At 37.8% G+C, this 54,634-nt stretch overlaps 1 protein-coding gene across 2 annotated transcripts; it reads left to right on the top strand.

The window, feature by feature from the left end:
- Positions 1 to 783: 783 nt before the first annotated feature.
- On the top strand, positions 784 to 53,511 carry LOC103473799 (inactive dipeptidyl peptidase 10). 2 transcript variants are annotated; one of them, XM_008424307.3, is made up of 27 exons: positions 784 to 1,160; positions 22,778 to 22,892; positions 22,984 to 23,079; positions 31,065 to 31,159; positions 32,765 to 32,839; positions 36,259 to 36,311; positions 36,393 to 36,474; positions 37,747 to 37,867; positions 38,935 to 39,089; positions 39,601 to 39,698; positions 39,782 to 39,905; positions 40,873 to 40,911; positions 41,254 to 41,361; positions 42,316 to 42,407; positions 42,571 to 42,618; positions 42,705 to 42,823; positions 43,123 to 43,170; positions 43,809 to 43,907; positions 44,086 to 44,155; positions 44,825 to 44,953; positions 45,036 to 45,101; positions 45,536 to 45,590; positions 46,306 to 46,402; positions 46,646 to 46,704; positions 50,052 to 50,124; positions 50,285 to 50,358; positions 50,823 to 53,511. In XM_008424307.3, exons 1-27 carry the CDS (start codon positions 1,101 to 1,103, stop codon positions 50,949 to 50,951), a joined length of 2,379 nt encoding a protein of 792 aa, XP_008422529.1. In that variant the 5' UTR covers positions 784 to 1,100; the 3' UTR covers positions 50,952 to 53,511. The 2 variants fall into 2 exon arrangements, with proteins under 2 accessions (XP_008422529.1, XP_008422539.1); XM_008424317.3 differs by lacking the exon at positions 784 to 1,160 and adding an exon at positions 16,044 to 16,226.
- The last annotated feature ends 1,123 nt before the right edge of the window (positions 53,512 to 54,634 follow it).

Genomic DNA, 54,634 nt, shown 5'->3' with positions numbered 1-54,634 from the left:
TTTTTTTTAACTTAAGCCAGCAAATTAAAAATTATGCATCATGTCAAGATTTGCTTCACACTTAATATCTTCTGGAAGCTTCAGCAGGTTTAATGATGGTGAACCTTTAATGGCATTTTCTCAAGCAAACACAGCAACAGAACTGGATCATCTTACATGCTGCCGTTTCTGAATGCAATCAATAAAATATGATCCATACACTGACAAGCACAATAACAATAACTGGCTCGCATGATGTGGGACATAAATGCTCTCAAGCAGTCAGGATATTAAAAATATTACTAATATAGCAATTGGATTATTTAAAAATTATGCTTACTAAAGGTTTCAACTTTAGTGAGAAATAGGAAATATAGAAGATTAACATATATTATCTTTATTAACAAAGTACCTGGTTTTTCATAGCAAAATTTGAGATGAGAGAATGAGTGTAAAAGTGTTTTGAGTGCTTTGCATCATAAAATCTCATAAGTACGTTCACACCATAAATGAAAATCTTTTTTTTAAAAATTTCAACAGAAATATTTTCCACATCTGCTCGTTTAAAAAAAACAACAAAAAAAAAACAATAATAATTGAAAATCCCAGCCTAGCTCACGTTTGAATTGGGAGTCTCTGACAGACTGAAGGGCTGAATTCAACACATTTTTTTTTAATTTTTATCAGTGACTGTCTGTCAAAGTAAATATCTACACGAGGAGCGTTGGATGTAAGAGCTCAAACCAAACGCCTGCAAAGTCTTCGCCTGGAGCAAATTTGCATTCTGATCAAGAAATGTCTTCGAATGTGGGAGGCGCTGGCAAACATCCTAGTTTATGAGCTGCCCGTCAGCTGAATGTGAAGCAGCGCATCGTTGCTATAGAAGGGGTAGTAGGCGCGCAGAGAGGAGAAAAAGAAAGACCGGATGTAAACGCACTGGAAACCATTCAGAGACGGAGAGAGAGAGAAACAAAGGGAAGAAAACGGATTGTTGATGGAAATGTGTTCCGTCTGGTGACACTTCCAGGGGCTGCTCCGGCGGATAAGGAGGTCTGGGGAAACTTTGGTTCTGTTCAGGATTTTATTGTTTTCTGGTCCTGCTGTCAGACTGAGGAGCCAAGATGAACCAAACTGCATCGGTGGCGCATCAGATAGACTCTCAGCCCCTAAGAGACAGCAAGGTACGGTGCGTCTGCTCGTGTTGCGCCTTTTAACTTGAACTAAAAGTCAGAATTTTCACGTTTGGGTTGCTGAGCTGGAAGTACTTTACTTTGCCTTGGCTTTTGATTTAATATTTACCTTCCAGCTACTATGTTATTAAAGTGTTTTTAAAAGGTGATGATTCTTAGGGATATTGCTATTCTCTAAGCCCTACGTCTAATTTTATCTTAGACGCTTATTTTTGCGACGTTTTAAGTTTCTTGCTTTCTCGTACACTTTTGTCATGCAATTAAAGGGCGTAGCTCTGCCTTCCAGGCACAGCTCCTCCTTGGAGCCCCTTCAGACTAGCCAGCAGCAATTAGCCAACAGCTGGTGGAAAACATTTTCAAGGGTTAACAGAGGAGTGATGTGGATCTTGTCCATCCATCCATCCATCCATCTATTTTCTTTCACCCTTGTCCCTCAGTGGGGTCGGGAGGGTTGCTGGTGCCTATCTCCAGCTGGCATGCCGGGCGAGAGGCGGGGTCACCCTGGACAGGTTGCCAGTCTGTCACAGGGCAACACAGAGACACAACCATGCACACACACACTCACACCTAGGGGCAATTTAGACAGACCAATTAACCTGACAGTCATGTTTTTGGACTGTGGGAGGAAACCGGAGTACCCAGAGAAAACCCACGCACGCACAGGGAGAACATGCAAACTCCATGCAGAAAGACCGGGGCCAGGAATCAAACCCAGAACCTTCTTGCTGCAAGGCAACAGCCCTACCAACTGCGCCACTGTGCAGCCCGGCATTATATATATATATATATATATATATATATATATATATATATATATATATATATATATATATATATATATATATATATATATATATATATATATATAAAACAACTGAAATGAAATTAACAGTGACTTGATTGTGCTATAAAATGGCACTGTGTACCTGGAAAATACATAATACTGCCTCTTTAAGAAAATCATTTTCAATAAATTAATAAAATGGTGTCAGAAGTATGGAAATATTCTCTAAAAATTTAAAGCAAGGAGAACTGTGGTCTGGAGAAAGGATTTGGCAATAGTAAAAAATAAATTTTACTTGTACAAATTGTAATTGTACTTTTGTTCGTAAAAAGATTCCTGATTTTATCAACCCCGTGTCAAACAAGACCAACTACTTGCAACATTTCGTATCTAAAATACAGAGCTTTCTCAAGCGTGTACATTTTAAAACTGGTGAATCCCAAATTATTCAAAGCTACAGTACATAAAGCTCCTCCTTTAAATCTGAGGTATGCAAATTAAAGCTCTGCGAAAAGAGCTGTAAGGCTCAAAACACTGATATACTGAGGATAACCGGTTTAAGATATATGTTGGTGTGAAACGTACCCTGACAAACACATTTTAGCAACAAAATCTGAATTCAATGTCATTTTTAAACAGTAAAATGATCTTATGTTTTGTCATTGAGGCAGAGAAGCCTCGACAGAAAACTCTTTCAGACTAACGTGCTTTACTGCAGCTTGCAGTTTATGCAAAGTGGTTCTTCAGTGTAAGCATACCCCTAAGAAGTGTGGACTGACAGTGAGGCAAAGTCTAATCTTGTGTGCTGCTGCAGTTCCTCATCCGGACTAGTGTAATCTGACAGAAGGGAGCCTTGATAAGGGAGGGAACGTATATGAAACCCTTTAAAAAAAAAAACCCTCACTTTACTGAGTAGTTCTTGTGATACAAGTGGGTTCTGAAAGTGTATGCAAGGCTTACATGCTATATAATGATGGGAACATTTTGATTTGAACTTTCCTACTGTAGCTGCTTGTTTCAGTGGTTCATTGGATGCTCCAATTGTACGTATTTCCTTTGGTTCACTGTAGTTTGAAATATTGACTACAAAAATGTCCACTATAGATGCTTTGCTACGTGACGTCTCATGCAAAAAAACAGCTCGCCGACGATGACTGCCACTGGGTTTAACTGTCCAGTTGTCAACATGACACACTAAATCTTAACATCATATATTAAAGGAAAACAAAGACAGTGCTTTGTTACTAATTGTTGACACTATGACAACCAATGTAAAAGAAGGGTATAGCATTTCACAGGTTAGGAAAAAGTTTTAATAAAAAAAAAAAAATATATATATATAGTGAGGGAGAGAGAGAAGTAGGTCAGCTATGCTAGCTTGACTTTGACAATCTTAACATGTGACTATGCTGTGGAATTTGGTGCGTTTTGGTTCAGTTGGAAAAAACAAATTCGATTCACAAACAACTCTCTGACAGATCATTATTAGCAAAGCAGGTTTCTAAATAAGCTAATCAACCACTGCGTTCAGACGATCACTTATTAATAACTGCAAAATAAACATCAAGCCTGAAAACATAATACTGTAAGTTACAGATTGAATGTCCTGTTCTGTGTGTGGGAAATATTTGTGTGTTTTTTGGTGTTGAATTCTGATACACTAGTGGAGCTCTGGTTAGTCAGTTGCCATAGCAACAAAGTCTGTGTGTGTCGTTGCTGACACAGTGTGAGAAAAAAGAATACAAATGGTTTTGAGTTATTCTTCAATGAGTTTCCTGTGTAATTCTCCCTTAGACGAGGCGCATTGCACTAAATCCAATTGTTCTGCTGCGGCAAGTAAAAGAATCATCTTTTTGCACTCCAGCGTATGAGAAATTTCCGGATGTAAACTATTACGTGAAACGTGTCTACACAGCTGAAAGTGTTTACATCCATTAAATTCGGCTGATCCAGTTACTTCTATAAAAGTCTATAAAATCTTGGAATGAAGCAATTGATTCCTTCAGGATCAACAAAGTGTCAGTTCATTTTGTTGATAATAAAAGTTGTGTGACGTGGTCGCAATAGGACTTTGAGTGGGCAGCGGTATATTGTGGTTGTTTATTGTTCTCATCGGAATAAGCAGAAAGACAAACTGCACCAAGGCACATACTTCACTTATAACCAGCACAATGGTGAACAGATCTGGTTGCATGTATACCAGAGCATGAAGACATGGACAGTTGAGTTTATGCATTAATTAGAGTGCAGACTGCAAAATTGACCTTGTTGTCCAACATCGGTGTCTGACCTCACTAATGGTCAAAAAGTCCCTTAAGCGCACAAAACTTCAATTAGTGGAATGAAACAAGAACTTGGAAGGGAATAAAAATATTACAGATGCTAAAAAATGGGGCCGACATCATTTTAAATCTACTGAATAAAGAATAAGATGTATTTATGTGCATATGTAAGTAAACAAGTGAATACTTTGGACAATATTGTGTATTTCCAAAGTTAAAAATAAATAAGAATATCAGAAGAAGGGAGCTTTGATTAGAGAATGTCAGTCCGTCGAGTGTTGCAAAGCTAACAGGTTCAGAGCAGACATCGGGTTTAGGGCTGGTCTGTGTTAATGCCTGGGTAACAATAAAACATGAAGAAAGGTTTATCATCTTCTCTGTGCCATTAGTTCTCCTAGTCTGCTTCCTTATTCTCAGTTGCTGGTATGATCATGTTGGCTGTTGCTAAGTAACTTGTTATTCTGGGACATTTTTATCATATATATCTCAGTTAAATCCCGTTCGCTCAGGGTCAGAGGAGTGGGTGTGCTTGTTCAATGGAATTCACTGTGAGTCAGTTGTCGAAAAAAAAAGAAAAACAAGAATCCTTTAAGAATGAAAAGACACTGAAATGTTTCTTTCATTTGCAGAGCTCGAGTTCGAAAGACAACAACCTGCTGACAAAGTCTCCTTTAAAATATTTTTTGAATATACAAAAGCATGTTTAAAATACGTCCTTGAGCTCAAAGCTTTGACAAGAATGCTGAATACCTATGAAGGAAGACGATGTCAGGATAAACGGAAAGATTCAGAACATTTTGTCCACCTGCTGATGTTCATTTGAGACTTAAAGAATGTAAGAAACTCCACTTTGCAGTAACTTTTTATCAAAGCTGTGATAAAAAGCAGACAAGAATCCAACACTTCTTGTGAGACCAGAAGTTGTCGCTATGATTCTGCAGCAGTTTTTAGATTCCTGTAACCATCAAAATGAGTGAAGGAATAATATTTGTTTATTTACAGAATTCTGAATCAGTAGGTTGTCCCCATGGACCAGAATCCAACTTCTGTTTGCTGATTTGTCAACTACAGGCTTACAGAACCAACTTGGACGGAACATAGACAAGAAGTTAGTGAGGTTTAGGAGAGATTAAGAGAAGTATCGGGTTACATTTTTTATATTTTTCTGGTAAGACTCTGACGACGGGCAAAAGTAAGCAGATTGCAGTCCTGTCGGGGTTCAGCCACCTCTGCTGTGCCTAACAACCGTCACAGCCACTGAATATTAACACTAACCCCATGTTGTCAACACCATCTGTTACCGTGGAGACGGGAGTTGAAGGAAAACAGGTCGTTAGCATCAGAAATGGAGAGAAATGACAAATAAATCTTTGTTATCTTTATTAAACTCAACTGATATTTGACTTAAAGGCAAGAGAGTTGTTATTTAGACATCTTAAAAGTACATTTTTACTTTTTGAAAAGTGCGTGTGATTCGTCACCTCACACACAGTTTTTTGATCAACTTCCAAACGATGTGATGCAACGTGTGATTTTAACACTAGAAACCAAAGAAAAGTGTCAAAAAGGGAATCTGTGAACGGCTCACTGATGCTGGCAACGTTTGGGCAGATTTATGAGAAACCGGATCAAGTTGGAAATCACCAATAATACAACTGGAAGAAGAAGACAGGAAGGACACAAAAAAGGATAAAGGAAGCTTACAAGAGAAATGCAACAAGGAAGCAAAGAGAGGACATAATTGAGGTAGTACACAAGTCACGAGAGGAAGGATAGGAAGAAAAGGATAGAAAGAAAGGAAAGACATAAATAACAAATAAATTAGAGTATGAGAAAGAAAATGGATGGTTGGAGATCAAAAATAATGAAAGGAGGAAGAAACAAAGGAGACAACAAGTAAGGAAGTAGGACATTTGGAAGAAAATAATTAAATATGGAAACAACAACACAAAAAAGGTGCTTGACCTCTGACCTGCACTGTCAACTGGGTGACCTGATGTAGACAGGTGTGTGTTTCCAAATCAAGTCCAATAAACTGAAATGTCCAGAGCTGGACTCCATTTAAGTTATAGAAACATCTCAAGGATTTTCAGCTTCACGTGAAAGGCTGTAATTTCTTAAATATAATTTGTTTTCTACTTTTAATAAATTTTTTGGAAAATTTTTTGACACCGTCATAGTGCGGTATTTGTGTGTATTATTTTGAGGAAAGAAATTAACTTCCTATTTGGAATAAACCCGTAACAGCAAATATGGATTCAGTGTATATATTTCCTCTTATTTTTCTTATTTCACAGTTATTCAGCTTGGAAAATACAGAACTCGTTTATCAGAACCAAAGATTCCTGGGTTTACATGAGGCATCAAATTTCACTTCCGGGATTCCTTCGATGTTTGGAAAAGTATAAAATTTGATGAAATATTTCGTAGATTATGATTAACATGTAACAAGAAAAGAGAGTACATAAAATAATATATTTTTTAATTTACATCTTGATACATTCATTGTAATGTAAGAGATATATAAATAATGGTACACATGTAAAACTATAATGTTTCTAATAATTTAGTACCTGGTTATTATGCACACTGAGAGACCAAATGATTAAAGATTGTTACATATTTCATTGTGTACATTGCTATGTTTAGGTTTTGTCAGCAGAGGGCAGCATTGCACAAGTGTTTTTATTTTTATTTTGCTGTCAACTCAACAAAGTGGATATGAAACATAAACAAGTAGGACCTAAAATTAAAGCAAAAACAGTTTTCTTTCAAAAACTATGAAACATAGAAACTAAAGGCCTTTAATCTCTAACGTGTCCCGCTCATCTCTTTTCATTCTAGCGTTTGCTGATGAAAGCATCCACATCGGTCCAGTCTCAGGCTGCTTGTTTACTCAGACGTGTATTTATTTTTGTTTCAGTGAGTCACAGAGTGGCCCACTCGGCGCCAAGCACCACCTCAGGAATCATCTCAGGTTAGAGGCGGCTCTCAAACACAATTGCCCAGATGAAGGTCATTGCTACGGAGGCTGCAGGCCGCAGGCTGCTCTGTGCTTGTGCATCCCAGCACAGTGATGGGAGGCAGCATAGCTAAACAGCACACATAGCATACGGAAGATTCAAGGAGAGATCAGGCTGCGTTTGCATACCGGAGCTGAAATACAGGGAACGTACCCGACAGTATGTTACTAATATTTACTCTCTCATGCCTTCATACAAGTTAAGCTGTGTGACGTCACATTTCTGATCCAAAGAGTTTGATGTGATATTGGTCTGACCTTTGCAGCCATAGCAGCTCATCATCTACTGAAGATAAACACCACAAAGACACATGAAGCTTTCAGAGACGGACTTGATGAAAGGATGGATGTAATGTTTCTAAACATTTAGTCTCTGGTGATTATGCAAATTAAGATGACCAATCCATCCATTCATGATGATGGATGGATGGATGGATGGATGGATGGATGGGTGGGTGGGTGGGTGGATGGATGGATGGATGGATGGATGGATGGATGGATGGATGGATGGATGGATGGATGGATGGATGGATGGATGGATGGATGGATGGATGGATGGATGGGTGGATGGATGGATGCTGCCTCAGAATAACATATCCCATCATTTAAAGTTGAGAAGTTGACTGGTTGCTGTGGAAACCAGTAAAGTTGTCCAGGATCGTGGAAATCAGGTAAATTTGTCACAAAGACCCAACAAACAAACTCAGTCCCAGTCCATTCTTTCACTCCAATAAGCAAAACCTTAAAATAAAACATAACTGCACTACAAACATACCTAAAATCATAACTGTCCAATTAACACTGGCATATGTTAACCTGGAGTCTGGAACATAGCATTTAAGAAGACGGTCTGTAAGGGATTTAGATTCATGCACAACACCTAAAACTGGCTGGTGAGCTTTTTAATGTTCGTTATATTGCCTTTCTATGAGCAATTCTGCAAATCATTTACACTTTCCCCAACCATTTCAGAACACAGAAAGTTTTGTCCTTGATGAGATGCCTTGAGTATCATGAGTTACAACAATTGCATTCCATCTGGGATTAGGAAAGTATTTTTTGAATGGAGTTAAATTATTTTCCTGCTGTAACTAAACACACTGATCTCTGATTGTGCCATTTTGAAACTGCTGGCAATCAGATCATCTCTCCTCTAATACAGATTGGGCATTATTAATTGCATTTTATCTGTTTGAAGATTTTGATCATCTAAAAGGAAAAAGGTGGCACATTGGACTTATTCAGTTAATCATCAGCAGTTGTGTTGGTCCAGGATGGAGGAGAATAACCTCAATAAGCCTCTGACTAGCAAACGCTGATTTCTTAATCATTAATGATCCCCATGCTGGTTCTCAACGGAAGTTTGGAAAAAGTCAAGTTTAAATAAAGGAATATGTTTCAAGGACTTCTACTGTCAAAAAGACTGTGAAGGAAATGCTTAAAGGGACAATATTATGTGTTATCCATGCACATAGTGCCATTTTATATCACACTTTAGTGACTCAAGTGACTATTTTACCTCCAGTTGTAAAAATGGTGTATGCCTTGAAATTGGGCCTCTGTCTCTTTAAGAAACTCCTGCACTTTCTGAAGCTCCGCCTTCAGGAAGTCATCACAACACTTTTTACAAATGTTGCACTGAGAAGTGGCTCCTATAATGAGCTCAGCAAATGTGCAGTTCCACTAGGTCTGTGCTAATTGTGGCTGGCTAGTCTGAAGGAGCTGAGGGGATTGTCAGAAAAATGCAGCTCTGAGGAGGAGCTCGGTCCTCAAAGGTGGCGCTAAGTCCACCCACCTGTTTTGCACAACTGAATGGATGTCAAAGGAGATTAAAGAATTTCTCAAACATGCATGAAAGAATCAAGGCAACACTCCATGTGTATTTTTGATGAGGGAATAATATTATAACATGTATTATAATATTATAAAGCTCAAAAAAGCTAATTTTACATGATATTGCCCCTTTAAAGTTTTCAAGTCAAAACAAGGTAGCCATGTACCAATAAGGTCCTGGTCCAGAACTTTTTAATGTTCTCTCAGGGTACTTCTGCTTCCTCCCACAGTCCAAAAAGCATGCCTGTTAGATCAGCTGGTCTCTTAAATTGTCCCTAGTTTTTTGGAACGTGTTGCAGGCATCAAATCCCAAAATGAGTGGATACTTGCAAAACCGCACAAAACATTACAAATATTGTTTTTGCAGATGATTCAAATGAATTTAGGTCGGAAAGGATCTCCAAATTCTGTTATGTTTTCCACAACGTCCTAATTTTATTGGACTTGGAGTTGTAGTACATGTCGACAGTTGTGCTGTTACAAAGCAAAATATGAAAAAGCAAAAGCAATAAACATCTGTACCTGAACTCCTCTGCTGCCTTTTAGCACAGAAAAGGAAGTTAATTCACTACAATGACAACCATAATCCCCTTGACACAGATTAGACTATCAGACTGATGTCAAGTGAAACTGGGTTGACTGATTTTACGTGTGAATGACACCATTTTTTTTTTTTTTTTTTGGTGCACACACGGATGTGCTAAGCTTCTGTTTATCCTGAAGACAAAAAGACACGCGTCCTTTTGGTGAGAACAAGACAAAAGTCAAAAGTCTGTCTTCGATTGGACCCAAGTGGAAAGAACGCCAGGCACTTTTGGGCAAAGTTACATGGAATCAGGTGGCAGGAGGCGGTGATCTGCCTGGATTTCAGGATAAACCATGGACCAAGAGCTCAGGTTTATAGAGGTGAGATTTTAGGGTGGTTCTACTGTTTCACTTAAAGCATCATGCGTTCTTACAACATATTGTACACATCGACTCCAGTCTATTAAGCGTTGCTGGTTTTGAATTCAACAAACGTGTCGAGAATGAACTCCTTTGGGTTGGAAATTCCCAGCAGGACTTACTTCGTCCAGAGAGACGGGAAGCTCGAAAAAGCTGAAGTGGTTTCCTCTGGGACTCAAAGTGTGTCAGGCTGTGTTTGTTTGAGATACGAGCGGAGAATCTTAGGACACAAAGAGGAAGGAAATAGGGAAGGATCACTGAAGGATGGAAAGGAAGGTTGGTAGGACGCAAGAAAGGAGGGTGGACATCAGGAAGGAAGGATACAAGGTAAGAGGTAGAAGTACAAGGATGGCAGGCAAGAAGGGAAAGGGCAGAAGAAAAATCTACAAACTAATATTTATTCATTTTATTAATCATCATTAACCAAGTAATGCAAAAGTTTTAAGTGGTTTCTCTGTAAAGCATCATTGGTTGGAAGCGATTTTTGTTGCCTGCCATTTGTGATGCAAGAATTATAAATTGTTTCATATTTCAGTTTAAGTGGTTTTCATTAAAATAGAGTATGAAAAAAATACTTGTATTTCCATATTCTCCCTTCATTCTTTACGCCTGAAAGTTGAATCTAGGATTTGGAACTTGACTGAGCTTTTTGCCGGCAGTTGTGATATTTGTGTCCGTAATACAGGTGCAAAAATAAATAAAAAAAGACTCCTGCAGTTAGAGCTGGATGTTGAAGGAAGGAGTCTTTGTTTGAATGTGAAAATTGCAGATGATTTTCCCTTCAGTTAATTGTCTCCCCCGGTGATTAGCCGAGCAGAGCGTTAGACCAGTTAATGGGTCAATAAATCAACACTGACCCACTTTTTCCAAGGTTAAGGTTCCGCTTTATCACCCAAATAGCAGCTATTTATTCCATCACTGGCAAAGTTCGAAATTTTGCTTCAGTTAATCAATGAGGGAAACTGTAAAAATGTATTTTTTGATGGTTTAAATTGTAAATAAACAAAATACACTGAAAGCTCAACTGTCTATAGAAGAGAAAGGAAACAATTATTTTATGTAGGCCTTTCATGATGTTCTGAAAAGGAAAAAAAAATATATTTTTAACCAAATTTGAGCAGTAAATATTATGTAATCTCTTTGCATAAATTAAAATATAAATGCACCTCATTTCTGTTTTGAGCTACACTCCCCATGGTGTGTTATCTTCATTTGAGTTGGAACAAAGAAGCTTTAAAATATGTATGAATACTTTTAGAGGAAGATTACACAATCTGTAATCTGTTGTGTTGGCCAAGCGCATACAATCCCAATAAGATATAATGAAGTTTCTGACTCCAACTTGGAAAAAAATGTCAGCGCATGCATACACAATTATGTGAATTACCTAAAATATTCAAAATCAACTTTCATGGATTTTAAATGTTACATATTTATTGACGCTTTACACAGAAATAAGACTTTCGGGGTTCTTTTAGGTGCATCTTAACCAAAGAAAAGCTAAAAAAAAACAGTCACAAATGTGAAATATATTTTAGGACTCTTTATAAACTCCCTCATTTTCTTCCTACGCTTATAATATTTTGTGCTTAAACAGCTAAGCTTCTCTCCCCCCCCATTTTTCAAATAAATTAAAGCAACCCCCTCCGTAGCCAGCAGTCTTCACATCCTCAGAAAAGGACTGGCAGGTCAAGAATCTTTTGAGTTAATTAACCTGCTTCCTTATCACCAAAACAGTACTCAGCTGGTCCAAGATCAGAGCCCTGTGGGTTTCCACCCAGACAGCGGGTTAATTGCCTTCACCTCATGCCCAGGTGTACATCAGCTTTGATTAGACAGCAGCTCCTTTAAGTTCTGTGTTTCTATCTTATGTATGTCATTGATGTTTCTTTGGTTTTAAGCAGAGCTCTTTCTTGAAAGTCCAGACTGTAAGGAAAACAGGCGCAGAAGGTTTAAAGGTTTCAAATCAGGAGGCTATAAAGCTCTTAAGTTGTTCATTATTAATAAGAAAAGCAACATGTAGCGCTGATAAAACTACACAGAGCTTCATGATAACGGCTGAAGTAAAGATGCAAAAGTAAAGCCTTTGGTGCGACGGCTGCCTTTCGGGTGCCTTTGGGATGCGGTGAACTTCCAAATCACCAGGAAAGGTCATCGAAAGAGAGATAGAGATCATTTCCATCTGGTTTCTTATTCCGTCTGTTGAATATTTAATGGCGAAGGGAAGAAAGTCCAACATAAGCTTTGAGGATATCTTCCTCCTACACTTTTTTCTTTCCTTCTTTCTTTCTTCTTCTATCACCTTCACCTTCCGTTACTGTTTGCTTTCTTTCTCCTGAATTTTTGAAGCGTCTTTACATTCTCCCTCTTCATCTGACTATGCTGCTCATTTGATTTCCAGACTCCTCTGTGTTGCAGAAAAAGGTTGCTTTCAATGGAAGCATTCATGTTGAGCAAATTTTTGAGTAAATACACTCCTAGTCCAGTAGGTGGCGATAAAGTAGTTTGTCAACCATCTATTTTTAACGTGTTAGCTTTTACAGTATGCGTGGTCCAGAGATTTGACAAGTTGTATTTACCCCTGTGGTTTCTGGAACTTAGAGTTGATGGGACACCCTCATCACTTCCCCATTGTCCGACCGTGACATTTGCTGCGGTCTACTTGGGCGTAGCGCCACAACCGCTCAGGTTAAAGTTTAAGCTAGTTATTTTATCCTGTTCTCATTCCCTTATCTTTCTGTTTTTTTCTGCCAGCTTGTGTCATTAGTGGCATGTTTGTTGGTGGCTCACACTGTTCAATTTCTAGCATAATGGTGGGCAACACAAAACTGATAGATGCCAAGATGGTATTCATGCATTGGTTGTGAAGTTTGGGCTGTGTGAATAGAGAGGTGAATTCCTTCGCTAATAAACAAAATTCAGACTAGTAAGAGATTTTTTTCAATTGTTATTTTTAAAAAAACTGACCAGGCAACCTTAAAAATAAGAAAATTATCAAAGCATGACCATTTCAAACACTTTATTGGGAATTTCTGAAAGCGAGAGCAATGAGATTCTGAATATGGAGCTGTTCTGCCGGACCGACCTCAAACACTCATATTTATAACCGAGTTGTTTAGAGAATGTGACTTCTTCTCACTCAAGGCAATTGTTAGTCATGAGATCAGCGTGGCGTGAGTCTCTTACTGAAGTATTCTGTTTTAAGGAAGTGGCAGAAACTTATTTTCAATTAGCTCTTTTTACAAAAGCAGAAGCATTTTCTACGACAGAAGTACTCGCATAAGTGAAATTTGTATGTGAACAAAAATTCTGACTTAATTTTGTTTTGCTTTACCGACTAAGATCAGATGTTGGCAACAACTATTTACAAGTGCAAGAAGGTTGTCGGTTCAATTCCCTGCCCAGGAAGACTTATATCGTTAATTTTATTGTTCGTAATTCTAGGTTAATAAAGTCAGTCTTTAAGTTTTAAAGGTCCTTCTCTGATTTAGAGTGGTGTTGTCTCAGGTTAGACAACACCACTCTAAATCATTCTGTTTGGATGGATTAATTACTCCTGCTGTCCGAAACTTTTCATCCTTTTATCACTCTTTCATACCTCGTCTGACAACCAAACCTGGCTTTGACATCAGCTAATCGATGGAACGTCCACATCACGATCATGTCTGGAAAAACTGAACCTGCTAGACTTAATTTCAAGGAAAGACAGTCTGGTTTGTGTAAAAGACACATAATATTGTGACATATATTTAATAAGGATAAGTACGCCTGTGAATGAGAGCAGACACTGAACTATGTTTACTTTGTGCATCCCGATCAATCATCAGGCTGCACAATGGGAGAGTAGAATAACCTTACTGGTTGGGTTTTGTGTTTTACCCAAAGATCAAAATAAGATCATTCAACATAAGAGGCAGGTCTTCAAAGGCCAAAGAAGACTTCTTTTGATCATAACAGGCAAGGTCAGAAAAATATTGAATATTTTGAAGACTTAGAATGCTATCTTTCCAGGATGAGAGATTCTTTTGACTGATCTAAAAAGAAATTCCAAAGTTAATAGAAGGGCATGAAGTGGGTTATGTAAATCCTTCTGCCCATAAATTCATGGTGCACTGTGTGGAATCCTAAAATTAAAACAAATATTTGTACATGTTGGCATCGGAAGCTGAAATACGTCATTTTCTTGTCAGATACAGAAAACCCCCTCAGGATAGTTTGTGTTCTCCATTGACTCCCCCATCTTCATTTGCCTGGTTTTCCATTTCCCTCCCTCGTGCTATAATCATTATTTTTAGATGGGGTGTTGGGGAAGCGTCTGCGTTCTTCCTTCAGGGCGTTCTCGGTGACACCTATCTATTTGCATTCAGCCACTTGGCAGCTGTAAAGACCAGCTGGTCACTGATCTGCTCGACAGTCTTGCCTTATTGTCGTCCAGGGGGATTTCGGACGGAGTCTTGGACCAGTTCCTTCTCCGGTGACATGCAGAGATGTAATCCCATCATTTAGAAGATGAGATGCTTTACCGGCAGATATCACAGAAGGACTCCTGGTCCCTGAAGTGATATAGTAGAAATGGTGACGTGACGTGGGGTAAAAATAATAAGTCGTCCCACAGATTCACTGCAGTTCTCTGTGGGGATGTTATAGTTATCAAAAATGTTGATTACAAAGAAATATACCAGAGGACTGTCTGAGTGGTAGAGAAAAAACAGCTGCAATGAACGAAGGTTGGTAGCTTAAATTGAACTGGTGGCTTTTTGTTGGTTTTCAGGTATTCCAATTCCAAGATCATCCTTTTTGATCAACAATAGTCCCTAAAATCAATACTCAATAAGCATATACTGTATAATATAACATTGGCTGTTAGTTTTAAATTGTGTTATGTTGCTGTCTATGAAAATAACTTATGCAGAGAAAGATTAAGGTGAATCTTAAATCATTTTGGCAATGACTGGTTTCTTTCTCAATCATTGTATTAACTATTTATCATCTGATAATCGTTTTAGAATTTGTAGAAACAAACCAGGTCCTGTTGTTGCTTGAATGCGGACTCTTATTTTGAAACGCCCACCAGATACAGTTATCTATTGTTGATCATATCTTTTATTTCACATCAAATTGCAAATCAGAAGATTTCAAGCAGCCTGGTTTATTTAAAACCAACAGAATTAATTTATCACCTTTTATTTACTTTTTAAAAATTATTATTTTTTTAGCATTTAATTTTCAGAGCTTGGAAATAAGGAGCGGTAATGAAGAGAACATTTCTTGTTTTATTGAGAAAACTCGTTATAACGACATGCAAAACCCGTTGAAACAAGAACATTTCTCATTATTACGAGACGAGTTTTATATCTTCTTATAACGAAAAGCCTGGTTAAAATGATCAAACTTGCACTCGTTAATGCGAGAAAGTTTCAGTAACGAAATTAGTTTTATATTTCGTTTTATGTTAATGAGGAGCCTATAATTCATTCTGACGATAACATTTCTAGTTTTAAACAAGATAAAAAAATATGCTCATCACAGTTAGACTACGACTTAAAAAGGCATGAAGGGGCTCGTTGATTATCTCCATTCAGTTTCACTGTTGCTACCTCATTTTATTATTTTAGTTTTAATGATAAAAATGTTACGAGTTTTAAAAATCTCAGTTTTCTTGTTTTAAAGTGTTTTGCATGTCGTTATAATGAGAAAGGGTTAGGGTTAGGGTTCTCACTTAAACAAATAATGCTCTTTAACTAATATTCAAGCTCTGGCTGTCTAACGCTGCGGTAAGTTGGTTTCGAAGCGCCTCAAATATTTCAAATATTTTCACATTATAATTTTGACTTTACTTTGAAACCGTAACCAGATGTACTTGCTGGTTGTATTTTGCGATAACTTATGTCGCTGGTTTCAGGCAGTGCTTGTATTTAAAAATAATATTTAAAAAAAAATGACCGCAAGATACGGTCACTCGCGCGTCTTCCACAGCTTTTATTGTGAAGCCCAAACCGGATGCAGTCGCTGTTGCAGAGCTAGAGCTTGACGCCCCGCTGTTTAATAATCATCCAACGGGGTCTCTGAATGTTATTATCACCGGGAGAACGGCTGAATTGAGGCTGCGGATTGAGACAGAAGCAGCGGGAGAAATGACAGCGTCTAAAGATCCGGTCAGGAAAAAGCCGAAGGACTCTCAACAGGACGAGGTAGACCCACTGATACCCGCTTTGTTTTTATGAAAATCTCGTTCAGACAGGCGTTACAGCAGTCACCTTAGAGCACTGATACAGCAACACCATCGGGTCAGTTAGATTATTTATGAGCATTCTACAGGTTTATAAATCACTACATATTTGACAAATGCAAAAAAAAAAAAAAAAAAAAAAAAAAAGGTGTATTCTCTAAATGTAGAGTTTTAATATGCAACACCATGCGTTTAGAAAGAGTGTTCTCCACTTGTACGTGTGGAGTTGGGATTTGATATTGACAGTTTTAAAATCCCAGGTGAAAGCTGCAGCTGCTGCATCACACCCAGTCGTTTTCTATCTCACAGGAAGATCTGTCTGCAAGCTGCAAAGCCTTAAAGTCTGTCAGCACACAGCTATCAGCCTCCTTCAAGCTAAACCAGAATGAGATTTTAGGAATATGCTGTCAACGGTGCCTTCAACAGGTTCCAAAAAAACATAAAAGAAAAAAGAAAAAATGAGTTATTCTAGACAGGCAGGAGAAAAAAACAGGTATTTTCTTGGTGTTATTGTTTGGTATAATTGTGACTGTCAGTTTACTACAGTTGATTTTTGAGGTGTTTTTCTCTTACTTGTTTATTGACTAAAGCTTTAGTTTAGCTCCTGGTTGTGTTTGTTCATGACTTTCAACCTTTGAAAATTCGTTTATGACTTTGTGCTCAATTTCAGCTTATTTTGGCATATCATTCTTTTATAAGTATGTACACTGACAGGTACTTATGATTTGCAAGTGGAGGGAAAATTATACATCCTTTTTAATATATGTACATAATTTTGAATAAAGTTGCAGCCTAAGTAAATAAATAAATCAACAAATTACCCCCTTCTTATTGCCATAGAATGATTAAAGCAAAAAAAAAAAAAAAAAATCACTTACGAGAAATAACGACATAGGTCATTATTTTGTGAATGTGACAGTATAATACGTAAATACAAAATGCTTTTACATACCTTTATTTGTTTAGTCTGCATTCATAAATATACTCTCTTCTTTTAGAATTTGACTTACTTTTGTGTGTTTCTTCCCACTTGTTTTGCCAAATGTCTTCCTGCCTTTTATTCCAAAAGCAAATATTGAGTTTTAGTTCTGTCCTCCAAGTCAACATTTATTCAGTTTTAGTGAGAGCGCTGTGGGTTTTTGTTTTTTTAAAATATTTTTTAGAAAGTGACTCCGTGAAACTACAGAGAACATTATGCGTTAATTAGTATTTTTTTAATCATTGCCAATCTTTAGATTTATAAAACCAGTTATAAGTTTTCACATTTTGTTTTCCTCAAACTCTTGAAATGTTTTGTATTAGTTGTGCTGTTTTAATGGGGAAAAAAAACCATTTTGAAATGAATTACATTTTACTATACTTATTCCTTACACTTTTATTACAGTTAAATGTTAGGTCCTCTAGAGTAGCAGGGGGCACTCAACAGCAGCCGTGTTTATTTTGAAACTCGCCAGATGTGGTTGTTAGTTTTGAGCAACAACTTATATTTCAAACCTCTAACTAGTGAGATTGTCTCACTTCTGATTCATAGCTTTGGTTCTTAAACTTAAACCAGATAGCTTTTTGTTTTAATAGACTATCTATTATTATAGATATAGCTTTGTGAGTGAAGTGGAAGCTTTTATTTTGAAATTGTTCATGGTTACACATGTAAATTCTGAATCTCTAATCAGAGGTTGTTGCCGGTTTAAGAAATAGCTTTTATTTTGAAACTAGCTGGAGCCAATTACTAGTTTGTAGCAGTATCGTTAAACCTGAACATTTAACTTGATTAAATTGTTGGATTTAAAGTGCAGCTTTTATTTAGGAAATTCTAACAAAATTCTAGATAACTATCAATTTCTTTTAACTTGGTCATCAACAGGAAAATACGGTTTCTTCCAATAAAAGCACTTTCAACTTGCTCGTCAAAATTGTCAAGAAGAGACATAATTTTGGCAAAACTAAGAAAATAATCTATTAAGTCTATAAAATAATAAAACAGAAATTCATCAAACTTAGTAATAAAGATGTTAAATGTCAAAATGAAACTTGGGGTTTCATTAGAAACAAAATATGTTTTCTTTCTTGATCAATGTCGAAATAAAGTAGAGATATTTGGTTACTATACAGCACCGTGTTTACAGGAAGTGGTGGCCAATTCTGCTCAGGGCCGCGGTAATGTTTTGACTGGCCCTGCTTGCAGCATCAATCTGCATTACATTTGCTTTTAGTCGTCACAGTTACTCTGATAATAATCTGTCACTCTAGCTTTGTTAAGCTAGACATCCATGGCTGATTTATTCTGTAGTCTATGTCCAGTTAGGAACATCTCTGTCCGTTTCCAGCTTCCCATCGTCCAATCTTGAGGCGAGGTTTAAATCTTCTGTGTTTTTGTGTCCTCACACACAGACAGTCACCCCAAAACACCGACACGCACACTTGCCTTTCTCGCCTGCTTTGCTTTCCGCCGATTCGAGGCCGATGAGGACGCTTTTGCAGCGGACCGTGTCTGATGGCGCGCACGGGGAGCACGGCAGGAATTAGCTTGGAGGTGTTGAATTAATGCTTACAGAGGAGTCGATGACGGCTCAGCGAGTGTGTCCAGAAAAACTCCACCGACCGCCGAGTGTGTCGGTGGGAATCACTTCCTCTTGCTTCATTGATTAAACGCTGTGCGCCTCGGCAGCTGGGCGTGTGATACGGATTGCTCTGTGCCTCGTTATCCTCACGATGTGGATTCTGCTGGTGTACTTTGAAAAAAAAAGAAAAAAGAAAGAGCTACATCAATATTGAAAATGTTTCATTGAAAACAAATTGTTTCTTACTACGTCAAAAATGACTAAGTGATCATTTTAGTGATATTGTGAAAGATTTGCAGCTAAATGTGTACATCTAAAACCCAGGTGTCTTCTAAACTTTAATACTCCTTGTAATTCTCACTGGCTGTGTTTCCGCTACAAATCTGCGTAAAACTTTGTAAGTATTCCACTAATGTCAAATTTTGCAATTGCGGTTTCCCCATTTTATGAACACGAATAAAATATGTGAATACGTTTGTTGACACGATAAATCATAAAAAACTAGTTGCGTCATAATCCTACAAAAACTTTCTGTTTTCTTCTTCTTCGTGGTTTCCGGCAGCGACAACATCCGGTTGTTGGTCATGTGACTTATGTGATAAGAAACAAGTGTTTCCTTTGCAGTTTTGTGAGGTAAAACTATTTCTATACCACTAAAAAAAACTCACCTCATCGTAGCGGCAAAACTCTTTATAGACAAAAGAGTTTTTTTAAAATTGCCATGTTTCCGTCAAGTGAATTTATTTTCAAAATGTCAAATAACGCAGTTGTATGGTGAATGGAAACGCAGCTACAGATAAATATCCCAACACCTTAAAAACGTTGTGCATATGAAAGGACAGCATTCCAGCTGTGAAGTATGGAGGTTGCAGCAACAGATGGCATTATGAGGAAAAAACCAATATGTGGGCGAACTGAAGCAACATCACAAAACAGAAAGCAAGTTAAAGCTTGGGTACAAATAGGTTTCCTCATCATGGATGATGATCCTAAGCATAACGTCAAATTACAAGGTGGATGAGAAACAACCAAATGCGAAGGAAATGTGTGTAAATATCTGAATGTTTAGAACAGAATAGAACATTTGTTAATATTCCTGAATTTACCTTCGTTGAAACAAAGACCTTAATCAGAGTCTGACTGAATGACAGTGGAAAACCATTACAACTATCCAAACTTACTCAGGTACCCACGAATGACATTGTGGATCTCTTTGCGTTCTGTTACACACCTTAAAATACTCAGAAATAGCAATGTCATATCAGTTGCCCGTAAAGGTCGTTGCAGATGTCAGACTTTTTGCTACTTAGTTTTTTTTTTTTTGGTCCTGCATTTCCTCTTTTTAGGCAGTGGGCCTTATTCTTTCTGCCCTGAGGCTGTGAAATTTTCTCACTCTTAGGATTTCTGCCTGTAGTACAGAACCAGCTATCTTGGGGAAAAAAAAAAAAAAAAACCTTAGCATTGCGCCTCACTTTTCCATTTTCAGTGTTTAAAAACATTATTTTCATCTACAAAACAACAGATTCACCACTCAGATATGTTTTCCACAAAAACAAAAATGACTAAAAATAAATGCGTATCTTCAGTGCAGAAAGCACATGCCTAAAAAATGACCACTGTTTTTAAAAAAAAGCACTTTCATCAATTGAACTCCCACCTTTGCCTCAAATTGCACGCGCATGAGTAACACCTGTAACACCCACCAGGATTCCTGTTTTCGGTCATAAACGCCGTATTTCCTGACATGTTAAATAAAGTAGTTAGTGTTCATGGTTACAGCTGTGACTCCAGGCTCTTAGAAATGGAAATAAAAGGCAAAAAAAAACAATTATTGGGATGTTGTATTGTCGCAACACCAAGTGCTGTTAGAAGAGCCTCAATTACCCTCAGCATGGGGAAGAGAGACTCTTCTGCTCTCAACTCCGTAATCACTCTTAATGCATGAGCACGTCCGTCATCGAATAACCACTTTAGACCTCAATTTCCGTCCTTTTTCCCAAATTTTCCCCCTTACATTAGTACTTCTCAAATAGTGGAGTGTTGGCAGAATGGTCGGACTTTTAAGTATTAGTGTCTGTGTTCATGCTTGACTGATAAACAAGCCTCCAGTCACAATCAGTGTCATCAGTGCTCAAACTAATCAACAGGCGGCCTCTTCAACACACAGGTACACCGGAGTACAAAGCTGACGGAGGAGAACGGATGGAGAAAAGAAAAATGGCAACTCCATTTTTTTTTTTGTTTCCCTTTTGTTAAGAAAGTCGTCTTTGGGTGTTTTTGTGTCATTTGCGTCAGTAGTTCTTGCTGCAGCGCCATCACAGGTGAGGAGGTCAACAGGATTTTGAATTGGTTTGGATCGTTTGATATCGTTTCAGACCTCAGTCGAACCTGACTGATTACGCACGTTCTAGTGAATCATTTGAACTTTTTTTTCTTTTTTTGAGCATTCTTAATTAAATGTTACAAATCGAGTTAACGATCTGAAGTTGGAAGTCATCAAATAATAAAAGGAGCTCATTTAAAATGAAAATTATGGTTTGAAAATCAGGTGACTAAATGCAGAATACTGGTGGCAGAGACTCGTACAGAGGGTTTGTACAGATAAATACAATTAGATTTTCCATAGTATTTCAATTTAAAAAAATATCCTGGGGTGCATGGAAATAAAAAAAACAAAAGATCATTGATAACCGATGTCGCTTTAGCTGCTGTTTGTACTGAAATGGTAGCCTGGAGCAGTCTGTGGCTGGAGCGGCAGCCAGCTGTGGTCTAACCTCACTTCCCCCTTTTCATTTTGAAGCTAATTTAACCAAGAAATCATTACTGATATAAATTTGTTATAAAAGTATTACTGATTGCACTTTAAAAATTAGGTATCTTTATGTTATTAAAGGTAAAGTTTAAACAGTAATGATTTCTTGGTTAATGTCAAGTTGTCATAACAAAGACATTTTGAATAATGTCAACTTTGTATTAAAAGTGTCATAATTTACCGAATGTCACTTTATGACAACAGTCATAAATATTCATGAAGGCTTATTCATGTTCATGTCATGTGTTATGTCATGTTTATGAAAGTGTCATGACAGTTTATTCGCCCCCCTTCAAATAAAGTGTTACCTGTATTTGTTATTTTATACTTTTGAGAATTCCTTTCATTTTACCACCATTATATCTCTTTAAGACTATTTTGACACTATTTAATTTCCCTTTTGAGGGAAAACAATAATTAAAAATGTGCTGCAGTTTTCTTGAGGTTCCTAAAACAAACCTAAGAGTCCACTAGTAGTTAATACTTAACATTTTACCATATGACAGCTACATACTTTCAAACATAATGAAGCTTCCCTTCCTTCCTCGGCATCCGTGTGTCAGGTGCCGGTTACGGCCCCCTGCCGAACGCGCCTGACCTCACGTCTTTGCTCAGTTTCCGCTTCAGAATGTGAGGTTAAACCGAAAGCCTGCATCCTTTTGTCCATTTTTCTTTCTTTCTTTTTTTTCCTTTTAGGAGTTGTGACTGCAGGTTAAATCTTCCTTGTGGAAGATTGCTACGGCTTTTTTTCTTCAAATAAGAGTTGAAAGCATTCATTCAAAATCTTAGGTTATATAATTTAAAGCAAAAAAAAAAAAGCAGCTCTTTCTGTAGACAATCTTTTGTCTAGACATGATGATTACGCTGCATTTGCTTTTATCTTGTGGTTTAATGGCTCCAAAGCAATACCCGGTCTTCCATCTGGAAGTTTTTTTTCCCGTAAATTATATAAAATAACTGATTTATTCACAGAGTGATATTTAAACACAACAGCTCTTCAGGTATAATAAACTGAAAATGAAGAAAACTCTCATAGCCAGACAGATGGATGTTTCTGACCGTTGGGGTTTAGATGCCATTGATATAGATTTGTTTTCTGTTGATTTTTATTTGTGTTTTTTTTTTTTACTGGGTTTGCAGGAGTTTGTGGACGTCAGCCCCCCACAGAGGAACTGGAAGGGCATCGCCATCTCTCTCCTGGTTATAGTGGTGGTCTGCTCGCTCATCACCTTGTCCGTAGTCGTCCTCACACCCAGTACGTTAAAATTCATCTTATTCAGATTGCCTAGTCAGCAGTTAAGTGTTTTTACATTAAGCTGAAACGCAGCGTTTTGTTTTCCTCCCAGCTGAGCCTCCAGAAAGCAGCAAGTCCAAGCTGACCGTGGCGGATCTGTTCAAACCCGAGTTCCAGATTCACGACCCGGAAGCCCGGTGGATCAGTGGTGAGTTTTAGGCTTCAAGCCAACTCTGAAAATTGGAATTAAAATGTTCAGCCCCGGTTGTGGTTCTGATGGACCTTCCTTTAGTTTTTCTCGCTTTTTCCAGATTCAGACTTTGGCCATCCTGTGTTTTTTAAGTCGATTTTGCCTTTTAAAAAAAATCTTTTCCTTTGTTCCAAATTACCCTGGAGATTTTATCTCTACATAATTGCAGTATTTATTTAAAAGCCTTAAATTTTAATATTAACAACAGAATTACAAGTTTAAACCAGAAAATTATGTCGCTGTTAATTTTGTAATTAAGTTTAAAGGTGTAAAATAAACTCTGATTATGGCAAATATATGTAATTATTTGTTTTGTCTTGGAATCTACGACTTTTTGAGGTTCTCTAACATCAATAAGAGCTAGTTAGTAGCTTCATCTCTATAGACAATATAGTTGTGAAATTTGACATGTCAAACATAAATTCACTCAAAGGAAATACACCAATTCCCACAAAACTCTCGTCTTTCGGTGCCAAGATGAGGTGTTTATTTTTACCCGTATTTTAATTGTTTTATTTTGCAAAACCACAATAGAAACACTTTTTTCTAATCGCACAAGTCTCATGATCAACAACTGGATGTTGCCGCTGGCGCAAACCATGATGACAACGGCGACAGGAAGTGGTTGGAGGACGATGACGTAAGCAAACATATTCACGCGTGAATTCAGTTGTGTTTCTTATTAAAAGGAAACACCACAACTGCAAAATTGTTGCTCTTTTTGACATTCGCAGAATATTGACAAAGTTTTGTGTACATTTGTAATAGAAATATCGGCAATTCTTGGGACTAAAGTGAATGAAATGTGCAGAAAATTGACAATTTTAATAGCAAAAAACTGGCTTTTGAGGGGTTAAAATGTAACATTATTAACTTCTGTGAAGAGAGAAGTTAATAATGGCATTCATAAAAAAAAAGAATCTGTTGATGCACGATATTTCTATGACAGTGTGCAAAAGAGCTTCCTTGGTGCCTGAAGCGTCCAGGTGAAGCTCAGAACAAAGGGATCCAGACTGTCAGGGATCAGTAGAAGTGCTGCAAACACGTTTCTGGTTTGCATCACAATGAACCCTCCTTACCTCAGCTTGCCTCCAGGCCACGTTGCCGACGCCTCGAGATCATATTTTCGACCTTTATCTATATCAAGTTCTCCTTCCCTCGCTCATATTGGGGATGAATTTCCAACATTTTGTTTAACCGGCTCCCCCTACAGCACTGAGAAATTGTGTTAATCTCTAAAAAAAAAAAAATTCTCGTTTAAGAAAAGGGGAAACGGACAATAAACTATTGGAGAAAGAGAAGAATTTAAAGAACGGCAGCAGGATTTTTTTTTCTTTGACAACTTGACAGCTAAATTATTGTCTTTGTAGCGAGTTCAGACACGTTGATGGCTAAATATATCCGTCGCACCTCTGTGAAGACTGGCTAAGGTGACAGAAGGTGAGGGGAAGGTGGAAAGCGCAGGACAGTGAGGAAAGATTCCCTTGTTGCTCTGAAAGGGACACAAAAGATCCAGCGCCTGCTGAGTCCTTCCCTTTCACAGGGAGATAATACTAATGACTAGTTCTGTAGCCTGTGGCTTCTTGTTATTGGATGGTTGAGCCTCTGACACACTCTGGTGTGTTGGTAAATATATTTATGAGGGCTAATTTCCCGTGGATCTACATTTTAATGTCACGACTGACCGAATTCAACCAGTTGCAGCCTGGGATGCTAGATTTTCATCATCTCTCTGGAGTTTCTGAAGCTCTCGCTGCTGTTTTTCAATATTTTGTCTATTGCCAACTCTGTTGTTGATTTAAAATTGTCCCTCTATTTGTATTTAAAATTGTGGTTTTATGTGGCACATTTACTTGACTTTGTTCAGTTCAGCTTATATTAATGCAGAGCCAATTTGTAAAGAAAATAACTCATGTAAAGGCACTTTATTAAACAAGCTGGACAAGTCTACTTATATGAAATCTTATTCAGTCTAAAAAACTGTAAGTTAATTCAACTACACATGTTCATTGAAATTAAACAGCCATAAAAAGCTCAAATAGACACGTTTCATTTTATTGTTTACATCCAGAAATTTCATGCATGCACACAAAGCTGAAGGGCAAGAAGACTATTCTTTTTAAACCCCTTAATAAAAAAAAAAATAAAAAAATAAACAAACTGCCGCAGTAGAACTGGAGATGTAGGTATTATTAATTTGCTGCAGAGCACCACAGCAAAGGCAAAATAACACATAAAACCAGTTGAACAACTTAAAAACACTCACATTCATCGTTTTGTCATCGCTCTGCGTCAGCTACACTCTGCACAGATCCGTTGCCATGGCAACCGACAGCTCCACTAGTGTTATCAGGATTCAACACAAAAAACACATTACGTTAACAGTTCTCACACAAAAAAATGCAATATTTGTCAACTGAACCAAAACACACCGAATTCCACAGCACATCTACATGTTAAGATTGTCAAAGTCAAGCTAGCATAACTAGCCTACTTCCTTAAAACTTTTTCCTGACCTGCTACCCTTGGACCTTGTTATCCAGCAATTGTACTGTTGACAATTAGTAGAAAATCACTGCGTCCCTTTTTTTTAAAGATTTAGCTCATTATGTTGACATCTTGACAGCTAAAACCAAAATACTAAATATTGCATCAGACAAATAAAAAGAGCACGCTTCATCCAGAAATTTTACATTGCAGAGATGTTGTAATCTAAAGAGTCACTGATTAAAAACAGCTTGCTGTTCACGGCATGCTGTATCCAAGCATATTGATGGAAAGTTAAGTGGAAGAAAAAACTGGTAGAAAATGTGATAACAAAAACCAACAATCAAATTTCTATAAAACTGTAGATATTTTAAAAAAATGAAAAAACTTGTTGTCGACGGTCTGTACCCAAAGATACTGGTGGAAAGTTCAGTGGAAGGAAAAAGTGTGGTAGAAACATTTGCACAAGCTTTCTGCAATTAAAAATAGGGTAACTTTTCTATCAAAACTCCAAACTTATTACCCTTTCTGACAACAAAGCAGACAAATCACAAAGTGACCACCTGGCTACATGCAGCTGTAAAAGTTGATCTCTATACATTTTTGATAATGTCTATTCTGAATCCAAACATCTATTTTAAGGCAAAACATTTAGCGGTTTGCATGCGGACCAGTTCATCAAGAAGTTCACTTGTTTAAGTAAGAAAAGTATGTCTACCACTAACACAAAAGTCATTTTGTTCCTAGACTTCAGACATGCGTTCTTATTTCATCAGAAATAATATCACCATGAATGTATTAGTTTTTTTTTGTTTTTTTTTTTAGTTTGTCTTCCGTCCAAACCGCAGGAAGCCCGACTGGAGCTGTTTGCACCGCTGTGATGATTTGTTTTCAGCCCCACAGGGTCAGCTGTCACATTAGCTGCGTTATTGAGATTGATGATGAAATGGGGGGAATTGCAGCCTGATGCTGTAAAAGTAGTTTCCATCAGGTGTGATGAAAGCCGAGAGGCGGTGCAGACGACGTGGCTCCGGCTCCGACTTCACTGCAGCTCTAATTCCGAGCAGGCCTCCGATGGAAATTGCATTTCTTGACAACCTCAGACTTATTTTCGCCATCAGAGTTGGGTCTCAGCGGTGGCCGCGCCGACATTTAACAGAACAGGGGGACGCGTATGAAATGATTTCTTACGTTTCTTCAAATGGCTGTTCATAAATTGTAGGAAACCAAGCGTAAAGCATCTCCAGTGTGGAAGCGTCCAAGCTGGGCTTTGAAAACGTAATCATAGAAAGAGAGTCAAGCTGGGAGATTGAAGCTTGCAGAGTTCAGTCTTAATAAAAAAAAAAATTTTTTTCAAGAGTTGAACATTATTAGAATTAATGTTTCACATCAGTGCTGCTCGGAAACGAGCAAAACTAAGATTTGGTTTGCAGCAAATCTTCTGATCTGATCTTCACATAAATGTTGTCATCAACATCATATTACAAGTACTGTTAATATTGTATAGCATTTTTATTCATATTAATTATTAGTAAAGGGTAGTTGCCAAATATATTATTGGATTTAACAACCGTCCTTTATTAAATTCATCAAATGATGTGATGGACAGTCTTCAGTCTGAACTCACGACAATTTTCAGTTTACAGTTTATTTACATGTAAGGCTCTTATTGTGAAGGTTTGCAGGAAGTTCTGCCTTCTTATTTGCTGAATTTATACTGTTAACAAGACTGTCCTCGCTCTTGGTCGCAGTTGGGATTATTGATGCGCTCCTCCACATTATTCTAATAAGAAAATAATTTCTACAAATAATAGTGTTTGTAGAAACTTAACATACCTGGTTTTATATAGGATTAAAGTGTGAAAAGGGGAAAAAAGGTGCTGCTTATGAAAACAGTGTCATCACTCCTGTGAAAATTGGCGTTTTGGTAACATGATTACAGAGTGGACACACAAAAGCAATGACCGTAGATAAACAACTGTTATAGCTGCACAACCAGGGAAGGTTTTTAAAGTTCAAAAAAATCAACACAGAGAAGGATTATTCACAAGCGAGAAGCAGCCGCCAGGAGTTGATATTGGAGGAAATTCAACCTGAAAACGCAGCAGCTTCCTCTCATACTGTACCGGCTTGGTGATAAAGTTCAAACCAAAACAATTTGGAAACGACTGAACAAAGGCAGCTTATTGTAAAGGTTAGAATGAAAAACCCTCTTCTCGGTTTGCATCGGAATCTGATTCAACACCTATTAGACAGATCAAACTAAAGCAGAGTTGAAAACGAACGCTTTGTTTCCCTGCTTATCAGCATTATGGATGCTACGGTGATCTGATGTTTCCACGGGAACGGTATAATCGCTGTGTGATGTGCATTTTCAGACTAACCCCTGAATTGTGTATGAGTGATTTATTCATGAAGTTTAAATTTTTTTGCTCCGAATACATTACATTGGATTTAGCCAAGAACAAAGGGGGAAAAATCCAGACGCCTATGCAGGACGACAAACAGGAAACTGTAAATCCACTAGAAAAACCTCAGCAAATGCAGAAACAGTGAGTCCTATAATTATCAAACTACCTGAGCAGAATTTAATGAGCCCGAAACCTTCATCACTCTAGCTGGACATCTCACTTTAAAGTTCTTAATGTGAGATGGCCACATCTCACATTACATTGTAATGTGAGATGTAATATAAAGGACAAAACACCTTATAGTAAGTACTTTCAGGTGCAATACCATCAACAATTTTGTGGAATTTTATGCAAATATTTTGAGGCTAGCTCTCAGTTGGTAACCACTGCTAATATGAAAAGCCAACACTAGCCAACTTGTTTTGGGGAATGTCAGAGGTTGACCATGATGCAACAGAGAATTGTGGGATGTTTCGCTGATACACCATTGTTCATGGTGCTGAAAGGCTGAAAGGAAATATAAATATTATCGGTAAATAACTGACTTCCTCTGTTTTATATCAGTCTGCTGTTAGATTGCTTGAACAGCTCCACCTGCTGATAACATGTTAAAAGCTAACCTTTCCAAAAAAAAGTGAAAATAGTTATTTTCACACTAAAAGCTTCTTGCAACACAGCAATAAACATGATTTCTGCAGGTTTATTGTTGCACAAAAATCTAATAAGTATGTTGTCCTACAGAAATGACTCCCACTGCGCATCAACAACTCATACAAAAGCTTCATGTTAGCTAGTTAGCACAGCCACCGATGATGATGGAGAAACAGTTTTTCTGTAATGGTAACTTTTTTCTCCGCCATTAGTTTGACTAGAGCTTACACGAGTATGATTGACAGCACTAAGACCCTCCTCCTTTCTCTGATTGGTTGTTTCTGACCAAGCAGTGCACTTCTGCATATGGCTGTAGGACTACAGGGAAGAGGCGGTGGATTTAGATTATTATTATTTTTTTATTTCATGTTATACTGTCACAACACGGGGACAGTTTTCACAAATATGTAAAAATAACCATTTCTTCTTAAAGTTTCATCCTTCACTTTTAAGTCTGAGATATTACTGCAAGATCCTAAACAGGCGATTATGCCATGGAGCCTCTCTGATACTATTATTGTTTTTGATAATCTGACAAATTTTAGTGTGACAAATGTTAGCAGAAGAAGTCTGTAAGTGGTAAAACACCTTATAGTGCGAACAAATTAAGGACGACTTAATTCCTGTACCAGTTTGGAGCAGAAACAGGTCGCCTTAAAAGATCTGCTGAAAAAGCTCAATTACCAAGGATAATGAATCTGTCAACACAACTCAAACAGGCTCATCAACAGGGAAACAAAGTTGAATGCAGACACAAAGCTTGCTTGATTTACAAGAGAAAATGCACCATTTAGGATTTTGTAAAAACGATGCACAGCTAGCCTAAAAACACTCTAATTTCCCTGCACATTTAAATTTGAGGTGTCCTTCACATAACCCTCGCTGCCAGTTGACTTACTGAGAAATGTGGATCCACATTTGGATTTCTTTTTCCAACTGCATTAGTGCACACGCCCAGCCTGAACCCTTTGCGTGGCAGGAGAGTGATTTCTCTCAGCCGCAATCAGCTACAAATTCATTTCGAAATGAGATCCGAGATTCCAAAAGGAGGCAAGGCGAAGAAAGGCCTGGCTGGGGCTGCTTCTGGATTAGAATGACAGAAAATGACTCGGGGAATTTAAAAACTAATCCCCGTTTCAGTGTGTATTAAACGGTTCAGCGTGAAATATGAGTGGAAGAATGCAGGTTGGGATTTCGGGCACTAAAAGACGTTTGCAAAAACGATGTAAAGCTAGCTTAAAAAACACTTTTTAAAATTTGCTGTGTATTTAAATGCACAGGCGATAAGGTGGGCATATTTAGAAAATATAAAAAAAAATGTAAAGACTTTTTATTGACCTAAACTGACTTTATGAAGATATACATTGTTGGGATTCAATGGAACTGTTATGAAAAACTCAGAGACTTTGCACTTTCAGCTCTTGTTTTGTAAATTAAACAGACTGATAAACCCCCCCCCACAAATCTGCAGTTTTTTTCTCTCTCAAAAAGACATGAACATGACCTATTCAGCTGTATGAAGCAGCCATTCTTTATTCCCTGCATATCATTAGCCTCTCGCTGCTGGTTGCAGCCAGGACCGGACCGTAATGAGAAAGATCCAGGACATTGTGTGTGTGTGTTGCTGTTTGAACCTATAATGGACAGAGAGGCCAGTCCAAGCAGAAGGTAAAAGAAAATAAAAAAGCTCTGAATCAACACTTCAATGTGAAATCAGAGTGGTGGACTCTTTGTAGTGAATAACTCCTATTATCTGGTGGGCGCTGATTTTCATAATGTGTTTTTAATTATTCTCGCTGATTTTTATTATTAAATTATTACCGTACTGTTGCAAATTGTTCATGAAATTAAGGTGAGCATTTTGCACTTTTGATGTCATTTGTTTGGAAGCATTCATTGGTTACCTTTTGTCAGATGCAACAAAACATTTCAGGATCTGGAAACAGTGAAGTGTGAAAAAAAAAACACACACAAAAAAAATTATATTGGAACCAAATTTTTCTCAAAGCAATGCCAGGACAGAAAGATATATGCACCTGAGAACATAAAAAAATTGATAAGGAAAGTCAAAAACATACGTTGATACACAGCAAACCCTTTTTAAGAGGAAAACTAACAGCTATGCCCCTCAGGGAGAACTTATGATGTAAATAATGGGGGAGTAATATCAGAAAGTTACAGGTGAGTTTTAACAATGCCAAAATGGAGAAGAAATTGTTGCAATCTGAGAAGGGTTGTCCGGTACAACAATTTGAAGTATATCACTTCTGTCTATAGAGACCATAAGTCTAGGTAACCATTCAAAGCACAAATTTAGGCTACGTTGTTTTATTTGGACTTAATCGTTCCTTTTGTATTTTATTTCCTGATATATTTCTTTGCTTTTGCTCTCAGACTCAGAGGTGGTGTACAGAAACAGAGATGGTGACGTCGTCAGGTTCAACTTCGCCCTGAACGAGACAGAGGTCATCTTGAAGAACACTACGTTTGTAAGTTATTACCGCTCTTATTACTCATTTCTTCACATTTTCAAGACTAAAAAAAGGCTCTTTAGCCGCTGTCGTGCAGAAACTTCAACTGGGATCAATAACACTTTGAGTTTTAACTACCAAAAAGTTGATTTCATGCAGGCTGGAGCAGTTTTGTAACAGTTTTACTGTATTAAGAAATGAGAAATTGCATTAAATCTTGGAGTAATAGTGGAAAAAACACAAATGGAGGATGGAAGATATTGATTTATGTATATTATTAGTTTAACTAATTGTATGGCTTTAAAATGAGATTTATTTAGCATGTTCTCAAGAATGAAACCAAGAAAACTTTTAACAATCTCACCTCAAACTTTGCCAGATATTCCACAATAGTTGCATCTGCGTTACCTTCAGGAATATACATTCACACCCTGAGCTGCAGCTCAAGTGAATAATTGATGTTTCCTGTTAAATTTAGCCGTTTTCTGCTGGCATCGTGTTAATCCTGTTGCTGTTCCATAATCCTTGTGCGCTGAAGCAAATCAGTCCATTTTTGTCATCGTCTCACCCACGTTTCACCGAGAATCACTGAAAAGCTTTAAAGCCCGCTTTGATGACGACTGGAGGTTAGCGTTCGAGCCAGTGTTGCAGCTTGCTCCCGTTTCCTCAAAGCTGTAGGACTTTTAGAGAAAAGATGACGTTTTGTTTCAGAAACTGACGCAACAGATGGAAATATGTCTGAACTTGTTCCTCTTGATTTATATAAACTAAGAACTAAACCTCAGAAACACATCAGGATCTCTCTGAACACATCATAAATATGTATCCTGTCTTTAGGTACAGATCTATTTGTCACTACTGGGATATAACGCTGTGTATTGTTGATGAAACAACAAAAACATTGTTGATAACCAAAAAACATAAATACAATCGATGGTATATCAATACCATTGTTATCGGTACGATGGTATCGAGTGTCATTGTTAAAAATTATCAATACACATAAAAAATGGCCGACAATACTTCTCTCTTTTCTAGTGTTTTCTTTCCTTCCATCATTTTTTCTCCCTTGTTTTTTTGTGCTTATGTGTTCTCGTCTGCCTGTTCTTCCCGTCTTTTCCATGTCTGTACTTTACTTCCACCCACATTTTCTTCTCTCCTCTTTGTGCCTCTATTTGGTTGCCTCCTTTATTCCCTAAAGTCCTTTCGTCCTTCATTCTACCTGCCTTTGTTCAACTCTTCCATCCTTGTCTACCATCTTATTTTCATTTTTTATTCCTGTCAGGAAATGAGATGGACATCTCTCCAAGCATAAGGGTGTAAATTGTCAATTTTGAAAATCTTGCATGATTTTATTTAGATTTTATTAAAAGAATGGCATGTCTAAAAGCTAATATTTCTACCTTTCCCAATAGTCAACCCCATTGTATAACTTTTGTGAATCTTATTTTTCTTTCATCTTTCCACTACTATTCAGACAATTCATCTTTAATGATGAGATCCAAGTCTTTGAAGTTTGATGAATAGTTTTGAGCATTACACTGTAGTGAAATCTTTTTTTGTGAGTCTGACATAATTCATCCCACTTAAACCCATTTTTAATTATCGCCTCTTTACCTCTAGGTGTCTTTCAAGGTGGCAAAATATTCACTCTCTCCAGATCTGAAGTATGCACTCTTCGCATACGATGTCAAACAGGTGAGCTTCAAATTAAAGCTGATTTCTATAAATAAAAGGTTCCAAGCATAACAGCTGGTGTTTAGTTTTTTTTTTATCATTATAATCACACCAGCTTTGGTTGCAATTCATCCTGGGTGTCATCAGCCATTCTTCTCACCTTTTGTTTTATATCCTACCAGATTTCCATTGTATTCCCTTGAAATACCCAGTGCTGCCATCACTCATATGCATACACACACACACACACACACACACACACACACACACACACACACACACACACACACACACACACACACACACACACACACACACACACACACACACACGCACACACACACACACACACAGACTGGTTTTACTGGGGAATGAGGACCAATTTTTTTTCATCATTTGTGGGGACCACATTTCTAGTGGTTCTATAGACTCATAAATAATATTGTACAATATGTATAGCTGTATTACCTTATACACAGCTTCAAATAACTCAATTTCAAAAGTAGGGTCATCAACCTGTCTGGACAATGCTTCATGAGAACTCATTAAGTTTCTAAGAAACACATCAGATGCACTGGACAATCCAGTGCACACCACACTGCAAAATTCAGTATGCACTGGCAATGCAGTGCACTGCACTGGATGATACACTCTATCCATTGTCCATGTGCATAATGCATAATGTCCAGTGACACTATGCGCTGGAAATTCATAATGCCACCAAATTTGTGTTGTTGGTACCCCTGGGACCTGGAACATCATTGTAAGTGAGTTCACTTACACTGATGATTTTAGTGCTGATTCCTTTGCATTCTTAGTCATCCAAGTACAACTTATGGTTCCTGAGGTAAGATCTATTTTGGGGGATCAAAAGGTCACCCCTATGTTCATGAGGCTGCTGTGTGCCAACTGACAGTCTGAATGTTGTAAAATTGGGGATGGCTGAAACCCCAGGGCTTCTCTATGAGAGTTCATCATCTGATCAAACCCAGAACCCCCAGGAAAAATCTTTCTTTTCCATAGAAAATTTCAAGAGTTTGAAGAAATTTCTCCATAGTGCCTGCTGCTAGCATGTGTTTGTTCTAAATTAAAATTAGCGCTTTCTTCGTTGATTTCCAATTTTGACTTCCTATGAGTCACTTCCTGTGAAAGAACCCCCTGGTGGTTGAATGATTTTTTATTACAAAATAACTGTAGTTGAAAGAGTTGGATAAACAAATATATAGAGCTGTCTTAAAACTGTTCCAAAACTGTAGTGTTGAATATTAGTTAGCTAAATATTTGCACAAATGTTTACACTTTTAGAGTCTTTTATGCACTCCGTTTCATACTCCGTTATTAATAAATTCAAACAATGAACCACATTTTTGTCTTTTTTTTTTTAAATCAATCTGTTTACTCAGTCACGTCATGGGGACCTAAAATTTGGCCCCCATAAGGAGGTCCCCATGACGTGATAAAAACAAGAACACACACACCACCCGGCTGTGATGTCTCTATTCATATTTGCTGGCTTCTTTTCTCTGACAAGTGATTTTTCTGCTTTGGCGAAGGGTTGCTCTGATAATTTGGTTTTTTGAGGGCTGAATAAATCCGTTGCTCCTCTCATGAGTTCTTGCAGTTCCCTCTGAGAACAAATTGTACCACCTGGACCGAGCAGGTGCTGATTTGTTTTGCATAATTTCAGGGGAAAGGGGGTTTAAACACTGGGTTCCCAGTAATATTTGTGCCATCAGTCAACCTGCAGGAGGGCTTTCCTTTCTCCCCACAGTGAAGGTTTTCCATCAGTTATCTGGAAATACGGCTGCAGCTGATAGAGCAAAGGGTGTGTTCTACATTATGCTCTCCAGTGATTGCTTTGCCAATATAATTTCTTAGCTTGTCAGCCTCTCATTTGAAAGGAAGAGTGCACCTTAAAATTCACCTTAATTAATTAAATTCCACTTTCATTTGTTGCTCTGGCAACAGAGAATCACCTCTTAGTGAAGCTTTCAGTTCCTTCTGAAATACAAAATGCTCTTTTCTAAAGGAAGATTCCCAACAATCCAAACCGACTGTGGCCCTAATCATAAATGTTACTAATGCTTGTGCAGACTCTGGCAGTAAGATCTGCTTTTCCCTCTTTTACATCACTATGTTGGAATGTTGGCCCACTCTTTGCAGAATTATTTTTATTCAGCCACATGGACAGGCTTTCAAGAATTAATGCCTCTGGCCTTGGTGGGTACTATATTGTTGGGCAACTCCCCAATTCCCCGAATATTTTCCAGTATTTTAAAAGTATGACTGAAAACAGCTGAAAGCTATCTGTCATTTTGACATTTGGTGCAGACTCGAACATGTTTTCAACTTTATAGACAGAGTACACTGCAGGAAACTAAATCATCTGACCTGCCTACTGAATCAGTGCATGTCACTAACTAGGTGCTCAGCGTGTTGAGGAGTTATGGAAAAGAGGCTTTTGAGCATTTCTGTGCAGAAGCAATGGCTTTCAGGGTCATGAAATTCCTTCTGGATTGGAGAAATGTTCCCCGATTTTAAAACTTTGACTGATGGTGCTTGTGATTCCAGTGTCCAGCGTTTTAGTCAAGCATGAATGCAAGAGTTTACAAAAAAATATAATTCAGCTTTACAGTTGAATACTTTAATCAACAAACTCACAAAGCAAGAAATGTCATGGTAATATTTTAGCATTACTTTGGTTGTGGGTTTTCTCTTTGGTCTCACACTAAAGATTGGTGAACAATTCATCCATGAACTCTGCTACATCTATGTACCAACCTAAAAATGTTAAGATTGTATTTGTTGCGATTACCAGAGGGACCATTGGTGCCAACAGTCCCATTTTGAAAAAAATGTAGTTTTAGGACTTGTAAAATATATGTACTATGCCATTTTTTGTTTAGCTAAAGTTTCTCTGAAGTTCTGATAAGTTAACTTTTATTTTACCTGGAGTATAAATGTAATATGACATGGAGGCTTCTTAATCTTTAATCTATAAATGTTGATGAAAAACAATTAGTTCATTACATTGTTTTTTTTCTCCTTTTTTTTTTGTTTTGTTTTAAAAGATGATGTTAGGACAAACTGTCGCAGGTTACACATTTATTTACATTTCTACTCAAAGAAGATTTGCTCAATATTTTTTTAAAGAAATAGGCATTAAAATATTTATTCATGCCAAATAAGGCAAACAAGCTATAATTAACTTACATAATGTACAGTATTGGTAGGATTAAAATATTTTACTTTCAGTGGATTCAGTTTAAAATATAAGATTTGAATGCGGTGTTTTCACTGTGTCATATACTTTATTACTTCCCTGGACATCTCAGGGTCATTAGCTTTTGCCATTTTATTTACTCAGAGTGACTAATATCAAAAAGCCTCAACACTTTATCAGCGTTTGCTTTTGGTGATTGTCTCTGCTGTCGTTGCAGGTGTACAGACACTCGTACACGGCGTCGTACATTGTGTACAACATCAACACGAGGTAAGAAATGGCTTTAGCTCCTCTGTCGCTACTTGCGTGCGGAAACAGATGGCGGTTGTTGATGTTGTCGTGTTTCATCAGGGAGGTATGGGAGCTGAACCCACCTGAGGTTCAAAACTCTGTTCTCCAGCATGCAGCCTGGGGAAGGCAGGGACGGCAGCTGGTAAGACATTTTCCCTAATTTTCCCTCGTTTTCCCTCTTCCCTCGCTTGAGTTATTGCTCTAAATTCTTCGTCTCTTCAGAGGGAGCTGCTTCGATGTATATGAACAATATATTGCTTGTTTACCTTCTCTGTCTGAGTGCGTTTGTGTTCATGTCTACATTTTGTCCTGCTCAGCCAGCTTATTGAGAGGAATTAGGTGGGCCAAACAAGTTGTGTTTTCTTACACTTTTTGTGGAGTATAAGAAAACTTACTTTAAAACTTATTTCAATATACTTCTGTATGATCACATCAACACACTTTATATAAGGTTTAAACTGAAACTATCACATTTTGTAAACAGTAAAATTAACTGTTTTAGGGTTTGCAGATATTACTAAGAGCACAAAGCCCCAGACTCATCCCCTTATATAGAAACTTAGATTGATTAACAGCAATTACATTTCAGCAGTTTCACTAAAATCACTCCTGTGGAAATGTGCAAGAACCACTATTTGTAATAGAAAGGTAATATTTCTATTATACATACAATAAGTCAAAACTATATTGTATGGTCTCAAATTGTTATACAGCTGTTACTTTCCGATGCATGAATAAAGGACTAGATTTTTATCATGAAAATACTGCAGCACATTTCTGAGTTTTTTTTAATTAAATATTGCTAATTGATGGGGTCCTGTTGTGTTAACTTTTCAACAACAAAAAAGAAATCTCTCTTAAAATAACCTCTCGATTTGAAGTATCTGCCAGTATTATAAACTTCCTGTCAACAATGAGATATTTTATAGTTTTTAGCTGTAAATCACTGCTTTGTAGCCCTTTCTGTTCTTATTTTACATTGTTACAGTTTTTAATGATGACTTTACTTAAGTTTTAGATGGCTACTGCTATTCAGGAAGTTTCTTTTCTCTTCTTTGGGATGTTTTAGAGTGCAACCACTGTCAAAGAATCAGAACTTGTTTCAAATATTGGTTGTAATCCAAACTGGAGGTTTTAATCATCTTAAATTTACATAATTAGTATTCTGAAAAGGGGCCCACTTTGACCTAAAGGCTAAAATTGCCTGGGCTTTACTGAGAGATCTGCTTTTGTGAAGAATTGAAATGTTGTTCAGGGGCATTGGCAAATCTGCCAGACAATCTGATGAGTAGTTTTTATTTTTCTGTCAATGATCCAAACCAAACCAACTGCATTAGTGTTCCATAAAAATCTTGCCAAAGTGGATAAATACCTTCTTGTAGTGATAAAGATAAAGTCCACTCTTCCTCCTCAGATCTACATATTTGAGAACAACATCTACTATCAATCAGATGTGAAGAGCAGCTCTCTGAGGATCACCTCCTCTGGGATGGAGGGCGTCATCTTCAACGGGATAGCCGACTGGCTGTATGAAGGTGGGTTTATTTAGATCAGCTCTCTGGATGTTTGGGCTTTTAAAGTAAACTGTGGCTTTGATGAGTGTTTGATGCAGATTCATTCTTGGAGAAATCGCCACACTTATCCTTCCCTCAGATGTTTAAAGGGACAATATTATACATTGTCCATTCACATAATTACATTTTATAGCACAATCAAGTAACTAAAATGCTACCTATATAAAATATTATTTGACTTTGTAATTCAACGCCTTCAAATTGGGCCTCTGTCTCTTTAAGAACTCCTGCTCTTTCGGAAACTCCGCCTCCAGGAAGTCACCACAACATTGGTCCTCATTGGTCCCTTTAACAACGTCTTTACCGGTGTTTCACGAAAAAGTAGTTTGCATAATGAGCTCAGTAGATGCCCAGTTCTACCAGGTGTTTGCCAATTGCTCCTGGCTAGTCTGAAGGAGCTGAGTTGGAGAGTCAGTGAGGCGAAAGCCCAGAAGCTTAGAAACTACAGCTCAGAGGAGAAGATTCGTCTGCAAAGGTGGCACTAGCTCCACCCAGGCATGTTGCGCAACTGAGTGGTTGCCACGGGAGATTAAAGTATTTCTCAAACATTCATGAAAAAAAAATAAATAAATAAAAATCAAGGCAACATTCCAGATGTGTTTTGATGAGTAAATAACAAAGTAAAGCTGAAAAAAAAAACTTATTTTATATAATACTGACCCTTTAAGAGGGAAATTTGTCACAGTCACAACTGGTGGATACAGTTTACTGTGAAAAATCAGCTTTGTTTTTGGCATTCAGACTGCAGGGAGAGCAGATGAGACAAACTAAAGAGATTAGTTATGAAAAACAAGCAAGGCTCTGCAATCCTTGAAGTGTCTGGGAAAGCTTTGGACAAGCAGCAGCACAAAAAAAAACCTGGCAGATGAAGGACATTTGGTGATTCAGCTTTCATGTTTGTCTTAGCAAAGTATAATCAGTTGGTTGTTATTCTCGACTAATCTTGACAGTTCTCGCAGGGGCAGCTTATATAATTAACCAGACAATTAAAGAACAAGGGGGATTTTAAATGAGTTTTGTTCTGTCAGAGGAGATACTCCACTCACACCTGGCTCACTGGTGGTCGCCTGACGGAGAGCGGCTGGCCTTCCTGAGGATCGACAACACCCTGGTGCCCAACATGGCTCTGCCGCAGTTCACTGGCAGCACTTACCCCCGAGGAATCCAGTACCCCTACCCAATGGTAAGGGTTTGTAGAATCTGATGAGTGCCCGAGCTGTTTTTGAAAAAAACATGCTAATTGTTTTGTGGAATTTTCAAATTAAATGACATTTTCTTGTTTCTTGATAAATTTGTGATGAAAAATAGAGTTTTGATGGGAGGCATTATGTATTTTCTGGGCACAAATAGTGCTATGAAATGGCACGAGGTGTCACCTTCTGTCATCATAAAAATGCTATGTATATCAAATATAACTTCAAAGAAATTTCTCTTTGCAATTTAAAGCCTTGAAATTGGGCCTCTGTCTCTTTAAAAAGCACGTACTCTTTCCAACACCTCATTTACAGCACGTCATCACAAATTTTTACAATTGACAAAAATAGAAAAATAGCTGAAGTACATACATACGGAACTGGTCAAAGTCAGACTGCTTGGAACGAAAATGGGAAGAAATAAGGAAAGACTCAAGACATTTGCACCATAAATTTTTTCTTCCTTATATGCCTCAACTGTTTTTATGCTTTCTACTTCAGGCCGGTCAGAGGAACCCAACAGTCAAACTGTGTGTGGTCAACCTGTTTGGCATTACAAACACTCAGGAGCTCCATCCCCCAGATCAGATCAGACTCAGGTGAAGACAAGTAAACATCTGTACAGTGTTGGGAGCATCAAAAAGTCCAATCATTTTGTCTTATTGTTCTATCTGATTGTCAGAGAGTTCTACATTACCATGGTGAAGTGGATAAACAACACACGCCTTGCTGTGCGGTGGGTCAACCGTCCTCAGAACGCCTCGCTTCTGACGGTCTGTGACGCAACAACTGGAGTCTGTCACCAGGTCTGAGCGTTTTCTTTTCATGAAATGTGAACATTTCTTTTTGGAACTCTTTAGCACAAAAGCTAAAACTAGCTAGCTTTAGCTTTTGCGTTCATTTGAGCTATTACATGTTTTTTTTATCACTTTGCAAGGAATATGATACCGTAGGTCAACATACTAGTGCTAGCCTTGATGCTGTCATTGATAATTTAGCTAGCTTTTATCATTTTAGCTCATTTCAGCTTTATGGGTTTTTTACTCTGCATGGGGTATTTTACTGTATTTTACTGCAAGTTTGTTGCATTCATTAGTATTTCAGCTGGCTTTAGCTTTTAAGGTCATTTTATCATATAAAGTGCTGAGACCTTACAGTTTAGCTTTTAAAGCAGTGAGTGTTCTGCACTGATTTCTAAGACTTTAGGTGGGAATTTTGAATTTACTGAAAGTTTTCACTCCTTTCAAACCGTTTTTCTTTAGGCATTTTTCCAATTTCTGCAATTGACTTCAAATTATTCTGTAGACAGTATCCACATGGCATTTTCGCAGGAAATGCAAATTTTTCTACAAAAATAAAAGTTAGCGCAATAAACTTGCAAAATGAAACCTGTAATAATTTCATTTACATTTAATGTGCTAACTTTCCTGTATTTTCTTGTTTGTATACCCTAACACATATTTCTGAAAAAATGCAAGTACTTTTAAAAATATGTCCTTTTCACTGTGCCTTTTTTGTATTATCCTCATATTTCTAGCTAGTTTTATGTATCTTCTGAAAAAAACAACATACAATCATGTCAGTGTAATTTGAATACATTAACACATGATTCAAACAGTACATGAGAATAAATTGGATTCCATTTATGTATTATGCTGTTTTTCTTTACTTTCGCATTGTATATTATTATTATTATATTTTTTCTTGTAAAAATGTACTTTCTTTATTTAAATCTTGTATATATGCCAATAAAAGCTGCTTTTTCTTCCTCAGAGACATGAAGAGTCCTCAGACACATGGCTCACCAGGCAGGTAAATAAAGAAATGAAAATAATTTAACAATTTTATGTTAAATGATTTTAACATCAAAGGGAGAAACCGTTTCCGTTAGAAATAGCCACCCAAAATTGAAGGAGCTCGTCTGTATCTAAATTTGAGTAGAAGACAAACTCTTTTACCTGAGAAATTATTAAAAGGTTGCAGAAAGATGAAGCAAAAACTAAAGATGCTTGTGTTAAACCGCGTCCGCAAGCAAAAATAAAGGCAAATATTTTGGCAAATAACAAGAATCACCCGAATACATCGAAAGACAGATATAAAACCAGGAAGCATTCATGCTGAAAATGTTTTGCCTCCCCGTTTCTCCCCCCACAGAGTCAGGAGCCGCTCTTCTCAGAGGACCTGAGCAGGATTTTCCTCATAATGCCCGTCAGACACGGAGGTCACAGAGACTTCCACCACGTCGCCATGTTCTCCAAAAAGGTGACTGAAAACAGACTTAGTTTCCTCGTTCTCCGCGTGTCTCTCTTGTTCCATTTCTGTCCTCCCGCAGCAGAAAATATCCAGGCAATAAGACTCAGAGCAAAGAAAGGATTTATTTCCAGGGAGATCTTATCATGGGGAGCTTTGATTTTAATCCCAGCCATGCTGCTTTTCCAACAAATGCTGCTGTAATTTAAAATCAAATCCCTTCAAGGAAACAGTGTTCATGTCTTAACCCTGTATTCATCTGCAGGTTGGATTCCACATTTTAACATTTCATTCACAACCAATAGAACTGAACCAACTATTTATTCCAGCTGAAGCTTCATTGTAATTTCAGAACAAAATAAACCCAAACCTCAACAACAGAGAAATTGGACAACAGTTGTCGACCCATTTAACGGTGGGCAATAAATCAACAACAATATACATCATGTTAGACGCGTAATCAATATTAATAAATAATACATCTGGTAGAATAATCAATATTCAATAATGTTTAGAATATGAACTGAACTCTGAGCCAGAACCGCACAGCATTTTGAGCGATGTAGCAAGCTAAGCTAGGCTGGTGGTATCAACTAACTCATACCTAGCAACAACCCGTTGAGTAACTTGTGCAGAAGCAGTTTCAGGTTTTTCCACCGTGTCTCATAAGTGCTTAAAAATAAAAAAAAAACAGCCTGGAGTGAGAACTGTGGATAAAACAGGAAAGGTCACGCCACCAGCTTGGCAGTATTTCTGATATCTGAAACAAAAAAACAATCAATAATTATTGATAGACTGAAATCTTGTTAGGTTTTACAGCCGTAACGTCCAGTCCTACCAGAAAATATGAACCTTATTCCTTAGTCCTTTCCTATAGAATATATAGTGATTAGTTACAGAATATAACTCCCTTGGTCTTTGTCCAACTCTGAAATGCAAACAAATGCAACTATTTTTCTATTTCAGTCGAGAAGCGACCCAGTTGAAGTTCGTCACTTGACATCTGGAAACTGGGAGGTGATCAGAATCGTAGCCTACGATGAAACCAAAAACATCATGCAAGTGTCGTATTTTATTTTTTTTTACTAAATGTTGGGACATCTGTTGCAATTCTCCCAATAAATCCCACTCAAACTGATGTTTTATTGAGTTAGTAGCCAGAAAAACGCAGTAGATCTGTGACCTTGTCCTAGTTTAACAGCTCTGCTTTCCTTCCCACAGATACTTTCTGAGCTCTGAGAAGGCGCCACAACAAAGACATTTATACAGGTGAAAACCATCGAGTCCGCTTTGTGTTTGTTTCCCCGTTTTCAGAAAGGATAACGAGAACATTTTGGTTCCCATTTCCTCCGCAGTTTATCGACCAATGGCTCATTTTTGAAGGAATGCCTCACCTGTGACCTGAAGAAAGACTGCTTGTTCTTCGATGCCAACATCAGTCCAAACGCTCAGAGCGCCATACTGCACTGCCAAGGTCTCCGACTTTCACCTCTCCCTGCAAACATGACGAACTGAATGAACGCAGATGTTTCTGAAACAAAAGTTTCTTAATCAAGATTAAGAAAAGAATCATTCGGAAAGTAGACAAAGTAGTCTTTGCTTACTTTGATTCTGAAAGTAAGCAAAGACTTACTCTAAGCCCAAACTAGGACCAACAGCAATTCTAAATTTCTGATAATGTGTTAGGTATCACAATTAAATGTTTGAGTTTTATTGAAATAAAATTGAGTTGGGTTTACTTTTCATTTTTGTAAATCGCCTGATCCGTTCCAGGTCCTGGTATTCCAGCTGTGCTGCTTCTCAGCTTCAGCAACATGGACTGTAAGTATTTTTTGCTTTTGTGGTTCAGAGCTACGCTTTTTTTTCCTTGCAGCTGTTGTGAAACAGAACACAGCTTTGCAGCATTTATTTAATTCATTCTTTTTTTTAATATACCAACTGAATGTGATGCAGCACCGATGTGTTGATTTTAAGATGGAAAGATGCGTTGAAAATTAATTTAAAAGTAAAGTGATTTTTAAGTGGTTTGATGAGTGAATTGGAGAACAGAAGAATATAAATGTGTTATGATGCAGGTCCAAAAAAATTAGAATAACCAGTGAAAAATCATCATGATACCTCTGGAAAAGGTTGAAAATAATTTACCCATTAGTACGAGTAATGTAAGAAATATAAAGAATGACATCACTCGGAGTACAAGGCATAGAATTAGACTAAATAGATCTGTCCTTATGGGTCTGGAACATTGTCACCAATATCCAATATAGTTTTTGTTTCAATATCAAGACCGATACGGGTATTAATATCGGATCGGTGCATTTTGTTCGCTTTACATTATGTTTTTGCAGTTGCTATTTTTTTCAAAATGTAACCATTTTGTTCATTAAAAATAAAAAACACCAATTATATTTCCTGGTTATATGAATGACAGTTATTCTGTAATTATTTCTCATTGGCAGCGTACTTCATCCTGGAGAGCAACGTTCCTCTACGATCCTCGCTGGACGCTAGAAGGACGTTTAAGACGGATTTCCTGAATGTCACTCAGGACAACTTTGGTACAAATGATCCCTCTACAGTTTGAGCTCCATGAGATAGTTGAGCCACACGTGACATGAGAGCGCATTCTGTGTGTATGTGTGTGTGTGCCTGGCGTCCGTCCCGACCTACTTTACATTTTTTTAACCTTCTGTGGGTCACCTCTGCACCGGGTAATGTTTCTGTCTCTTCCCGCAGAGCTGCCTCTGAAGCTCATTTATCCTCCTGACTTCTCAGACTCCTACCTCTACGGCCTTCTCCTCGTCATGTGAGCCCCTCTGTACTTTATTACATTTGCATTTTCGCGACGTTGCATTGATCCTGGGCTCAGTTTGACAAGGACAACAGAACACTTCTCTTCCGGTTTGCTAGATACCGTCTTTACGGCAACTAATCTAAGATGAAAGGCAATTTACTCAGGCTTCACGCTGATTAGATCTGTAAAAACACATTACTGTGAATAATTTCTTTTACTGCATCAGCTCAATCTAAATTTGAAGATGAAGGAAAATCCAACCTAATTGAAGTATATTTTCCCAGAGGAAATTGTTCAATTATTGTTTTTAACCTGTGCCATAATTGTTTGCACCCATAACAAAGTCTTTTTTTACAGAAGATGATTACATATATATTAAAAACTTTACATGTATTAGCCTGCTTTAGGAGTTCCTTCGTTCCTATGGAGGACTGATCCTGCAAACATTGGCAATAAAAATTGAAATAATAAATGGATTGATGAAGTAATTATTGTGGCAAATATTGCATGTAAAAATTTTAAATAAGAGCTTTCCCAACTTAGAGTTTGGATCTTGATGTTGAGCAGTAGGAGAGAAGTTGACTCTAAATGAATCCACCCTCTGCCTCTGTCACTTTATCTCCGAGATAGAGTCTAGAGTCAGAGTCAAGCAGAGAGTAAATCAGAAATGTTTCTTGGCAGAGGCAGCGCTCCAGGCGAACAGGCGGTGACGGAGAAATTTGGGTTGAATTGGGACTTGGTGCTTGCCGTATCAGAGCAGGTCATAGTGGCTCAGCTCGACGGCAGAGGACCTGGGTTTAGAGGTCAAAGGTGCGTCGATATGTTGTCATTTTTTTTAATAGCACTACTGATCTGTATTTTTATTCCTGACAGCTTTCTTTTGTATTTCCAGGTTGCCTGAGCAGGTTTACCACAGACTTAGGACGGTGGATGTCGAGGACCAGATAGCAGCTCTGGAGTACGTTGAAAACATCTGCATTGTCTTCATAAAGTTATTACTGAAATCAAAATTAGCTCAAAGAAAATTTTTATTTTAAGTATCTCATTTTGCTCTCCGTTGACACAGGAACAATTTTTCTGGTTTGTGCCGCACAGAAGATGCGTTTTAGGAGACTAAACATTTTCTTTCCAAATGGGTTTTAGTGAAGATTCCTCTTTTGTCAAAATGCTAACATATTAGCGCAACCTTTAACCCCAGGCAGGTCATACAGGTCAAAAATGGTGGTTCACATGTTTGTTTTGTAGTTTATAGGGTTTATAATCCAATGTGACATGAAGAAGAAAGTCGACTGTGCCAATATATTATTTATAATTTTTATTTTCATTCTGACCCTGATCTGAGTTAAATATGCCAAATGATATTGTAATACAACTTTTTTGTTTTTTGTCCAGAATCCTGGTGACGCTGCCATATGTTGATCGGACTCGTATTGGAGTTTATGGACAGGTTAGTCTTGTCTGTCCGGCTATAGTTCAATAAATCAGTCTAAAGGCCTGCAGCCTTTATAATTCTAAGAGCCATGTCTGCCTTCAGACCAGCTAAACAATGCTTCTTCAGAGGTTAGTTTCAAATGTTAGTTTTTTTTCTTTAAAAAAAAAAAAGAAAAAAAAAGAAAAATATTCACTGAAGAACCACATATTATTTGTGTTTTTAGGGTTTAAGACAAAAGAAAACATAATAACATTTGCAGAAAAGAGAATGGATGTTTCCTTTGGTGGGATTTGTAAATTTATAAAAAACAAAAAAAACTTAATGACAAAAAAATTGATCTAAAACTGTATGACTGGTATTTTTACTATTCTTCTTCTAAGGAAAATCTACTTAGTGCATGAAAAGATGGCCTTAATCCACATTTGTTATTAAATTTAAGTCAGATTGTTCAGTTCATAGAAGGGAAAGAGCCACTTGTGGCTTCAGAGCTGCAGTTTGCAGACTCTTGGTCTATAGTACCTGGTAATGTAAGCAACATTTGTTTTTGTAACAGGGAAGAATTGATATAGATTTTTATTTAACTCCTACAAAGTACTGAATGGTGCATTACAGGTTAGGAAAGCCTATTAATTCTATAATTTGTCATTTTACACATGCTGATTTGAACTCAAGGTTTCAGGATAAAATCTGTTTTCAGTGTTTTTTCGTCATAACTGACTTTCCTCTGCAGGGTTATGGGGGTTACATCACTCTGATGATGCTGGATTCAGGAAGGTTGATAAGATGTGCAGCTGCTCAGGCTCCCATCATCGACTGGACCATGTACGGTAGGTAAAACACTGCAAACGTTGAGGAAAAAATACATATTTAATACCTGTGCTGCTGAACCACCAGCTCTGTGAATGTAGACTTTCTCATTTGTCTCATCAGGATAGGGGGACTTTAATTATACTTTGGTTCTGCGTTTAGGGATTTAGGCTCAGAGAAATTCTAAGATGAAAAGCTCCTGCATTTATTAAAAGTGTGTCATTGAGTCGCCTTTAATCAACCTCTCCCTGCTTCAATTTCAGCCTCAGCCTTCTCAGAGAGATACTTCGGCTTGCCTTCAACAGAGGACAGCAGATACCATGTAAGCTTTTTGCTAATTATAATCCTGCTGCTTATTACTGTATGTCCCAGTAGAGATTTATTCAAATCTGGGGTTCGAGCTACAAATACCTACTTCGTCTCCCTTCAGGTTTATAAACCGCAAAAACAAACAAACCAAAACTCTGAATTACACATCCCATAAATCGAATGGTGCATACTAAAAAGAGAGCTGTCACTGGAGCTTTTGGTAGAGTGTCAAAGGTGAAACACTCTGTCCAGAGCTCTCTTTTGCACAGCTCACATACACTCAAAACAGGGCCTGAAACTTGTGTAGGTTGTGATGCTTAAAGCACAAACTTGAAGGGAAAATATGCAGTGACTCACGCCACTTTGAGGCTTATTTTGAAAAGTTTTAACTTTCAGATAAGGCTTCTGCATGTTGGTGTTCCCGCTAAATCCTGAATATACCCAATTTGGGTTGTCTTGGCCCTTTTCTCGCAGCCTATGGGGTTTTCCCTGACTGGGAACGAGAATACAACCTGTTGAATGTGACAGGTAGCCAATCAGAAAGCGCGGTGACGTAAGAACAGAGGGAAATCCCAAACAGCTGACATATCGCGCAACTGAGAGTCCGGTGGACATCGGAGATGATATGTGGAAATGTATGTAAAGGTCATTATTATATACGTTTATTCAGTTAAAAATGTTAACTATGAGAAAATAGTCACCTCCAAATCCTAGTGCAGCAAATAGAGCGGCTGCTCCCGTCGTCTTTTATCCACCGTTACGTCTTTTATCTCTTAAAATGAGACCACAAACTATCGCTATTGCTTCTACATCGTCATCCGTGTTTGGTTATTCTAAATTCCACCTATGTTGGGGGTTTTACTGGATTATCCTCTGGAATAAGGATGTTCGTGTGTGGTGTGTTGCTCCTGCCTTGGACACAAGAACCGATCAAACCTGTTGTACTTTTATCAGCTCTGTGGTCACAGAGGTTTGGAGAATCGGCCGACAATTCTTAAATCTTGCCATCTAAACCAGACTTAAGACTCACAAGCTCTACTCATCTCCTCTCGACCACTGCCCAAACCCTCTGACTCTGGTCGCTATGGTAACGTTTACATATCCCTTCAAAATAAGACACAGATGCGACACAAAAATGAACATTTTACTTTCGTGAAAATTTTAACTCACGATAATGACTAACGGGAGCCCTGAGCTTGTTTCTCTGCAACGAGACGGTCCATCAGGAAGTTATGAGAGACGATGACACCCAAGGTGTGTTGCTTGAGCACAGCGTTGGTCTCTACTTGGCGAAGCAGTTTGAAGCTTCATTGCCTCATTAGCGGCCGGTCGCCGCATGTTACGCAGAGCGGGCTTGTAATGTGGGACTCACCTTCCGGTCCGGGATAAATCCATTCTCCTGTCTCTTCTCTGGGCCTTTTCCCCTTTGCAAAGAAACTTTCCAAAGACATCTGATCTGTTTCCTACTCATTTTGCTGCTTGTGGGCTCAATGTTGGTACACAAGTAACCGAGAGAATCTGGTTAAAGGATTTTCAAAATAAAAGATCCTCCAGGCTCAAATAATACATAAAACGGAAATATTTAATTATTTGTTGCGCGGCCCGGTACCAATTGGTCCACGGACCGGTACCGGTCCGCGGATCGGGGGTTAGGGACCACTGCCTTACACACCTAATTTGTGTAATTCTCCTTTTCAATAGTCCACAAAGTAGTTATTAGATAATATTTTGACTCTCCCGTGTCCAGCAGAGGCACATTTTTTAACTGGAATTAATCATAATGTCAGCGTCATCCTAACACCTGACAGCTGACCTGTTTACATTTTCCATTCAATAGTTTTATTCATGGTTCTGGTCGTCATTGTCTATTGAATCCTTCGTGCCACCTTTAGCCCAAAAAACAATAACAATGAGCATTTTATGCATATTTTCATCCACAGGTTCTCTTTAATAAAACAATGTTGGGTGTTTGTTATGATTCATCTTCAAAAGCTCCTGTAGCAATAAAGAACTAGACAGTAGGTGTGGAAATGCCAGGCGTTTAAACCTAAAAACCTTTCCCTCGGCTGCCCTCTACATGAAGGTTGCGGTGTATTTTTCCTGCTAAGTGGGTTGCTTATATCTGGGCCAGACTGCTCTATTTTTGTGTCTCTCGCAGCAGGAGGTGGGAGATCTGCTTTAAATGAAATCCAGAAAAAAAAAGGGGGCGGGGGGAAATGTTACACTGATCTGATCAGATGAAACTCGTTTTACTAAGAGTGACAGAGTATGAAAAAAGTCAGGTTGTGGATGACTTATTCATGATGTCTTCAGGTCCAAATCCCAGCAGGGAGCAAGTGAATAACGGGAGTGAGAAGTTGGGAATTCCTCAAGCTCTACAACTAATCATTCCCCCGTGAGGAAGGAATCCTAAATAGTGTCTGGCTTTTTGTTTTAAGGAGTCTACGTGATGTCTCTAAGGTGTAAACTAAAAAAAAAAGTTAAAAAATTCTTTGGTTTCAGCCAGATAAGAAATCCAATTTCTGGATGCCAACTAATTTATTTTGTGAGCAAATTTTATGCTTCTGATGTAAATTAAAAACAATTATGTGCTAATTCATCAGTTATTTATATCAATGTTTTGCTACATGTACAGCAATATGCAAACATTATTACAACTGTATAAGTATAAATCAGGAGTATTAATAATAATAAAAATGGCAATATATATTATACATATTTACAAGGTTGAGCCCTCATACACCAAGACTTTTGAGTTTTTACAAGAAAGAAAAAAAAATGCTTTAAGCAATTTAATTGTCCTGAATTGTTTTTTTTTCAAATTTTGGAATGTGTACTATTTATCCTAAAGCTCTTATTCTGAAGGTTTGCAGGAAGTTCTGGCCCAGTTCGTCCGTCGCGTTACAAAAGAAACAAAACACATCAGATATATTTGATGATTATAAGCAGATATTTTGGTTCAATGCTGCTAGTCCAATGAATCTGAAAGTTGGAAAGAAAAACACCACCAGTCTGAATCTCACAAACAGTTACCTGACGTAGCATTAGCAAGAAAACAAAATCGTCTTTACACTTTTAAAGTCTAAATTACTACATGTTAAACAGTAAAATTATTAAAACCCGTAATCATATCGTTCCCATTTATAGTCACATTCATAGATTCCCAGATTAAGCTGACATATCTTTAAATTTTTAACCTACATGCATTTATACTTATTTTCAGTCAGTAGAATGGTTAACGGATCCCTACAATTGACATGTAAAAGGTCACGCTCGCTACAATTTCTTTAAGTTTATCTGGATTTTCAGTGTTATTTTTAATATGCAGTTTCAATAATCTTACTTGCATTTCATTTTCAGGCATCCAAAGTGCTGCCCGGCATGAAAGGTCTTGAGGGAGGAACTCTGTTTCTGGCCCACGGCACTGCTGACGGTACCAACATCTCTGACCTCTTCATGCTAAAAAAAACGATTTCAAAATTCTTGTGATTGCTGTAATGTGTGTTATAAAATGCACTTGAATGGCAAAATGTTTTTTTTTTCTTGTCACAAATATTATTTAACATGGAAGTTTGTTGTGTTTTCGTCCACAGCGAACGTTCACTTCCAACACTCGGCCGAGCTCATTAAACACTTAATAAAGGTTGGAGCCAACTACACTATGCAGGTAATTACCGCCCCTTTTTAATGCAAAATGGATTAAAACGGAGAACATACAAGGAGATTTTAAACACCTTGTGTCAACGTAACTTACAATAAAACAGGGTTGAAAGTAGAGGAGTTAACTATTTGTCTATGGTCGTGCTAGCACCTCTAAAAGATTTAGATTTGTAAGGCAGGGAAAATTATAGTTTTATATTTATGCATCTCACTCAGTAGCAGTTATGCACTTTCAGCAAAAAGCCAAAAGAACGTAATAAGTAAATGTGTTTCAGCTGAGTTCCCCACGTCGATAATGCGGTACTTTTGAAAACAGAACATTCTGTGAAGATCTCCAGATAATAAACCTTGAACAGAATAATAGAAGAAGAAACCCCTCGTGATTGTAGTTTTGATCTGAGCAGAAAAGGCTGCGACTGAATTCCTTTGTTTTTTTTTCTCCCCCTTTCCTCCATCTCTTGCCGAACTCAGATCTACCCGGACGAAGGCCATTTCCTGTCGACACGCAGCCGGATTCAGCTGACTCACTCTCTAATTGGATATTTCAGGGGCTGCTTGCTTGACACGTCATTGTTGCTCGAACAGCGGGACGACGAGTGAAAGGAGGATGGGGTTTATTAACGTGTGCGGAAGACCAAATGTGTCTGTTCTAAGCCAGTAGCGCCACATTTGATGGACAAAATCAGTGTCTGTATGACATATCAGACATATCCAATATGCTCTCACAGTCCAGCAGCTGTACAGTCAGTGTTGTTAGCCAGACTGTTATCAAACCCGACTGGAAATTTTAAGGCTGAAGTTGCTCTAATTCAACAAAAACATTGTCCCCTTCAAGCTAATTCATCAATTTAGTAAGATTTTCCTGATTTATTTAGTTTAAAAATCCAATACCAAAGTATTTTTTTTACAGCTGAACAAAAAGTCTGCAGGTACCTTTCTCAAAGAAGAGGAACCAAAAGACTAAAATTGGAATGAAACATTAATCGACTAATCTGAAAGTACAAGAATCAGGCCTTTTTCTCTTGAGATCACTTCCTTAAGTTTCCTTGTGGGGGCGCTGTGCACATGATTGAAGATAACTTCAGAAGCAGAAGAAGAGTAAAATGACCAAAACTTTAAAAAAAAAAAAAAAAAAGTTATCTCTGTAAACTTTTGGATTGCTCTGGCAGTTTTTATTAGCATTTTGGATTTTTTTTATTTTTCATTTTATTTCATTTTTAAACATAAGAGATGTATAAGTTTAGGATTGTTTGGCAGTTTGTTCATTTATGGTCACAGAGTAGCTATGCCGAGATAGTATTTGTACGGTGGAACATCATTGGGTGTTGTATTTTAGCGTCAAGTTTACTCAAAACTAGTCAAAATTTGCTGAATTTAAATACATGAAACTGGCTGTATTATATGATTTTTAAAAGCAGGTTTTTGTGATTTGATGATTTTTTTTGTAACATCCACAAATTAAGATGGAAACAAATTTTAACTATGTAACGCTTATGAAGAAATGTTTTCACTGAAATAGGACATTACACCTTTTGACTTTCACCAAAGTGAAATTAAATATCACTTATGTTAGTAGCTTTCAAGAATCATTGTGAATTGTCAGCCGAAAGCTCCTCTGATAGCAGTCAGTCTTGCATCAAATCTGGAGAGGCCTCTGACTAAAGACTACAGCGAGCTATTTCTAGAATACGTTTTCTACGTTCAGTTATGCTAAATCATCGACATTCCAATCCAATTGTTTACAATTCCAATTCCATATCTTCACTTTCAAACGTATAATTTAAAAATACGTTTCTTAAAAAGAAAACTGTTGTTTTTGTATACTTTTTATTCCAAATAGATGCATTCCAATTTATTACAAATTCAATCCAGCTTTAAAATCAAGATGCAATCAGTCCAATGTTCATTTCCTTCTGAAATTTAGGAACATAGTTCAATGTTCACTGGTTATTAAATGTTTGAGAACAGGTTCAGTCATTTTTATTATTCTTATCTATCAGCAGACATTTGAAAACTAAATTGCCATGGCAGTATTTTTTTCTACACATTTAAATATTTTTTGTAATGCAAAATACTGAGTAAACAAGATTTGAATCTAGTTATATTTTACCCTGTACAAAAAAATGCTATACTTTGAACACCGTCCAGCCCAAAAACATCCACTTTCCAACAAAAAGTGTGAAACATTTAAAGCTTTACTCTAATGTGAGTTTTGATCCCCTTTAAATTAAAATCTTACATTTAAAAAAAAACATGTTTTAAACCTGGCTCACGAGTGGAAAGTTTCATTCTTTTTTTTAAACATTTTTATTATTACATTATTATGGGGCAACTCAGCCAGCTTGTACACAGCATCGGCGCTAACTAAATGTGTAATCCTTGAGGTTAGTGTGTGTTTTCTTAACAGTCTTCTGGATGTTTGTACAGATTTATTACTTCTAAGAGTAGATATTTATTAATGTCACACCAGTTTTGTGGTGTTTTCATTTGAGTCCAGGTGACAATCTTACATATTTTGCTGTAAAGCTCAACTTTTTTTTATAGTTCATGTAAGCCTCTTCTGTTATTTTTGTCCCTTTAATTACTCCAACGTCAAACTCAAGCAGTGTTTTTCTTTTGAACCTAATTTCCTGTTCGTGCGGTGAAATTTTCCAGCAGAGTTTGCACACTTCCTCGAGGGCTTCGTTCTTTTCCTGGTTAAAGCGCAAGCCCACGAAGCTCTGCAATTAAAAGCACCGCGAGTATCCACAGCAGCAGAGTGAACCGCTCTGTGCGATTGTGGTTAAGAGAGCAAGTCGCACAATTACCGACCGCCTCACAGGAGAGCCATTAATCACAGGATGAGTGTCCTCGACGACGTCCGCTCGGCGTTCAGAGCTTCATTTCCATATGAAAAACACCAGGAAGTAAACAACCAGGCTGCAGTTACAGCCATGACTGGAGCCGAGGCGAGGGTCCTGACCAGTTACATGTGGACACTCAATTCCCCTGAGATTCCTTGTCTATGTGGCTGATTCACACCCACATAGACAAATCTGTATACTTACATATTAAGTCTGGAAACTGCTGTAGGTTTTGGATGAATGATAAGATTGTTGTTTGTTTATTATTATTATTATTATTTTGTCTTGCTGTTTATTAAAGATTGACGAAAGTTTCATATTTTTGTTTTTACTTAACCCTCTGATGCGTGAGTGACTGACTATAGAGTCTTCTGTGAGTGGGTCAATTTTTGACCCGGGTTACAAACAATGTGTTTTTATGCTACTTTTGTCATTTTGATTCTAAATAATGTTTTGTATACTTTCTACTGTGTTTTATTTCACACAAGAATTATTTCATGTTTGAAATATTTTCATTTTTCACTTTTTAAAATGTTTTTAGAACAATTTGTAGAACATTTCTGACAATTTGTAGAACATTTTTAAAACAAAATGACAACAGCAGCAATTTTACACCAACAATGATGAAATGTCAATAATGGACAATGTTAACATCCATTATGTGTGTGTGGGTGTGTGTGTGGGCATGTGGGGGGCTTGAAAAGGGCACGTTTCCTGAAACTAGCTAGCTAACCAGGCTAGCTAACATTACTGTCTCTATTCTATTATCCTATGTGCGTCACACATGTGAGTGTGTGTATGTGTGTGATCCATCCATCCATCCATCCATCCATCCATCCATCCATCCATCCATCCATCCATCCATCCATCCATCCATCCATCCATCCATCCATCCATTCATCCTCCGATTATCCGGGGTCGGGTCGTGGGGTCAGCAGCCTAAGTAAGGAGGCTCAGTCTTCCCTCTCCCCAGCCACTTGTTGCAGCTCCTCTGGGGGAACCCATGGCGTTCCCAGGCCAGCTGAGAAACATTGTCAGCATGTCCTGGGTCTTCTCTGGTGAGGTGTTCTGGGGACATGCCCAGAACACCTCACCAGAGAGGCGTCCAGGAGGCATCCTGACCAGATGCCGAGTCACCTCAACTGGCTCCTCTCGACATGAAGGAGCAGCAGCTCTACTCTGAGTCCCTCCTGGATATCTGTCCTTCTCACCCTATCTCTAAGGGAGAGCCTAGACACCCTACAGGGAAAACTAATTTCGGCTGCTTGTATCCGTGACCTCGTTCTTTTGGACATGACCCAAAGCTCATGACCATAGATGAGGTTAGGAACTTAGATAAACCGGTAAATCAAGAGCTTCGCTTTTTGGTTCAGCTCTCCCTTCACCACGACAGACTGGTACAGCGCCTGCTTCACTGCAGACACTGCACCAATCTGCTTG

Source organism: Poecilia reticulata, chromosome 2, assembly GCF_904066995.2.
Source record: "Poecilia reticulata chromosome 2, P_reticulata-male-v2, whole genome shotgun sequence".
Lineage (NCBI taxonomy): Eukaryota > Metazoa > Chordata > Actinopteri > Cyprinodontiformes > Poeciliidae > Poecilia > Poecilia reticulata.
This window is presented reverse-complemented; position numbering and strand designations above follow the sequence as displayed.

Excerpts from the sequence above, each read along its gene's own strand:
- LOC103473799 (XM_008424307.3), top strand. The coding sequence starts at position 1,101 with ATGAACCAAACTGCATCGGTGGCGCATCAGATAGACTCTCAGCCCCTA. Across the intron at positions 44,156-44,824 it reads TACGGCCTTCTCCTCGTCAT|AGGCAGCGCTCCAGGCGAAC; the intron begins GTGAGCCCCTCT and ends GTTTCTTGGCAG. Across the intron at positions 45,102-45,535 it reads GACCAGATAGCAGCTCTGGA|AATCCTGGTGACGCTGCCAT; the intron begins GTACGTTGAAAA and ends TTTTTTGTCCAG.